Source organism: Homalodisca vitripennis, chromosome 2 (assembly GCF_021130785.1).
Source record: "Homalodisca vitripennis isolate AUS2020 chromosome 2, UT_GWSS_2.1, whole genome shotgun sequence".
NCBI lineage: Eukaryota > Metazoa > Arthropoda > Insecta > Hemiptera > Cicadellidae > Homalodisca > Homalodisca vitripennis.
The window spans coordinates 68,699,425-68,771,513 of NC_060208.1; the positions used below are offsets into that span (position 1 = coordinate 68,699,425).

At 32.6% G+C, this 72,089-nt stretch overlaps 1 protein-coding gene across 1 annotated transcript; it reads right to left on the bottom strand.

Moving 5' to 3' along the window:
• Positions 1–19,222: 19,222 nt before the first annotated feature.
• On the bottom strand, positions 19,223–50,179 carry LOC124354107. Its single transcript, XM_046804322.1, has 4 exons — positions 50,067–50,179; positions 23,227–23,708; positions 21,705–21,936; positions 19,223–21,273 (listed from the first exon to the last, which is right to left on the bottom strand). The coding sequence occupies exons 2-4, from the start codon at positions 23,656–23,658 to the stop codon at positions 21,047–21,049; spliced, it is 891 nt and encodes a 296-aa protein (XP_046660278.1). The 5' UTR covers positions 23,659–23,708; positions 50,067–50,179; the 3' UTR covers positions 19,223–21,046.
• Between the last annotated feature and the right edge of the window lie 21,910 nt (positions 50,180–72,089).

Consider the following 72,089-nt stretch of genomic DNA (forward strand, 5'->3'; position numbering starts at 1 on the left):
ACTAAAATAAGTGCCACGAGCAGTTTTGCTTACCACCTGAAAACTGTTAACTACGTATACTGACATAATATGTACCTAAATTTGCTTACGTTACTTTGTAATATACACAATATTATTGTAATATACACAATCAAACAGAAAGTATGCAGTGCTGTAGTGAAGATATCATAAACGCAGCAGATATTATACATAAGGTGTCCCCAAAATCCACCCCTATTAACTTTTGATTAGAAATATATCAACCAACATTCATGGGGAGACGTTATAAGACTAAAAATTGTACGAGAACTTAAATCCCCAGCCCAAACCTGAGTTCTCTGTTTAAATCCAGTAGAAAATGACGGCTTGTTAAAGTTTAAATTTAAAAATGCGCTTCGAATTAATAGCTTTAAAACAAACTATCTGCTATAATTATTAAATTTAACAAATTTTTAATGTTATTTAATATATTTAGTGGCATATACTTTTATTTGTGTGCTCGGATTGAAGATTTTCTTGTGGGACAATCGATACTGAATATTAATGATTAACAATTAGTATTAACAGATAATGGTATTTTTGCAATTAATTAGTACTGGAATACTAAAATTAAAGTTTTTATATTGAAAAAAAAAAAAAAAATAAAAAAAAAAAATAGGACGGACTAAGGCAATTTCTATCTATAACGCAGTCTCGATTTTTACGCAGTTTGCTATTTTAACTTTAGTCCCATGTTAAAAACCGAGCCTCAGATGCCCGGCTGGCAGCTAACTTGAGTGTCCTCTTCATAAATCTGAAGTTTGGAATTCGAATGGGGATCAACGTTTTTTATCGCAAAACCATATGCGACTTAACAGTACGCCGTGCAGTACACGAAACAACAATTTAAGAAAAACTGATCTATTATAAATGTGACCACTAGACGAATTTAGAAGTCCCTACCCTCCCCCCCACCATCAGTCAATAAGTCTGTGCTACCTGTCTTGAGCACTCTCGAGAACAATCGTCCCCATTGTTTAGAGAAACGCAAGCTCTCCATCTTAGTTCTGTATATTCAGAGTCCCTACCCTTCCCCCTTTCCTTAGAAAACAAAATCCGGAATAACACTTACTACCTTTAATCTGCTTTAATGGAGAATCCGAAAACCTGACGTTGAAAAATGATAGCATTAAACTGTTCATTGATTTAGTTTTTTATGAGTTAAAGCCTTCGAATGTACGTTACACGGCAATGTAACTAATGATGTTGGAAGATATGGAAGTAGAGAGCTGTACATTATTGCGATGGAAGCAGATTATATCGGTTAACGAAGGTCAATTTGAGCTAATACTAATCATCTTGGAGTGTCTCAAGGTTTTGTCCTAGGACCAGCTCTTTTTGGTTGTGAACAATGCCCTGGGTGACACGCTATATCAGAGAAATAATGTTTAACGGCCTGGAATATGGAACGAGCACAATGGATCTCAAAACTATTGTATCCATGGAAATTGGTCATCTGCATTATAAAATTAAAAGGCTATAATAATGAATTGTCACCATGGAATGTTACTTATACTTTCTTGACTCGTGAAACCCCAGACCAGTTTTCCTCTTTCGGCATTAGGAGTGCACGCCAGGCTGTCGCTGATCGCTTTTGATAAAAGAAAGATTGATTACGTCATTCATGAGGCAGAACCTTAGGAAATAAATAACACCTTCTTAGTAAATTTAGAATATACCAATTTAGTTCGGCCAAAAAAATGTCAAAATCCATAAAAATGGGTTTATGAAACAAATTTATTTCACTGTTATACGATTGAAATCAATACTGTTTGCCAGCTGTATATAAAAACATAATTTAGCCTTTTATTTTCTTATAAACATATCAATTACAGGATATTAGTTAATAGTCAATTATCTGAAAGTTGGACTATCATTGATATCTTTCCTAATGTTACTTACTAACATCAATTAACTAACATCTATTTCATTGTATGGAAATCATAACGTTATTTTAAATGGCATTTGCTACGTTCCATAAGGGTTTTAAGGTTTGTCTACTTCTTATAAGGGCTCATATCCCATTCAACGAATTATTTTAGAAGCAAAGTTATAAGCGGAAAAAACCAAGTATGGAAAGTGTTCGGGGTAGTATAGCACACTAAAAGTTCTCAACCCTATCTATGGGTGGCGGAAAAGGGGTGTGTGAGGGGTTCAAAGGTCCCTTTATTCTGGTTATACGACCATATCTTAGTAGGAGTTGTTCCTATATAAACTTTTACACGTATGCAAACTTAAAACTAACAAAATGTTTTATATATTTTGCTCATATTGTTTTTTTGCTATATGTTACCGTAAATGAGGCTAAGCTTTCTTAAATTGGTAATTTTTGGAATTTATTTTAACATGTGTTTTTGTCTTACAATTATTAATGTAATCGAAAGTTTGAGTGTTTTAAAGATTTTTACTGTAATAAGCGATTTCGTTAGGAACCAAACTTAGTAAAACTTATTTTTTGTAGATTTTTAACTGTTCATTATATTACTTAATTTTCATACTCAAAAGAGGCTAGTGGTTGATTGGGATTTGTGGCGTAGGGAAAGAGAAAAAGGACAATTTGGAAATAATAATTTTTATTCCTAAATGGTTTTTATTTCGATTAAAAATTGCAAATCAATGTTTAATAATGGTGGTAAGAATGCGTAATCCAATACCCTCTCTAACAATGTCTACAATTTTTACTTAAAGAAGATCTTTGAATAATTTTAAATGTGGTTTTATTTCAGTTTTGGAGTGCTGAGTTGTAAATTATCAAGCCGTACATATTCTGTTAAAATTCTGTAGAGGAAAACTGATCAAATTTTATGATGGACTTGTGTTAATACTTAATATTAAATCCCTGATGGTATGATTTAATGCACGAATGTAAACATCTCATAAATATACTAGGTTGGCAGAATAAGTAATTTTAAGTGGCGAAATAAAAGTGTTACATTTATTTATGTTCCGTATATCTGTTAATATACTCTGTTAATATAAATATACTCTGTTCGATGAAATACAATAAAAATGTACGTATTGTTTTTACCAAATAAACGACGAGTGAACAAAATCTGAAGTTTGGATCTATTGTTCTCTACTCTACACTCTACGTTATTATCGCGATTCAGAAATAATCCGCTGTAAAATGTATTAGATTGATTTCTCATGATTAGCAATATGAGACCTGAGATTTATTATAGAGAGAAATAGAAATTTTAATTTACATGTTCTCAGTGGAGACATACACGAGGAATGACCCGGCATAGGAGAAGAGGTTGTAAAGTAAAGAAGCATTTTTGTAATGCGCGACAAACAACTAAACAACTGCCTCTGTCATATCGTCGTGCCTGTATTAGTAAGTCAACACTGTAATTAATTGACTCAGGGTTACAAGTTTTCTAACTCATCATGTATACGTCAAACAAGTAAATGACATAAGTTGAGCAATAATGTAGTAACTTTAAAACACTTACGTTGGTTGACAAAACTAATTGGCTTTTTCACCTTCAAATTGTGGTTATTGACGAAAAGTATGTGGAAAACTACTTGAAAAACATCTTTGTCCACCTTTCAACTGACACAATTATTTCTACCTTATCAACGAACTGGTGGGTTTCCAGAACACTAAGGAAATGTTCGCATTAGGTGGGAAGAAATGTATTAAACTGGACATAATACCGACCCTAAATTATTTACATAGATTGATTTTCAAATAATTCACTCACGAAGTCGGGAGAAGTTTAAAAGTAATTTTACTATTAAAAGTAAAATATTATCTGAGTATATTTTTATTGATCATAGGGTAATAAAACTGTCCGCTCTAGTCAATCAATTTTTCAACGATTTTTACATGTAAAAATTAAATTCGTATACTATTTTTAGTTCAACTGGAATTGGTTTTAGTCTATTCAAACGTTTGTGAGGATACCGCCATACACGTGACGCACTTAAATTAAAAAATTCAAACTTTATTCCTACCACTACGAGTGGCAAATGGAAAGAAAAGTACTATACTAAACATGTTCTATAAAATGTTCAATTTACTGTAAACAGCGCAGACAGATGAGAAATTAGTCAAAATGCTCATAGTTTCATTCATTTCTGGGCTGACAATGAAGTAACAGATCTTATCAAGAATGATTGACAACGAGAAAAGAATACAATACATTAATGCCACATTATTTATGAGAATTATTTTGATGTGGCAATTAAACATTTTGTCGAATGATTAAAACAGGATAAAGATTGTTTCTGGAAAATGTTTAAATATTTCACCTATTTTCTAATAACGTACTTACAAAGTAAGGATTTGGATTTGAATATCCTGAGTGTTAGGCACTCTAAAATATACCTAAATAGTTCTCATCACTTCATTTTGCTAGTTATTTTTACATCACAAATAATAATAGTAAAGAAAAGCAATATGACATCTTGAAGAATAATTCATAAGCCCTCATTTTCCTACAGAAGTTAAGTAGGAATTCGGAAGAAGTTAACTCTAATCTAGTGCAAAAGCTGATTATGTTTCCTGCATATTGACGTTGTCTTCCTTTGTTATTAGTTTCATTTTCCGTCCTTTACTTACTTAACCACAGAGCTTTTGTCTGTATGACGTATTTTAAAGATTATTATATACAAAGTAGTGTTAGTTTTCAAGTCTGGCTCAATAAAGACATTAAATGGTACTAAACTTATAGCTTCGGCTGATTATTATTTTATCAAACAACTTTATTCCAATTTTCAGTCATAGTGGCCTACAAAGATTTACTTTTTGATGAAAGTACTTCTCAAGTAATGTAATTTAATTTTAAATATTACTAAATAACAAAACTCAAAGAGTTCTTTTAAATATTTAATTATGAAGTTGCTCTTTGACGACTGTTCGAAAATCCAGAAGTTCTTTGAAACGGCTCCAACTGTTTAACGAGTAATGTTTTTACATTACTCGTTAAAAGTCTAAATGTCTTTTCAAAAAACAATTCTCACGTTGTAGTGGAATAAGAACAGAAATCATTTTCCGTATAGCCCAGAAACTGTTTCGTGTGTCACTGTTATTTGGAAATAACAAAGTTGCGTTATTTGGAGGTCAATGTGTACATGTGATATTGCGTAGGCTCTATAAATAAATAAATAAATAAGTCAAATATATATATATATATATATATATAAATTATACATGATTTTGATTCTATATAGATTCCTAAGATATGTGGAAATGTTTAATGAATACCTACTATTCAATTTAGTGGGCAGCAAATATTTTGTCTTCTGATAGTCATCAGCTGTTTTAATTAAATAGGTTATAACAATTTTAAAAGATACCAACTATTTTACAATTTTTATAACAATTCCAATGGTACTTTAATCCTCTAAATCCATATACGCATAAGCAACACGACCACTTAAGATACGCTTGCACAAGCTGGGAGTACCAAACATGTGATAGTTGAGAGTTATTAGTTGTTTTTTGCTCCTGGTTACTACAAGAGTGTCTTTAGAATGGTCGAGCTCGCTTACACCTTGACAGATTTCATTGAAATAAGTACCGTTGGGATTGCAATAACATTTTCTAAATAGTTTGGTTCTAAACACGTTTTAAATTTTCTAAATTTTGTATACCTGATTTTAATACAACTGATGGTTATCATAAGACAAAATGTATACTGCTCAATCTTGTGTAATCGTACATTTAAAATGGTACAAAATAACTTTTTTTCCTCTTACCTATTCAAATCTAGATGGCCAAATTTAATTTCTTTAGCTTTACTAGTTTTAGAGATAATAGTTTGTTAATAAAAAATGGCGGCTAGGGGCTAAACGAGGTGGAAATTGGAAAATAATTATACTTCATTTTTAGAATTTCATCACACATAAAATCTGAAAGTTAATAGCCAGCCCAAACTTTTTGTTACACCCAATATTAGATGTATTCAGTAGACACATATACATATATATCTAGTCTTATATACATATATATCTAGTCTTATATACATATATATCTAGTCTTATATACATATATATCTAGTCTTATATATACATAGTCTTATCTTAAGCATGCTGAACAAAACTAAAAATTGTCTTTAAATTCACGGATATTTTATAACTTTTGATCTACTATCCTATGTTTTTCCCCCCAATATCTCGTACGATTTCATGATGTGTGCGTTATATAAAGATTTGAGAATTACACGATGTATGGCTATGATAGAAATATCGCAGTTTGTAATTTTATGCATTATGTAATACAATAAGAATATTTCTAATTGATCGATCGTCTCCTTGAGTAAATCAAAACTTGAAACAAATCGAAAAGTAAAATAGAATATAAGTTGTTTTAATCTATTAACAGTTATTTTTACGTTGAATCCAGTATGTTTATTATTTTGTTTTTGTTCTACAGAAAATATACCGAGATGTTTTTAATTTATAATTAAAAACTGTTTATACAGCAGAAGCGCCTCATAAACATTTCACTGTGTATTAACCATATCTTTGAGATATAGTTAGACACCCATACTTCAACGCAAAGACATAGAGATTAAAATTGTGAAGTGGTAAATTGTTCTTTTTTTGTTGCAACGATTGTTATGACTATATATGGCACACAATACACAATAGTTTGCAGTTACTGCGATCGTTGGAAATTGGTCTAAAATAGCAATATCAAGTAGATCAATAGCACCACAGTTGGGAACACGGTGTATAAGAAGTTAATAAAAATAAAATCATATTTTCCTCGTTTTCCCGTCTACTTATAATATCTCCTTTATAGATTCAATCTCTAATATTGAATTTTATTTGTTGGAAATGTAAGTTAATATAAAAATCAATTCAACATAAGTGAGGGAAAGGATCATGAAGATTGAGAGGGTACGACACTCGACGATTCTGGAATGGGAGAGCAGAACGAGGCTCCCGTCACAGTCACAGCCTTCACCTGCCTCCTCTCCAGCCTCTGTAATGAGATTTGACACAGGCGGGAAAATAACTGAGTAAAGTGGACAGTTATAACGTTGACACTATGATTTATTAAACATACTTGATAGAACTCGAATAAAAATATGACTCCTTAACTACTGCTAAAATCCGTAGACTCGAAGGATCTATTGTGGAGATTGTTTATGAAACACTAATGACCAGTACGTTGTTTCAACTGATTTACAGATTATTTGGTATCAACTTTTAAGCGCTATTTTCCCCATAATATTATTTCAGTTTATGTAGTGTTTGTATTGCGTATCCTATCCCATTTGGAAAACTAATGTAAAGTCTTGCACATGACTACAATACATTTTTTCTTGAGAATACAGATAACAATTCAGTACTCGTCGATGATAATCCCCCTCCGAATTAAGTACTCTTCAATATACGGACGAGAGTTCCTGATTACATGTCATAAACTACATAGTTTAAAACGATTTACAATAACGTTCAAAATTTACGTATTGATCATTGTATAACATTTGTACATAAATATTACTATGGTAATCAATACAAATTTTGTTAAGGTTGGCTTTTTAAAATGGACCCCCATTGTGATCTGCGAAACTAAATCAGAAGCAATCTTGAAATGGGGAAAATGGCCTTGATTTTTAGACATTTACAAATATGTAAAACAAAATATTAAGAACCGTCGCCATTTTCCAATATGGTGGTCAAATATGTTTTTTCATATGAAATATTCTGCATTTTATTACTACTATCGATTGGAAAAGTAATGTTAAGACTTTTATATTTTTGGCACTTTTTTATATCTCACTTAATAACGTAGATATGAGACCTTAAAGTATTGAGTTTCCTTATGGAGTTTACCATTCAAAAAATGCCTTTTTAAATAGGCCTCCATTTTAATACTCTTAACTGATATAACATATAACATTTTAAATACTGTAGTTTAAAAGTTAGCTTGTTTATTAAATTGTGGTTTTTACGTATAACGGTAAAATTAGGGTTAAGCAATTTCAAACATGTTAACATGTTAACCTGTATACTGATAATAACGCATTTTTAACAGAATAAAATATCCTTTTGCATCTGTACTTATGATAACGGAGTGGTTCAAAGCCATAGTTAGTAGAACAGCATAGATTTACGAGAGATTTTTATATTACTCTTTTGAGTAACCATGATGGCAACAAGAAACAGTAGAATGAACAAAATTGTAAAAAACTCAGTAGACTCATAAGAGATTTTAAATGTGACATAATAACACATGCGACAAACAGAGATATAAATTTTATCCCGACACATAGAACATAATTGTATGGTGACTTCAGCATACAAACATTTTCATTATTTTATGAGACTTTTTAAGAATGTAATAAACAAAGATGTGGATGTATCATGTGGCGAGATATCTCACAAAATATGTAATGTCTATATTATTAACTTCATTTCTACATAAACAAGAATGAGTTCTGTAATATGCAACAGCATATTCAACCATGGTATTTGGCTGAGGATCGTTCAAGCCTTATGACTCAGTAGGGTGCCAAAATTTGTCTTTTGTTTGCCAGGGGATGTAAACATTTATTTTTCTTATCATCATTTGTAGTTCTATGTATCAATAATGAAACGTTCTAAATTTTAGAAATGTTGCATTGAAACTCGCCGCGAATCCTGTTACGTGTCACGTGCTGTGGTGTACTCACACATTGGTAATAAAAATGTAAATAGTTTATCTTAAACAGATCTAATTATACAGTTAAGGTATCACTGGTAGAACCCCGTGGGAGGGAACCCCTCTTGTAACTGTTAAGCTTGTCTTCATTCTCAACGTTCACCTCACGGCTATGCGTATATTTTGGGCCGCTATTTCGTGACAGAGAGCGCTACAGATACTCAATGTTTATGTACGTAGCCAAATATAAACAACATGTATGTTTATGTACGTAGATCCTCTTTGAGCGTTCTATATTCCAGGTGTATACGCATATAAACATCACTGGCTATCGCTTCTACCCTTACTTTTTCCACATGGGCCCTTAGTTTAAAAAGAATTAGTGGAACCTTTTACATCTTAAGACTTTTCACTACAGTAGCAATTAATTGACGTTGTATTAACGATTGCCTCACTGGGTGATCAATATAAAATTAAGAATTAATTGTTTTAAACTATATTTGTCAATGTTATTTTCTGTAATTATTGAATAAGGTCACCACGTAAGAAATTCTAATTTTTAATTTTTAGAGCTATTTACATGTATGCGTTTTACATTAAAAATATTATAACCAGTAAAAACCCATAAACAACAACATGAAACAGGGGAAATTAGAGCCAAACATATCTTTACCACCAAGTTACGAAACATTGTCTTATTACCCTGGAAAATACATTAAACTCATAAAATAACTTTACATGTTTTAAACATATGGTTTTTTTTTCACCAGAAAAAATTCTTGAGGAGCTTTATGGAAATCATGAAATTAAGTGATGATGTATTTTAGTAGCTATGGATGGTTATCAAAGTAGTGGCACAAACAAGCAAATTTTTTTATTCATTATAACATGTTAAGTACGGTAATATAATTAATGGGATTTGTAGAATCGCACACGCTCTCACCTTCATGTTATATACATTTACATATGTGGTGCCCCGTGTATATATATATATATATATATATATATATATATATATATATATAATATTCAAGTGGCGACAGACATGTTGTACAACGTCCAGATCGAATCATAAACATATGACTATAATTCAAATTCAAATTTCTTTATTGCCGTAGACATTACAACATGTATGGCATCGTCAGAATTAGTTTAAAATTTTGTGCAGACGCACAGCATTAAAGCACAATTCAAACATACATTGTATACTGTACTCTCATGCCCCACTCATTCCTGCCAATATTACCACTTACTACAGCGCCGGTTGTAAGCCTACTGATTGAACGGTCACCCAGTCGTATGCAATAAACACGTCATCACTTTAAAATGCTTGTTATGCTAAAACACGTTGCAAATGAATTTTTAACGCCTTGAGCGTTGGGGCATTGTTTATTAAATTTAGCAACTTGTTAATACTAACAAGTTGACACTTTTTGACACACAAAATAAGGTTGTCTCTAAAATGTAAAGACTAGCTAGAGTTAACAAGTGTAACGTTTTGAAGGCTTCCTTGCAAGATTCTCTGAACTACTGTTGCGCAATTATCCGCATTGCTTGCTTTTTTCCCTACAAAAACCCAAGCCGGCAAGGCAAGGTGTGGGTAAATCAAGCCGTAATATTCTGTCTTCAGGAGCTGAATAGGGTAATATTTGGCCAATGTCCTCAAGACATAAATGCCCGAGAACAGTCTGAAGCAAACATGGTGAATATAAGCATTCCAAGTCAATCCCCGATTTAAGAATATTCGAAGGAATATGGAACGATCCACCTCATTTGGCTGACTCGTAATTGGAACCTCCTGATCGCAATGAGAAAGTCAGGAAATTAGATTTTGAAGATTTTACTGTGAGACTGAAGCTATTAAAAAGTTGGACACAATTGTTAATATCCACAAGAGATTGATGTTCCAGGATTGTTTTTGATTTGTTTCTGAAACAGAGTGCCGTGTACATGTCTTCCCTACAGTAATGATGACCCTGCAGTAATCATTAACATAGATTAGTAAAAGAATTAGGACTGATTATTTATCTCTGAGAAACTCCAAATCTTAGGTGAATCGGCTCAGAAAATGTATTTGAGATCTGGACAATTTGTGTTCTGTGACTTAGGAATTAGCTAAGCTCTGCATTGGCACAACTCTGATGCAATGAAATTCAAGTTTGTCAAACAGGTTGGCGTAGATAATTACACTTAACGTGGGATTTCGACCTTCATATCACAAATTAGCTCACAGTAAATTCGCATGAATATTTTTAGCGTGTTACTGCTTCCGAGCGATATATTTCACTGGTCTTGAAGTACATTTCTGAGAAACAATTAATGCATAGACTCAGTTTGATGATTCATGTTGATGTATGCGATCATCGCATTATTTTGTATAATTGAACTCTAGATGTTAAGCTGTTGAGATTAATTTAAAATATCACAGCAATTATGGTTAATCCCTAGAAATCGAAATGTGGCACTTTGATTCCTGGTAACGTGCAAATAAGCAAACAATTTTATAGTGGATAATTAATATTGCAAAGTCGAGTGACATGAATCAATGTGAAATTATTTGTATGCCTAACGATATTGCAATATACTGTAGGTTGTAGATTATAATTATAGATTCAATGCAATTTATGTGTTCGCAATAGTGCTTCGGGGAGTTGTGTCGATGTTTGCAATTCATCCGGAGGTTAAACTTACATCCAATACTCGAGCAACAGCACTTGTGTGAGTTGAATCGGATTCTCATGGAATTTAGTTAGCTAACCAGGAGACCAAGCTCGCCGTACAATAACTATGTATTAATGAGTTATCTATCCAGATATATAATATATAGTGGGCAGACCTCATACGCCATATAATACTTGTGGCTTGATGACATTAGATTAGTTATCCTGTAATTATTAAGTATCAAGGGTTGCCTTACACTAATTCATAACGACACCAGTTTAGCTATCCAGTCGTTTTATGTATCAATGAGCAAACCAAGCTGACCGCACAACATTGTTTCAAGACACAAATGTTTTAAGCGCCTTCCCTCGAGCTGTCGCACCGTTTCAGTCTACAATACTTTCATCTTCAACTGAGAGTGTTGTTTCACTAATGTTTCTTTGGTTTGTATTGTTTTCTCCATTCACTGTTATCCTAATCTCAAAAATATATGTATTGTTTATCTGTTTATTTACTAATACTATTATTGTTATAACTTATTTTATATTGCTGTTATTTTGTTATATTTAAACTCTTCGTTTGACTCGTAGTTTTAACCTATTTTATTTCTTTTTCACTGTCTCTGGATTCTTGAAAATTCTACATATCGTCTTCTTATTGTCATGTGATTGATCAAGTTTTGTTTTGTCATTAGCTCTTAATAAGCTACCACCTTGTACATGGTATGTTATTGCAAAATGGTTTCTACCATTAGTAGATATAAAGAAATGAGAAGTAAAAACAACTTAGACAAGTAAATATTGCAAGCAACATATAAACAGGATGTATAAGAAAACCAAGAGTCATGGACATGAATTATATATTTCTGAAATAGTGACATTTTGTATTCAGACCAATACAGGTAATTCAATGTTAGGCCTTTTTCACATCAGTCACGAAAATACTCAGAAAGATATCCAGGAAACAGTTAAATTTACACTCTATCACATACACTTTTAATTGGAAAAGTTTATTCTGGAGCATAAACGTATAATAGCCCCAACTACAGAGGGCGTAAATCTAGGACGATTATCAAAATACAAATATATTATGTCCGGGTACAAAGATCTCGTTAACAATACTGAAATAAAGTATTTCCAGAACGGGAAATCAATGGACGCAGGATAAACTAAGTAACATTAATGTTATTGATGTTACATCTAAAGTGAGTGTAAAGTATAACTCCACTAAGACACTGATGAAGAGATTTTATTTACAAGCTTATAATTTTCAGTATTGACAATATTATGTTAAATTTAAGTATACTCGTACATTTATCAACAGCATAGTATTATTTTAAACGGAACATTTACATGGAAGCATTGAAAGGGTGTTATTGTTATTTTAAGTATATTTATGACATACTACTGTCTCAATAACAATTACGTTTTAATCATACAAAACGTATTTGTATGAAATTAATTATTAATTAGTTATCACAATTAACCAATAAGTTTTGTTTGTAAACATAAAAATATAATTCATAAATAAGTTCAATCCAGAATCACAATAGTTTATATCAATAAGCACAAGAAATCATGCGCATATTTAAGAGAAATTAATACAACAATTATTGTGTATGACACAGACAACGTTTTCCCGCATACATCAGCTCAGGTCGGCGTTAGATCAAAGTTACACTTGCAGATAACCCAGAATAGTTTATTTCTGGCTAATTTATGCTCTTACTGTCGGTTCTACACTGGGTACAGCAAAATATATGTTGCAATTTTGCAAAATCCATCATGCGTGTTCAAGAATGGTCTGTCAAATACATGTATTGTACCGGGATGTCCGGGAAGCTCTAGTTCACTATGGAAGATAATGTTTAGATTGGGTGGATTTCCCTCAGTGAAGAAATGAGTTTAATAAGACGAGAGTTACGTATGTCCACTTAAACTGAAAGAAGCTAGAACAAGTCCATAGTGGAAAGATAAAGACTACTTTAAATTCTTCAAAGGTAGCTGGGCCAAATCAGCCGTCAATCCTTCGTGATATTTGTGTAATGGAATCTTGGCAGAAAGCGTTTCAACGTTATCTCCACATCCAAGAATATCTCGTATCTTTTCCTCCGCGTAACAATAAAAATGAAACTCTTCACATTGTAGGAATCTAAGAAACAACCTAAGTTTTTATTCCTTCAATGACGTCACTTCGTCAAGGATACGGATCATATAAAGAATAGATGGAAGTCTTTACTGTACATAAGTTAAGATGCATACCTTTTTAATTGCCTTTAAGTAAATCAACAATTTAAAACCAAAATGTTGAATTGAACTATTCCATAAAAATTGCCACTTTTTTAACAATGGATAAATAGTGAAATTATATAAACCACGTGATATTGTACATGGGGTTTACAAACTCGTAACCTACAAATACGTTGAGGATATAGAGCTCAAACGTAATTATAATAGCAAATAACACTTGTTTCACAATATTAATAAAAATAGTGTTTGAGGCACAATAATGTTTTGGTAAACAATAAACACAATTATATTACCTATCTGGTATCCAGGATTCAAGAACAACTGAATAGGTTTTTTTGCAGAGTTCTTAAACCATTTTTCGTTTGGCGAAGATATTAACAGTTATATACACAATTATATATGCTAACATTTCGAAGTTTTGTACTGTATACTCACATGGAGTGTTCATTTGCGTTAGTGAAGAATTGCTGATGACAAATGTAGTTTCTTAAGGTATATGTCAACACTTTCAGTGCTGTATCCAGTGTAGAAACAGGGTAGACTTTGATCCATTATGACCACTTAGATTATAAGGGTATTTGTAAGTAAATTTTAGTAGAATCAGTTTGAGTAAACAATTAAAAACCACTTAAGTTTTTATATTTAGGTGATACGTTATCTCTAATTAAGTGTAGTATTTAATTGTGTCAATCTTGGAAGGATAGAATGATACACCCTTTTGTTCAATAATAATGCTTAACATATATAATATCTTAAAATACAATATACTGTGTTGTATTAATTTATTTTCTTATAAAAAGAGCATAGATTTATAAAAATATGTAACTAAGATTTATTATCTACAACACTTAACTTTGATTGATATATACAACACCGAATGCACACCATTTGTAATTTTACTGCAATCATAATTGATGCAGATTTACAGAATGTGCAATTAATTCATTTTGTAGTCCATCATGCAACGGTCTTGCAATTAAATGCAATAAACTAAAAAATATTATAACTTCATAAACATGATTATAAGAATGAAAACTATCGGTATATCTAACAGTCATTGTTACAACAATCAAATGACACTCGTATTTAGTAAAGGTACAACAATTTGACTTACTTATAAGTCAATTATGATTTGTAATATTGATTTAGCAAAATATAAATCCTCAAATGCTATTTTATTTACAATAATGTTTTAATGTTTAAAAGACAAAATATCTACGTTTATTTAAACATCCAAACTAGTTTTTATAGAAATCATTCATAAAAAACTAGGAATAAAATCGAGATAAAAACCTTATTGTAAAAAAAGTCGTAGAAAAATATTCATTTTCGTATGAAATGATTGTTATTTTAAACTATGGTACTGTGTTCATGCATTAAACATTATAATTAAAACAGTAAACAAAGAAACATACATTTTCTAAAATACACTCTAGAAAACTTTTATAAAAAAACAAACTAAAAAATTTAATAGGTTTTACATGTCACAATACACATGTCAATATTAATCCTCATCTTTCGACTTTTCTTTATTATTTCTTCTCATTAGAATTTTTCATTTTTATACCTCTTATAACATTTTCATGACTGGATTTGTTCAAATTCATCTTTAGAGCAATATAAATAAAATTCAGTCTTCCAGTTAATCGCCAGAAATAATTAATTCAGACAAGGCATGTTAGAGTGGAGTATGACCCCTCAGTTGATTAGGTTCGTCTCGTTGAGACAAGATTGCGTTAGTGTTGGCCAATAAGGCCAACATGAAAATTGCCTATTGGTGGCTGGTGAATTTGAATCCTCCCTCTTTACCCTACTCCCAACTCTGTTGCCAGTTTTACGTGAATGGACAATTAATTATCAGTCTAAACATTATCATCTGATATCGTACATTTGAATTTTAGTCACCTGTTTCATAGACAATTAGCACATACACTCGGCTTCGCCCACAATTAATATGCGACATTCCGTGTATTTGTTTGAGTAGCTCCCACGATTTCAGTAACACTTGAACTATTTTAGATTAATGTAGAGGAACTCCAAAGTCGAATTTCATAGTTTTCTTAGTGAAAGCACTTGTGATGTAATATGATAGAGTCCAGTGATATTGTTAAAGTGGAATTAGTCATATATCGTGCATCAGGTATCCATTTTATAGCGTTCATGATTACGCGGACCAGAAATTAAGCAAAAGTGTGAATAGGCCTAACTAATATTTAAGATCTTGCACTTCAAGTTCAAATTAATTATATCTCCAACCCAAAATTGGAGTTTGCTAATTTGCCATTAGAAACGATATAAATAGACCTATATAAAATTTTGTAATGCGGTTGGACACAAAACAGTAAAGTATAACTGTACGGATATAGATATTGTTATTGAACATTAAAAACCAAAATAAAATTAACAATACTAACCTATTTAAATACTTACATTATGGCAGTTGCCATCCATATGTAAAAGTAATACATTATACAGTAAAGTTCTTGCTAATGTTCGCTATATCATACTATTTCCGCAGTCCATCTAGGAATTATATCAGTATTTATATATTTAATCAATATCGTATATTTCATCAGTGAGAAATGGATGCGATTTCACCTCGACGATTTTCTGTCATAGAAATTGCATTTAATGATCGTGTATTGCTTTGTGTCCTAGAGTAAATACTCGTAAATTAGTTTGTCTTGATGAAATTGAAAATATAGGTTAAAATTATTAAAAATGTGGTCAGGTAGTTTAATATGGTTCCTCTTGCTGTGTAAAGTGAAAAGTTCAGGAAAAGCCTTAATAAATGTTTAGCTATTTAACATATAAGTGAAAATCACACAACAAGGTATGAAGTATAACTATAAAACCAGAGTAAGTATAATATTACTCTGAGGCAATGTTTATCTCTTCAGGGAAAGAACGCGAACGGTAGTTAGTTGAAATCTCAATCCAGGCAATTCACATAGTTAAATAAAACATTTAAACGTTTCCAAATGTATTTTACATTGAGGGTTTCATAACACATTTTGCCTTTAAAGACAGATAGGTAACAAGGTGGATATACACAATACCTATGATCAGTAATAAAAATAACACAACGTTAATAAATGGGGTGAATTATTAGAAATAATTTTAATTTCAGTTTTAAACTAAGCCTCATTTGAAAGAAATTTTAAAAGCAGTTTACAACGAGAAGTCTTATTTAGTGTAGGCATACTTGTAAGACTTTTGAAGCTAAGAAATAACAACATTGTTATTTTAACAAACATGTAATCCTTCAACATCATCATACTATAACAGCAGCTTTTTCTAAAATAATGGCAGCTAGCGAATAATAATTTGAATAATGAAAAGAACTTTTGTGCCTCATAATATAAGTGAAAATATCCACCTCTATGATACTATTATTACACAACAATGGGAGGCAAAGCTTAACGAAAGTACTCGTGGTCACGAACGTTGTGGATGTACTTTATTTATTGCTATTAGACTAATGTACTAGAATAATAAAACTTTAGATGATGGTACACAATACACAATATACGTTTATTTACTAAGCGAAACGTGTCTATGATTTTGAAATCTACCAACCTCGTTAAATTAAATTACGATTTATTTTTATATTTATATAACCGCGTTTTTTATGATTCACGAGGAACTGGCAACTTCATATACCATTACTCCATTTCTTCGACCTTGTATTATAAATTTAAATTGCTTGTAAAAAATTTAAAACTATACTATACTACTACAGACAATGAGTAGATAAGTAACCTGTATGTGAAATAGTTAAACCTCTTTAGAATTATGAGATATAAACAACTCACTTTATAAATCGATAAAAAATTATAATTTATTATTGGCAACTCGTATAATTTACACTATTTATTTCATAATGAAGAACTCCAACTTTAATTTATTTATTCACAGAGGAAATTTACTAGTGACAGGGAGTTTGTAACGATATTATTTTCAGTGACATCCTTACTATTTTATCCTTTAAAATCATCATATGTCAACGATAAGTTATAAAAAATAGTTAAACATGTGTTTAGTTTATAAGAAACCGTTAATCATTTAGGATATTGTATACCAGAGCCCAACGAATTGCAAGAAGTTGAAGTTCCTGTAAACTTTAATTAAAACAGCATGAGTATAATTTTAATTACGCTATTTTTATTACCGAGACTCCATCTCATTCTTGAGTGTATATCTTTGTAGAGATTTACTCTCTCTTCCTCTTACACAATTCATGTGAGGCACTTTTCTCCTTAAGTTGGTTTTTTGCTCCATAATATAGATAATGTTATCTTTGCATCCTTATTCACCAACGTTTTGTGTCCTCTTCTTGCTACATAACTCATTTTGCTTCCCAGTCCTTTCTTCTTTATAACTAGATTTAGCGCCTCTCTTACAAATATCAACCTTGGCCCTTTCCTCACTGAAGTTATAATCATTCATTATAGACGGCACTACCAGTTTGTAGACAAGGAAAGTGGACTGTGAAAAATTAATAGCATGTACTTGCAGCATTTAAGTAAATTTATGTAAGAGGTGTGTTTGTATTGTTTTGTAGAGAAAAGGAAAACTCAAAGAAGCAAATGTAATTACAAAAAACAGCTAATAGCAACAACAAATGTAAAAATAAAAAGGAAAAATACCAAACAATTTTCTTGCAAGAAATGTACCTTGCGGCACAGCTATATTACATAAATAGAACACCATGAAAGTATGGATATATCTAGCAACAAATTGCATATATAGATAATCAAATGAGATTTCCATAACTGAATTTACAGGTAACGGAAATGAACACTTCTTAAATACAATAATCATACAATAAACTAAAATTTTATAAAAAGACAATTACTAACTATATACAATAAATTGATTTAAGAGCTGAACAAATCAGAACGAATGAGTAGAACTGAGACCACTCAGATTCATTAGAGGCCAACAATGACGCAACTAACTTATAGGATTGGGCGGTGGATTCATAAAGAGCTTTGTGACACTGCACGTATTGTTTCCATTATACAAAAAATTAAAAATTAAACAAGAACTGTGCTGTTGGTAAAATAATGAAATAATTATATTTTTCATAGGGCAATTAAATTTGTTTTTGGGATATGAAAGTATAAAAAAACATATAGGAAATCAATCTTAGTCGTGGTATTGTCTCCTTAGACCTGTCCTGTGCTTACCGATAGCTGAATAGTTAGCTATAAAATTCTGTATATTGTTATACAAAAAAGTTAAATATTGTTTAGATAGGGAGGGATGAGCAAACCCCATCCATGTATGTCTTATGCGAACAATGATGACCTCTGAATGACAATCTACACTGGACCTTCTCAATTGTTGGACGAATCAAAATCGCTATTACAGTTATAACATTCAACATCGCACTAGACATGTCATCTCAACTGTATATCTGTTCTCAGTCAGTCCATCAAGAGGCATTTACAAACTCCAAATCTGTCATGTTCAAGCCGTTGTTCTACGTGACATAGCCTTCTTATCACTTATATATCACAGACGGAATTAAAACTCTAGTAAAAAAATAAATAGTACTTACACTAATAGTTGAAAACAATCTAGCATGCTGTAAGATCCTACGTTTCAAATCTTTAACAATTTTTATTGTATGCCTTTCTTAAAAACTTAGAAGCAGCAGAGAATACTAATGATATGATGGACTATCTAAAAGTGAGAACATTTATTAGTAGTACAACCAACAATGATCCAAAACAATGCAAGCTAACAACTATAGTAACAACATACAACAATGTAACAGCAATTATAACAATAAATTCAGTCTGATTTAATCTAACATCAACAATGATGAAGCTACAATATTGTTGATCTTTGAGCCAAACACTGAAAAGCACATGAGATACACCATTTATAAATACATAGTTGAATGTACTTAAGAGTGAAGAGTTGAAAAATAATCCTCGTGATATGTTTTTCATTTGCAATGTCATATTTTTTGCAATTACATTTTATATTATTTAGAAAGATGTCCAAAAATTTGGATTTGTTTTAATAAAAGGATAATTCGTACCCTTATAAGTGGAACACTTTTCAGTAATCATAATCAAAAGTAACTAATCATTCACCACTATTAACACACCTTTGAATAACTTTACACATTAATCACTAACTACTTTAACTTTACTTTTTCTCGTACACTGTTTGTAGAAGCCACCAAAGTACAAGAATCTTTTACGTGATCATCAGTTAAAGTTATTTAGAAACAGGGAAAAGGTAACAATATATTTGACGAAACTGGCAATACTATATGGTAACTAGTATTGAAAGCAGTTATAGAATAAAGTTTAAATAAATAAGACTGAATTGGAGGAATCTCTGAGTGGAAATCTGCCTCATATAAGTGACCTCCTCGATTCACCGGGTGTTAGGAGTGATGCGCCGCCCACATTACCGTGGTGACTGGTCCGCATGCGGTCAACAATAACACAAACTTAACTGCTTTAGCTTTGAGATATTGTAGCATTATCCATAACTGTTTCATACTGATAGGACTGGTGGATTGTTTCTTACAAATCCCCGAATAAACGTCAAACTTTTTCACTATGTCAAATATCATTCTTTTCTAGGAAATTTCGGCAATTTACGCAGTTCACATGGACTGCCACAGATTTCTCTCCTCAGTAAGTCACAGCCCCATAGACTTTGAGGGCGGGACATCACTTTCAACACTCAGTGAATCCGATATAACTTATTTAAGGAGTGATCAGTTCTGTTGTAATTTTATGATCTTATGAAACACGTTGAATATATTTTTGTTAAATACTAGATCTTCATTAGACAACTATTATATGTACACAACGGTCCAATATTATTTTGTACTTGATCATTACCAAAATAATGTTTACGAATATTTTACTGAGTTTAAATTTGATTATTATTGTCACCACCATCGAAATATCAAACCTCAGTCAAAGTCACAGGCAAATTGGTATTTAGCAAGCGTCCATTTTGGAACGTAAAAATTTAAGTAAGCCCCTGGTATCCAATAACATCACTTTAATTTAACTGGTTATTTCTCGAATATTTTAACTAACTTGGGACATAGCACTTAGTTTGGTCAAGGATGATCCATGTAATAGTATGCAGGCTGTAACCAAAGCGAATAAGTAATTCCAGAACTATATTGTTTATGTGGGATAAGTAAAAATCGTGAAGTGACACCCATAAATAGAAATGTTTTAACATAAATTTTGTCTTATTGGTTTTTATGACATTTGAATGTAATATATTTCAATAATTTGTCACTTAAAATCTGATAAGACTAAAAAAACCTTTTTTGAAATTTGAGACATTTGAGTTATCCTGAATATATCTGTATAAACCCCTGTTACACAAACGAATGAAGATTACTTGTAGCTGTGAATTTGGTTTACAATAGTATATTTGGTCAGTTGAACATGAAATAAAAGATTTAGATAAATATTAGGTATTTGACCAACGAGCTGAAATCCGGAATCCTGAATCCTCCAGTCTAGTTAGTGCGGACTAAGGTGGGTTGGACACCACGCACGGACCCGCTCAAGGGGATGCGATGGATGGCCCATCCCTTCTTGGGACCCACACGGGGGTTGCCCACAAACGTTTCTGGCACCACGGTAGCAGCCATCACGTAGTAAGCGCGTGTTTGTTCCTGTTGGTAGCTGGAAATCAGGAGTACCAACATCACGATGATGGAACCACAAGTGAAACTTGCAAGGCCTGCCAACAGAAGCAAGTTTTTAAAGATTGCGATAACTTAAGAGCTATCAATTTAGATTTTAAAAATATTTGCTAAAGCTTTTTTAGAACGAATTTTTTTGACTAGGAAGAAGTTGTAGGTGAATTTAATAGGGGTAAGAGGGTAGGGGTATTATTGTGGTTATCAGATCGATCCTATCATTCCCCTTAAGTTTCCTTTTATGTTTCCTGAAATGTATGCGGCATTTATGAATCCTATACTGGAGACAATAATATATTATGTAGTTCGTCGAAGTGTTACAGAAGTACTTTTAATTGAAGACATTTCAAAAAATTACACATATTAAACCCCGTATCACGTTGTGGGTCGTGACCCTGAAATTATGGATGGAGGTGGAAACGTGCCTTAAGGTTCAGTGTATTTACCAGACCAAAAGTGAAGAGGCTTGTACCTGCTAGCTGACAGATGACCAGACGATTGTTGTAGGTGACAGCCCAGCGGTCCAGGATCGTGTAGTTCTCGTGTTGACTCACGATGGTTTCGCGAGCCGGCGTCAGGTGGCCAACTAGCATCGCTATGATGCCTAATAGCATCAAGTTGACGCCTACCCAGATACCGGCACGGAACCAACACCCTCTCCAGCGTCGCCGCCCAGGTTCCACAAGGAACTGGAAATCGTCCTCCTGAAACGTAATCTTTAGTAGAACGTAACAGATTCACACTTAAGATGATTTATATATTATTTGATTCACAAATTTAATATTAAATCTTGAATAACCAGTAGATAATGTACACAACGAAATAAACAGCAAGACAACAAGAAATACTAATCAGCCTCAAACTGTTGGCCGCGCAAAAAGGATCCCCATATAGTTGCATTTTGTTATCAGTACTTTTTCAAGTTTTAGGCTGCAGAACTAGTATATATAGGATTATTTTAAAGTAGGAACATATCTCAGCACATGGTGTTGGTTACAATACTTACTATACTCGTAATAAATTATTTGTATAAGATTTCACAAACAATCAGAATATCAACAAATAATTAATTCTACAGCATATCTAAAACAAATGAAAGGCAACATTTAAGCAATAAATATGTTTAAAATACTATTTCAAATTATTGCTACCATCAAGTGTTTACATTTGTGTTATGTTTGTTTGCTAAACTGAAATGTTTACTATAAGGAATTCGGGTACAAACTTGAATTTTAAATGAGTCAGATACTAAATAAATAATAATAAAAAAAAATAATAACATGCCGCCTGATCCTTGTTGACACTTTCATGCACACTGGTCTTGAAATCTCGCAAAGTGACGATAACTAAAAAAAATAGTTTAAACTATTAACTATTAGTTTATTTACATGTTCGTGTACTCATACGTCTACGAAATTGTTCTACAATTTCAAGTTTCAGTTTGTTTTCTTGATTAAAGAATGTCGATTTATTTTCAAAATAAAAACAGAAAAACTTGCAAAGTATACTTGCGACTTTTCATAAAACTAAAAAAATTAGAAATTTTATTGTTCAATGTGTATTTATCAGTAACACGCGTGTCTAACGGATATGAACATGCCAAACAACAAAAGTCTGATCTTGGTTATTACTGGTGGTTTCCACGTTGCCTGAAACCGTTAGTCCACTGCAGCCTTTCTAAAAAAATAAAACAATCGTATGGATTGAGGCAAGTTATGGCATATTTTTCTTCACAGTAATCTACTTCTTGTTAAATGAAGTACAGTAATGAGTAACATGTATCGGAACTCAGTTATGGCAAACAAGTTTTTTTTAAACTTTGGGAATAAATAAGTTAAAAAGGTGAATAATTAAACTTGGCATGTTAGCATGTTTTTTGCTACTTGGCATTTTAGTGGCATAAAATCCGAATTTAAAAATGTTTTCTTTTTAACGTATAATTTCGAAACAATTATTCATGATCACACCACAATTTCCATTGCTTTATATCTTACCTGTGTGAACTCCCCACTCTTGAGTACCTCCTTGTCCGGAGGGTAGTAGAAATCATGGAGGTAACTCTTGATGCCGTAGTAAATCGGGCATCTCCCTGGAGCCTTAGTCTCCTGCGCTCTCTTCTGGCTGCTGTCACTTCCACAAGGGCTGTTCACAGCTTCGCTGATCGTTATCCTGGGGTTGTTTGGGTGCGCCCTGTCAGCTTCCACGTCATCATCTGTGTCAGCCATGGTTATATGGACCTCCTCCTCCACCTTCTCCTTTGTCGAACTCGCACCGTATACTACTGAGCTACTTCCATCCTCACTGTCCTTTAGCTCTGAAGTACCACTGTCTTGTCTCTGAGGATTGCTTCTGGTATCATCTTTACTCTTTGCGTTCTGTTCGTGATTATCAGTTTCTTCATCTTTGCTAAACCCCAAGTTGTCCATTCTGATCTATTCCGTACTCATCGCTCAGCGGCAAAGTGGAAGTTCGTACTCTGAAAAAAATTTTTGGTGTCAAAGTATTTGTTTGAAGTACCGAATAGAACAAAACATGAAAGAAGCGTTTCGAATTGGGAGGTTGAGTAAACGGTATTTTGATTAATTACTAGATTTTACCACATAGTTAATATTAACAGTACAAACGAGCACTTACTTACTTGTTCGTGAATAAACAATAGAACACATTTGTACACTCATCAGTAAACTCATGTTTTCTTTAATTTTGATAGATTAGTTTATCACGGCAATTCCAAAGAATAAATAATAATATTTACGATGTAAAGGTGACTAAATATGTTAGTTAAACAGGGAAATAATAATATTTCCCTTTAAGTGCGGTTTGTTAACAGGCAGTAGTACGAGTGTAGGTAAAGTGGGAGTCCAAATGGTTGCAGTACGTCGAGGATGTACTTTTGTGTACTGATTCGTAACGCTTCATGCTTAATAACAGTTAATAAATAGCGACGAAATTTTATATTACAGATATATAGCAGTGTATAAAATTACACAGTAAATTACATGACATATCTCAATAAAAATTAAAGGCTTTCTTGTTCTTTGGTATGCAACCACATACTATTTTAAGTGTTAGGAAGAATATAAAAATAATCTCTTTATTGCTTTTTAACATTATTAAAAATGTTACATTTTATCACAAGCAAGTTGTTTATTGAATTAAATAATTAAGCCATAATCTAACATTCAAACCATGCAGACGTACATTCTGTTACACTTAACCGCATTGATTTCAAACATCTCAGCGGCTCATCATGAATTCATCAACAGAGTCGATCGCCAAAAGACTTTTGAGACAAGGTTTAGATTGATCTTTGTTATTGGAAGTTTTAATACATTTTTGGAAGTTAATGATTAGTTTGATACCTGCTAATTGAGGCAAGTTTTGAGATGTCAGTCTATGCTACTGAGTTTGACAGTTGCCTCTGCTTCACGTTTCATGTCGATGAAATTCACCAAGAAATTTCAGAGCTTCCATAACTTTATGACTAAAAATAAGGTCGTTCAAGTGCATGAGGTTTAACATTGTTCTTATAAAACTAAAATCAAGATTTCCTATTATACATAAACCTTCAGTACACGATCACATCAAGAGTATAAAAGTGGTAAAAGTAGGATTTTCAAACTCCTAAAGTTTTCCTTATACGATCCACTGAGTCTGAAGTCGGATGAATCTGACATACATATTTAGTGTCCGAGACTTGGTGTTTTCGATGTACGGCAATAGAACATAAAATAATTCACGCTATACTGCAGCCAAGGTGTTATCTACTTCATAAACGTCATAAACGGAGTCTTTAAAAACTACTAGTTTTCATCACTTGGAGCAACAGTGGTCTTTCGGTGCGGGATCATGTTTTACTGCGGGAAATACGATCAAGAGTCTAAAGACACTTTTAATCTGTGGTGAATAACGAGTTTTATCATACGGGAAACCAAATTAAGACTTAAATATTTTACTTAATTTTTATTACACAAAATCTCCACATACAAGTAATTAAATATTTATTTGACATATTCAACCAGATGTGTTTTTTTGCATTTACTTATAATGAAATACTTAAGGGCACTGAAAAATATTGAATTGTACGCCAACTGACTTGTATAGATCTGTTATAAGATATAACAGATATATAAAAAAAACAACACATATATACGAAAACAATCACTCATCACCAAGTCAAGTGCCAAAAACAGCTGTTACTTGTGCAGTGTGATAAAAGGTTTCATAGTTTATGATACAATTTAGTTAGTGAAAAAACTAACATAATATACTTTGTATAATTTGAAATATAATTCACTAAGATTTCCTATAAGACTTCACTTATCATCCCCTATTAATTATTTACTCCACCAATGTGCAAAGCTGTATATTTGCAGTAATACTCAGACATAAGGAAGGTTGACTAAGTTCAGAGTTGAAACTATATATGAAGGTTTGCTATAATGATTCATGTGTTAGTTCCGTCTCTTTGCACCACACGTACACTAGAGGTGGCAGGGGGTGGAGGTTAGTTACGTGTGAGTTTCACATTACAGCACGAGTATTTCATGCACACTCAACTCATGCACGCGACGAGTGTTTGTTACAAGTTTTTCTGATGCTTTGTAAACAGAACACTCTTATCCCACGGGTTTATATAATGATGTAAGTTTGCTTTAACAAATAAAGAACTGTTTTGCTCTTTGACTAAAGTTTAAACTGAGAAAAATGAGATAAATCATAACCTGGATGTAAGAAGTGATAATTTCCTAACCTAATCTGCAATTTATTCATCATTAATCATTTTTACTACAAGTACAAGTATGGACATGAAGTACCATTTTCATCAAAGTATTACAAGGTAGGTCTTGTAGCTGGATTCCCTAAAATTTCGAATCTGTTGCTCTTTTTGTTCTCTGGGTGTCCGGAGAACACGCACGAATGCAGATAAGAAAGAAATTTGTTCAGTCCCCAAACAATTAAACGAACAAAAAGAAGAAAAGTTTTACTCAATCAATTTTCACGTCTATGGTAATAGTAATATATATTTTTAAGGGTAAAAAAACTGTAGTCACTGCCCGAAACAGAGAGAGAAGAGGAGCTTTTTCTACTGAAAGTTCTCAAGTTCTGCTCAATCTGTTTTCAAAAATATCTTTCAAAATATACAGGCAGCTCCCGACACTTAACAGCTCCCGGTTCCTGAGGCTACCAGCGTAATGCAGCTCAGGCCTAGCATATTTATGTAGTTTGGCACCTTCTTCCTTGTATATACTCCTTAACACTGGCATCTGCAAAAAAACTCTGAGAGCTCTGTGATCCATCATCTCTGAGGTGAGAGGTTTTGACTTCTGAAGATTTCTACCGTTAGTACATGGGTCTTGAGAGTTAGATATAAAATGGTTTTATAAATTTTATATTCAAAATTGTGGTTTTCTAAAACCTTAAAGCACAATATTTTTAAAATGTGATTTGATAAGCATTATATTGTTAGCATGTTCTAAAGATATTAAGTTTAATAAAATGGGAAGGAATTCATTTTTATAAAAGTGAGTAATAAACATTATCAACTGTCATGTGGCAGAACTGCTGGTGAGTCACGACACTCAACCTTTAATTTTAACTGCTCCAATTACCTGATTAAAGCGGCACATTACTAAATTTAGTAATCTTATGTAATTAAAGTTGTTATTCTTTTACTTTATAAATATATTTTATTAGTATAATGTAATTAAAAGATATAAATCCTACAACTGGTAGGGAAATTAGTCATAGTTCAATAATGATAGTTTAAAAATAAGGTAAATACAAAATACATTATTGCCATCTTAAATCTAAAAAATATGTATTTAAATCAATATAACTGTATTTTTTAACTAGTGAAACTATTTTTTTAATATTGAGAATTTAACGTGTCCGGAATAAGTTACAATCTCTAGATTAAAAAAAGATAAACTGTAAAACATATTGCATAGCTTTTGAAGTATTTTTAAAATACTTATTTTTAAACGGCATATGGACATATATTTTTATACAGGAAGTTCAAATAACCGTATCTCAAAACATGGTTATGAAATTATCACTGTCATGTGTCATTTCCTTTTGAATTTCTTGCGTTGTAATTCATACGAGATTAAACATTATGTAGGTAATTTATTTTATCAGCATTAATGCAACTTTAAATACTCATGATTACACACGAACTTCTCTAGGTAGCAAATACTGGATCGCAGCGCCATATATTCTTTGCTGGTCACATTGTACCAATGTGAAATAGATATATTACTCCAAATCTCTGATTAGTTATGTGCCTAGTTAGAAAATTACTTATTTTTATTAAAGTATTTGAACTTACATTTTTATGACACACAAATATTATTTGGGTACAGATTAGTCGGATGTGACTTTAATTATGTTTTAAGATTAATGTGAATGTTGAGTTAAGCTCCAGTTTACCTTCGTCTGGAATCTGACGCTGTCACGGACGTGACTCCTGGAATCTGGAGTCATGTTTGTCTAAACAGATCCAAAAAAGCTAAGAAGCTCATATAAACTCTTTAGGCCGTTTCGACATCAGAGGCTCCTAAAATTCAAATTATAGTGTAATCTAGGTGAAGAGGTATTCTCATTGTATCATCAAGTGCGCAATTGAGTGCACTACAATGTTTAAGGCACGATCCTTAAGGACGATGAAACGACAAGTTTTTCTACACATAACGTAGGTAGGAAGGGTTGATCCAATATGAACGATAAGTTCACCTCTTAGTGCATCGTCAGGTATTTGAAGGATGGGGAACAACAGCTAAACTAAACTATCTCATTAAATCCACCCTTCCCTCCTTATCTATATTTTAATTGAATGTATTGTGTACCGAATAACTTACGAAGGAATATAATAGTTACAAAATATAACATTGGCCATAGTAATGCGCTATAAAACTAAATGTATAACACTTCTGTTCACGAATTGGAATTTATCCTTTTCTCCAGGTGTGTCTTAAGGTTAAGAATGCAATAATTTTTTTTTTAAAGTCAATGATAAACTTGACAAAGTCTAACTTATCACCAGACCAAGTGTTATGTCAACAAATAAAGCATAAAAATGTCCATAACTGTAAGAAAAAGCAAAAGTTATTTTTGTAACGTCTTAACGACGGGAAATGTTCAAAATTTTGTGCTCTTTGAAAGAGTACTTTATCCATCGTCAATAATATACTTAAACAAACAGTGTTAACATTATCAATTATTGTTGTTATGACCAATTTCAAATTTTCATCTAACTAATAAAATAATATTAGTTAAATGATAATTTAAAATGGTTAAAAATAGATAAAGACCACTAACCTAATAGTGTTAGTTTCACTGCGCGTCAATGTATTTTTCAATAATTCTAAACATTGTCACAAAAACATAGAAAGCGTGAAAACGATACTTTCCTTATGAGTATAGAAAACGTCGCCAACAATACATGCATTGTATCCGAATGTTGTCGGTGAATAAACTCCCTAACAATGTCAGATTCTTGTTTAGTGGAACTGAAACAATTTTTAATGACGGACATGATGTTAGCTAGCTGCTGATGGTGTTTACTACACTGATATACGAGTAAGTTGTATAGCAGGAAAGAATCAAATTAAAATATAGTTTTGATATTGATCTGTAAAATAATTGCAATACGTATAGATAGAGTAAAGTTTTATATTTTAAAATAGTTTAGGGCATTCCAATGGAGAACTCGTGAGCTGATCCAGTGTACTTCGATTTATTATCCGACGGGGATTCCGCTTCTCCCATTGGTGGAAATAAACGTCTGGTCCCGTTTGCCTGTCTGTCTGCTATGGCATCCGTCTCCATTTTTAAGCCGAGAATCTCTCTCTCGGAACTTCTAAAGCCGTTGCTCAGCGTAGGTGCCAGTCCCTTGATGTCAAACAATAAAATAACACATGGTTACATGGTTGACGACCACTATCTCAATGATATCCTGAAGACAGAACCAAAACAAAAAAGGCGTGATATTATCATCCAGTTCCGCCTTTACAATGTGTTCTTATAACTTATAACGCTGATATGTCACATGTTCCGCACTATTAAGGTGCACCCGAATCATCAACTCACTCAGTTCAAATTTTAGCGTTCTGATCCCACTTAACCCCTCTCTGCCAACCAGCTCACCACTGTCACACATGAACACCTCTTCCTATCTTGTTATACAGCCTTTGAGGCAACTACCCCAAGATGAGGGTGCAAGCTGCCCTCGTGCAGCGGAAGTGCTCAAACATCAAAGTTCACACATCTCTCTCTCTCTCTCTCTCTCTCTCTCTCTCTCTCTCTCTCTCTCTCTCTCTCTCTCTCTCTCTCTCTCTACATAATGACCACTAAATAATGTACTATGCAGTTGCTCCGGACGTCTGGAAGTGATTGGGATGAACCCCTCCCTACGGAACTTGCCCAAAAGTGGTATTTTTTGTAGAGAACTTAAAAGTATCACATCTATATAGTCCTCTACAGTTGAATGACCCAATAAACTGTGGGTCCCGATGCCCTCTGTTCACTCGTTTTCAGTAGTAGTGCTGCTCTCAACTTTGATTTGTGTGCGATATATAGACGGATCCCCTCAAACTTGTGTCCCACCCCGATGCCAATGACTGTTATAGTGTCGCGAGGGAGGTGTCATAAACGGTCCTCGCTTCAACTCCCTGGGGTCCTTAACGAACTGGATATACAGGTACTGCCCAAGGTTACCTTGGGTACTGCCCTCGTAAGCCAGGTATGAAACTAGAACAGCGTCGGTGAATTTGTATCGCTCCTTACACAATCCTTTCTTATTGTTATTATTAACCCCTCCCTTCTATGTACGGACTTTTCTCTGTAATTCTTTAAACATTACTCTACAATATACAGTCATTCAATCCTCAATTTAAATTATGTAATTATTACTTTACTATTGATCTTTATTTTTTTTAAATTTTACTCGTCTGATAAATATTACAAAATTTATATTCGTGGAATAGCTAAAGTGTATACTCTTAATACAAAACGTTTCCTTGGCAACCAAACTATTATTATATTACGTATTACGTTTGTTGTTATTTAATGTGTAATGTTTAAATAACACACAAAGGTTTTAACTAGGGTAATATTACAAATAATTTTGTTTTCACAAAGTGTATAATCTGAAGGAAATATAAAGGAAACACTTTTACGGATAATTTTTGCACTAACGTAAAGTTTAGAAATAGCATAATAATAATATTTTAGCCGTACAGAATTTGTACTCTACACTATTTCCGACAAACATTCATAGTAAGCAATTTGTAATAAAGAGTCAAATTAAACACACACAAGCATATATAGTAACAAAATGTAATAGCTACACTAAACGAGTTGTAACTCCCTGCATGTTAAACTTCAATTTCAGTTTTTATCTCTTAGAGCTAAAAACATTTAGATTAAAAGTTAAATTTTTGAAAATGTATAAACAACTTTCAAAAGCAGATAGTAAATAAGGATGGTAAAAAATATTGATTGAAAAGAAAAAAAAATCTTTTGCACCAAAAAATTATGACAACATTTTCAGCAATATAAAATATAAAAATAATATAATATATTATATAAAAATTCCAAAAGCTGCTTTAAGTAGTTATAATCAAGAACACAATAGTACTGGACACCCAACCCGTACAAAATCCAATTTGTGAAAGAACCTAAATTTTCCATTAGTAGTTCAACTAACAAAGAATGTCACATTAAATGTAATAATGGTTACAATTTAAATAATGTTATTTACCAGTTGAGCTGCAAACATTGCCCAAAAGACTGTATTAGTAAAACCGTAAATATTGTAATTAAACCTAATAACAGTGTTTAGAAAATTGCTATCACAATTATGAAAGATGTTTATCTGTATATGGAATCACAAATTTTGAAAATACATTTAAATTAAAAGAAATAATTGTATTTAATCTAATTCGGACCAAGGAAAAAAGTACTAATTTTCTAAGAAATATTTTTGTTTAATCCCCCATTGACCAAGTCCGACAGTGACAAAACCAGCAGAGACATCGTCAGACTCAATTACCAGAATCGATCAGGTTTATTGAAACAAATCCCCTTTTTTAATCCTTTATTGAAAAACGTGCAACAGCGACATTACCAGAATAGCGAGATGTTCCTCAGCATCCAGAATCAACCACGGTTACTGGTAGAAGTCTTCTTTTTTTAATCCCTTATAGAACCACGTCCAACACCGACATGAACAGGGACATCATCAGACTCCTTTACCAGAATAACGAGCACCCCAGAATCGATCAGATATATCTAATTCCGTTTCATAATGTGTGCACATTGGGCTACCCTTTAGGTAGATAAATGTTATCATCCAAGGATATGTGTTGGCCATGTTCAGGTACTGTGATATTATACGAGTACCAGCCCAATACAGCAGGTGTTGAAACAAGTGCCCTTTAATAGTTTCTATTTCTATTTCTATAACAAATGAGTTTCAATTTACTTGACCTGGAATCTATAGTGATACAGGTTTACTCTCTGTCGTTTTAGTGACTATTTCTTTATGACTATGTACATATCTTATAAGAAGAAGATAAACTTACCTACTACGGCAATGGGTTTAAAATAGACGTTAATTGAGTTGAGTGCATGACAGAGAATTACCGAAATCCGGTGCATTACTGAATTACATTACGTCACAAACAGTATACAACCGCAGTGCATGATAATATGCGGTTGTAAAATACTTAATCACAGTTTAAAACTAATTATACAGTTTAACCTTATTAACTTTCAATAGGTTTATTATCTATTGCGCGCGCGCGCCACACACACACACACACACACACACACACACACACACACACACACACACTCATATATATATATATATATATATATATATATATATATATATATATATATATATATGACATTGGTAATTTAATTTATTAAACATTATTATTTAAGTAGTTTAAGTAGTATATTATAAATAGATATTTTCAAAGTATAACAAAGATTCATACATGTAATATAATAAACACCGTTATTGTAATGCGATTATAGATATGATAATAAGGAAAATTCGTTTGTTAGCGAAATAATAAAGACGTTTAAGTGATGAAGTCGCGTCAACATTGAATGTTTAACCGGGTCCAGTCGTTGAAGTTGGAATCTCTACCAAACAATGATAACCAGACTGTCCTTGGTGCAATAACTGTTCCACATTTAGTCTGGCCATTGTGTCACCATGTATATTGCATGAGTTTGGTTCTGACGGTCAATTATTTTTGTTTCCTATACTGACATTGCTTGACCAGACTGTCCTTGGTGCAATAACTGTTCCACATTTAGTCTGGCCATTGTGTCACCATGCACATTTCATGAGTTTGGTTCTGACGGTAAATTATTTTTGTTTCCTATACTGATATTGCTTGACCAGACTGTCCTTGGTGCAATAAATGTTCCATATTTAGTCTGGCCATTGTGACACCATGTCTATTGCATGAGTTTGGTTCTGATGGTCAATTATTTCTGTTTCCTATACTGATATTGTTTGACCAGACTGTCCTTGGTGTGCAATAACTGTTCGATATTTAGTCTAGTCATTGTGTCAACATGTGTAAATTATTTTTGTTTCCTATACTGATATTGCTTGACCAGACTGTCCTTGTTGCAATAAATGTTCCATATTTAGTCTCCATATTTAGTCTGGCCATTGTGTCACCATGTATTTTGCATGAGTTTGGTTCTGACGGTCAATTATTTTTGTTTCCTATACTGATATTGTTTGACCAGACTTTCCTTGTTCTGTTGTTGTGTGTGTTATCTTTGTGTGTTGTAGTTTTTTTAAGTCTCCTATATTGATATTCTTTGGGCCAGGGTGTGATTTATTTATTGTATAACTCTAATAACTTCTAATAACTCAAGGTGGCATTTGAAAAGATATATGCAAATTCTCTATATTATATACCGTACAAAAAATTACTTTTTTAAAACATTTACACAATATTTTGATAAAAACCGTTTTCAGGTGATAAAGTGTTTAAAAAATAGAAAATAATACAATATAAACAAATGTAAATCAACAATTAATAAATAGTAAATACAGATAGTCAAAAGACAACTAAGATGGGTTTTATAACAGTATTTAAGTTTATAGTCAATGTTAAATAGTAACATGTTCTTTAAGATCTGCATTACAGTACTGAACAAGCGGTGCATACTTTATGTTTGCTAAAATGTACAGTTAAAAGTATATTTTAATTAAAAATTAAATTCTATTATCTGGATATACACTTACTCTGTGCTCAATAGTGGTTCCAGAAATGGTTGAATTTAAGAAGTGTTGTTACTATCAAGCTTACTGTTTGCTTAGTAGATTATAAATGTAAACAAATTGAAAAAAAGGTTTAATTTATTCAAAATATGGCTGTGTTGCCATAAAAGCAATGTAAACACAGAACAGTTGATTAAATTTAACAGGCTCTTTCAATCTACACTATTATATACAAATATGTTTTCTATTTACTTGATTTTTTCGTGAACTTTTTATATATATTGGATATTTTAATTTATATTGTACTATTCGGGTTGTAGAAGAATTAAAAAGTCAGAGATTATTATAATCGGTACAGCAATTCTTGGGTTATAAATGGTGTAGCTAACAAAATTTTGTTTTATATTTACATATTTTTATTTTACGTCGAAAGTTAGATCTTGCGTCGTACCACAATTGGCCGCATAATTTAAAGGCTTCAACATAATCCATGAGTGAGTTGTGAAATTTTTATTGTAAAAAAAAAAAACATATAGTCATAAATCGGTTATATGTAAAACGACGTGCTTTAGACACATAGTAATGTATTTATTTACGTTTTTTTACAGCCCAAAGACACATTTTACAAAAGTAACTAACGTAAATTACGAACAGTCTATATGAATATCCGCGTCGCTAGAGGGCTGAAGGACATGAAATGTTAATCCCTGCTGTTGGAGTATCAACCCCTGTTTTGAATTTATGCCCATGTTTGTTCTTTATTGTTATGTTAAAACCGCTAGCAACTGTAACCATTGTACACCTAGTTTGTATCCTTTGCAAAGGTCAGAATATTACTTATAGTTTATTACTTTTAGTTTTTTTGTTCCCATTTCCCTTAGATATTGAAAGTATCAAACACAGAGAGAAACAAAGGTGATCGATGTGAGCCAACATATTAGCAGTGTGAAATTGTATAGTCCGGGAAACCCAGTTTGCATTGTATAAGCACGCTGACACAACCTAGTTTTTTAGAAATCGATAGGTTGTTTGGTTTACTATCCATTGTATTAAAACTGTAAATGGGGTTTCCTGTTACAATAATTAAATTAGAAATGTCTTTTAAGAAACAAATACGTCGAAAGGTGCGCTAGGTTTTGTAGGGATCGAAATGAGGAGATATGTAATGGATTAAACATGTCAAACAGTATTGTTCTCAGAGCATTTCCTTTTTTAGCTTGACTCGCCTAATATCAACTTTCACACTCGTAAACAATAGTTATATCTCCGTCAACCAACGAGGGCCAGACAGAGATTTCAGCCAAATAGTCAAGTCCTCATACGGCTAGTTGCCGCTAACTAAGTTTTAGTTTTGGTTGTTTAAAGAACTTTTATTTTCTTGTAATTATATTGGAGTTAATTCCTCTATCGATTTTGAAGAAAACCAGGTTAATAATGTAAAACTTATACAATTTAAATTAGCTTTCGGCTCATAAACTATACATAGATCATTAATAGAAGAGCAATAATTCTTGGTGTTCCGAATTCACATTAATAGTTTCTTATATAAAAATGGTCATTACAATTTAAAACTAATATTTTTCTTAATGGTTATAATTTATAATGACAATTGTTACAAGATTAATGTACAATTATAAACATTAGTGTACCTTCAGTAATGACCAAGTTTACAGTGACAGATGAGTACACTTGAGCCAAATGAGCCATACGATTGAGAGCCAGCTTCAGCAAACTTCTATGAATTAAGTGAAGTGGCGTAGTTCAGTTGACATCCTTTGTTATTTATAGCTTTGGACCGGAAGGTATGTTATTAATATCTGTCTTCAGATTCTTTACATAGAATAATGTAATGAGCTTCCGGCACACTCGGAAAAAACTACATACTAGTTTTGAAGGTTGATAGTTATATGGTTGATGGCAACTCTAGTGACTGACATGTAATTGTATTATTTTATAGATGTTGAAGCTCTACCATTTAGAAACGTTAATATGTAAACAGCTATACTAAACGAAACAATGCATGTAGAGATAAAAAATTGAAGTCTCAATCTAAATAAATAATTTTGTAATCACGTTTGTAAAAATGTTGTAGATGATGAATGGAAAATATTAAAATTAATTAAATGAAAATTATACATTGTGAAATTACCAAGAAAGAGCTGTTCATAAAAGTGATGCGGTAGCTGCTATACTGACGGAAATAAATTAATACGGCATATTAACCCTCCACTTCGGGTATGTTAAAGAGATCGTGCTCGGTTTAAATCAAAACAGATGACAATCTTGGTAATTATTGATTCACTCGTATTGCTGCTGTGTTGTCGTAAACTTTACAAAAAATATTGTATGGCCACTATATTGAAACATTACAAGAACAGACCCGAAGGGAAATTACAGTTTTATATTACCTAACAATAGTTTACGTATAAAACTCTATTAGACATTTCTAACGGACGTTACGTAAAGGTGTTAGGAAATATACTGCTTTAGATGTTTTAAATAATTTAAAAGTAATACAAGGTATTGAGTATATATTGGGTGGGCACTAGTTGAAATAAAATGTTTTTAAAACTGCGAAAATGTTAAAATATAAAACTTTTATATATTTTATAAATATGTATAAATGTGAAGTCACATTTGGTGTAGAATGAAGCTATGTAGCAACTAACTTATATAAATGCAATTCAATTAATATTTACATATCAATTTTGTCTGAATTCGCTAGAATTTGCGATAGTTATCCAGTTCGCTCGCATTTTTATAAGGCTTTAGTAGGTTATACTTGTTTAAAACTTTCGTACGATGTTGTATATTTTTAAACTAACGATGTACAAAAAAACTATAAGAAGCAGTTTTGCTCTGCGTGATATTGGCTATAATTACTGTATTCCCTTTCGCAATATTGAACATGTATCAGTAAAAATTGATTGGAACGGTTAAAAGGTCTCCTCTTTGATGTGTGGTACAGAGGCTGTGATAAACAATTACAAACGCGATGAACCGCCACGGGAAACCTTTTATTGAGAGAGGTTGGTTAATGAACTTATTCAAGCACGTGTAATTATCATGTCCGCGCCAAGTTTGGTTTGATTAAATAAAAACTACTTCAATACCGTGTTCACAAGTCCACATTATATAGCATAAACCATAAAAATATAAAATTTAAAAGTGGGATATAAGTTTTAATATACAGATATTTGAGTGAAAACATTATTCCTGAAATTCTCTCATATGGCTGATGGCGTAAGCATATTTATGTAAAGTCGGCTTAAAAATAAACTTTCTTCATGGCCTAAAGTATAATATAGATTTCGATTACTTGCTGAATATATTTATTCGTAGGTTATCTTCCTAAAATAATTAGCATGTATTATGAGTGAATGTATTAATTCCTTCACAAATCAGCCAAAAGTTGAACAGTTTGCGTTGCAATTACTATGTAGTGAACATTTAGAGTGTTTACTATGATCTTTTATCAACACTTTACATGGCGTGATTCTGGAAACATATTTTCTCCCCCCCCATAACCACCTACATTACTCCTAAATTGTGGGCGTTTTAGAATATTTATGTAAAAGACATGTAGTCTTCTCAAGTATAAATCTAGCGTAGCCGAAGATGGGCGAAATCCAAATAAAATTGACAGCAATAGCCTATACACAATCCTCTAACCCCAGACATATAGGTTTACGTCTACCAAATTAGAAGACTTTGATGGCGAGTCTTGGACTTTCTTCGTTCACTTCCGAGATTTCGAATAAGATCTACGAGTGCAATTCGTTTAATGAACGTTTTTTTTATTTTACTTGGACACAACATGTCCTTTTAAAAAACTAAAACCCTCCGAATTTCCAAAAATGCACTTTTGTAACTCGTGGAGTTCTGATATCTAGAGAGAAAATTATGCTTTATTACTTCATTTACGTCAGGACAGAATTTAAAAAATCCAAAATTATAGAAGTGTATACTCGTTGACAAACCATTAAGGTCGCCAAGGCTTGTGAAATTGAGAGAAGTTTTAAATCCTATGAAGTTTTTCAAAGACGACCTGGTCAAATCATGAATATGTCTAACTTTCCCAAAAAATCAAATAAAATCCAAATCTACGACAGTAAACAAAAAATAAAGGATACTTCAGTGGTTGCTGATTTATTCAGTAAATATTTCAGCTCTGTACACGTATCAGATAATAACATGAAATAATCTCCCGCTCGTATACAAGTTTCTCGGTGGCCGGTGACGTCAGTGGCTTTGGCTCCTGTGAGGAGGAGGTAGCTCGGGTCATGCAGGACCTCCGGTCCAGGAAGTCTTGTGAAATCCATGGCACATCGTCTTGGCTACTCAAACAATGCTCCAAACAATTGGCACCATTGAACAAATTGATAAATTTTTTCTTTGAAATTGGCACCTTTCCAGATATGTTAAACACAACTAAAATCACTCAAATTTCCAAAAAAGACAATCTTTGCATAGTTAGCAATTATTGCCCTATTTTAAATCTTGTCTGCCATCAGGAATCCTTTTGAAAAGATCTTTTTAGCACGATTGGAAACTTTTATTTCACGTTTTGAAATCTTAGATGCAGATAAATATGGATTTAGAAAAAAACAAATCAACAGTCGATGCAGTCTCAAACCTAGTGTAACTGTGTAACTTGTTGTCGATAGGTTGGGGAAGAGAGAATATGTGCTCAGAATTGTTTGGCCTCTCTGAAGACTTGACTGCGTGCACCGTGCGACATCGTTGTACCAGTTAGAGGAATTCGGCACTCGAGGTCTGTCGCACAAATGGATCTTGTCATATCTTAGGGTTCAGTGTGTACAAATCGAGAATGTCATGTCTGGTAAAATGCACGTAACCTAAGGTGTCCCCGAGGAATCAATTCTTGGCCCAATTCTTTTTAATCTCTATGTCAATGGACTAAAGTCCATCTATCCAGAGAGATAAAGTGATTCATTACGCTGAAGACACGACTATTTGTGTAAAGAACAAATCGTCAGCTTAATTAGAAATCAAATAATTTTTCGATTTAAATTAATGCATCCGTAATTTCGATACAATGAGTTTGCAAACAAATAATTCAAAATCCAACTTGCTAATAATGCCTTTTGCAACGTAATAAACTAAACAAAAAAAATGTTATGGTGGATGATGAAGTCATAGAGGAGACAAATTATTCTAGACAGTTTCTTGGAATACACCACGACAGAGGGTTGACATAGAACGATCACAATGACCGTATTCTCAAGAGTTAACTCAGGCCTTGCGTAACCTAGCGCAAATCTGCTCCATAGAGCTATTAAGAACAGACTATTTTGGTTTGATTCTTACTCATGTGGAGTATGCTTAAGAATTTGGAGGTAGCTGTTCTACATTCAAGCTGGAAAGAGTATTAAGGTATAAAGTTAGAGAGTCGTGTAGAGAAGCATTCAGGCAGCTTAAACTATTGATTTTATCTTGCCTTTATATGTTTGAGGTTGTCCTGTACTACAGGTCAAAGTACGCTTTGACTCAAGCCATGGGTGTTGAAACTCTTATGAAACTAGACATGGACAACTGAAAAAGGAATGTCTTGCGTTGTAATTGATACGAGATTAAACATTGTGTAGTTAATTTACTTTATCGGCATTAATGCATTTAACTTTAAATACTCGTGATTACACACGAACTTCTCTAGATAGCAAATACTGGATCGCTGCGCCATATTGTTGGTCACATTATACCAATGTGAGATATATAGGCCTACTCCATATCTCTGATTAGTTATATGCCTAGTTAGAAAGTTACTTATGTTTATTAAAGTATTTGAACTCAAATTTATATTAAACACAAATATTATTTGACACAGATTAGTCAGATGTGACTTTAATTATCTTTTGAGTTTAGTGTGATTGTTGAGTTAAGCTCCAGTTTATCTTCCTCTTAACGCAGCGTCTGGAATCTGACGCTGTCTCAGACTCAGAACACCTGGAATCTGGAGTCATGTTCGTCTAAAGAGATCCAAAGAAAGTCGGCGACGAAGACGTTCAAGACGAACCTTTACATCGTTTTGACATCAGAGACATCTATAAATAGGTGAAGTGGTACCCCCTTTTCCCTCACCACCAACAAATCGTGGGGAGTAATAAAAGTTTGAATTAAGGTTTAATTTATTACAGCATAGTATGGGCATTTTTGATTTACAGTAAGAATCAGCTAAATATTCAAATAGTAACCCATGGAATGCTTAAAATAACGGCATTTACCAGTGCTTCATTCTTCACTTAGGCCGGTTTAGCTCATTAAGAAACTTTACAGAAACTTTGAGCCTCTATGCAGAATTGCACTTTAATCTTGGTATCTTTAAAATAATTTAAATCGTGTAAACAAGAAAGTGACTGCGTAAAGTATAGTTTCCTTCTAAAAAGTACCGCGTAGTGGCCCTGGTTGCAAAAATTCTCTTAAAATTTACAACAAATTGATTTACACAAATAGAAACCAGCATTAGCTTTATATTGAAGATTTTTGACATTGAGTTTTAAGCTCTAATCAGTAAACACATAAATATACTCAGTCAGTATGCATTCTAATCGAAACTTCAACATGTTATTTTTACACAGTACACTGCTTATTTCACTGCAGGTCCAAGGCAAATTTATAGTTAAGATTTTTTTACATTTCTTCATATTGTTAAGGTTTTATGATTGCATGTAGATGCAATCCTATATAATCAATACGCATCCAAAGGTTTTAATAGGTTTTGTGCTATTTGTATTGGTCTTTCGTTAAACAAAACTTAAACGTATTGTATTTTATCGTTTAATTAATAAAAAAAAGTTAAATATTGCAAGAAAGACAAACAAGCGTTTAGCTGCATATTAATGGAATGTTTAAAATGAGTTACCTATCATTCATTACTATCTGATCAATACTAAGCGGGACACCCCACACACTTATGGAAGAGTTAGCATTCACCAGACTTTTAATGAGGCCGTTTTTCAATCGTACTTTTGAAGTGAAGTATTTTCTTTTGTTATAATAAACCACGTAATTTCAGAATAATTAGTATGATATGATATGTAATTAATGTTACATATTAATTACATTAATTAAGAGGGGTATACGACGCCACCTCATACAGTTTTCTATAGTCCAATTGCAATTAATGTTCGCCTCTGTAGGCCAGGTATTTCCAAAGGCTAAGTACTCCCAGACGCCATGATTTGTCAGACAATGGATAACCATAAGCTTCCAATGACCAGGTACTTGCTAAGCCTAATTTGACGGAGTCAACAGCTGTCATACGCCGAATAAATAGAAGCACAAAGCTTCTAAAAGTCGGGTAGTCTACATGTAAACACGAAACACTTCCAGAGGACGCGAGTTGTCATAAGCCGAATAGCCAGAATCCGCGATTTGTCATACGCTGGATAATCAAAAGTAATAAGATTTCAAAATACGTCCGTCATACGTCAGTTTTTCTAACAACTATACAAAAAATGTATTATTTTATTGCAATGGTTTTAGTGTAATCAATACTCAATAAAATTTGTTAAACTGATATATAGAAATGTCCAAATGATATACTGTCATATGCGCTAATACATCCAATAATGTATGTATTTTGTGTTAAGTACTGAAATAGAAATATCAATACCGGGTCAACCTATTAGTACCGCCTAGCCGGCTAGTATCCACGTTGTCTGAGTTACAATATATACCATATTTAAATTTCAATTAGATGATATGTTATTGGAGCGGTTATAAGAGTACACTAACACCACATGTGATGAAGTTACTTTACTGGATTGGCTGGTTTTATATAAAGTTCTCCTTAAAATTGTGTCACTTCCTGTCTGTCTGTCCAGTCGACTACCTGTCCATCTGTACGATTAATATTGACAGACAGGTCATAAAGACTTGAAACACGGTATGTACGTTGATTCCTCTTAGTCAAAGGAAAATATCTATTTGGAATGAATAGGTCAAAGAGCAGGAAAGGTTTTACTAAATAGGTCAAAGGTCTATGCACTTAGTTGATATGCAATGCAAGCAGTACAACAGACCCGTGGTGAGGTCGTAACAGCCCCCTAGTTACCATTTCCTGTTTTCTGTTGCACTCTGTCCTTCGATGCTCCGTTGTAGGTTCGAGAGGGTTTTCTTAAAATCGTGTCCTTGTCTGTCTGTCTGTCTATCTGTGCGATAACTCTTAAAAGTGCCAGAGACTTGAAATTGTAGGAGGAAATCTATTGTTTATAGGGTTCAAAAAGTCAAAAGACAGTGCTTTAACAGAAAGATCAGATCAACACGTTTGGATAGCCGAGTTTGAAATTTAACCACAAACTAACCATCACACCTACAATAACGGGAGTAAAATTATGATTTGGCTTGTTTATTTCTTCGTTTAGACATAAAAAGCCAATATTTTTCAAATAATAACTCACTTTTGATGTCAGTGACAACGAATGCAGGTGCCGATTGTTTTGCTTTTCAACCAAACTGCAATTTTAAAAATTCATCACTTGAGAAGTTGTGCTCTGATTAAGACCAAATATATAAAACGGTTATGGAGCTTTTTAAGTTTGGTTAGTAATTCTGCAAATATGAGTGGAGATTTAGGTTTGAAATCTTTCGTTCAACATGCTACGCGACACGTAGTGCACCGCACTCCTTCCTTGTTTATGAATAAAGCTAACTAATACTATTTGGTTTTGAAATATGTTGTTTAATTAAGTCTTAAACCATAAAACTTATGTGACTCCCTGAAGCTATGAGTCAGACATTCTGTGAAAATGCATAGCTTTATCTACAAAAGGTTTTACTTGCACCCCGATATATAGTATTCAAGGAAGTTATCTCGAAGCACAGTGCCTTGGGAGCTTTAAAAATGCATCGTAGAGAAAAGCCGATTCCGCTATCTTAAGCCGTTGACCCCCAGGTTGCGTTAAGAGATGGCTTCTTAGCCCTAAATTTGCCTGTAAAATGAGACATCCAACTTTTAAATTTATGTCTATTGGATGAATTCTGGACAAAAGGTTGTATCCTTATAAAATGTATTTGCACCTAGAGCTCAAAGAAGGTTTAAAAGCATTGTGTTGAATTTATAATTTTCAAGAGGGACTCTGGGAAGAACGTACATTTATCCCGAAGCGTTCTTAGGTGTGACAAGGCTTTATTTTGAAATAATGGTGACTAAATCAGAACAATAGTGATCTATTGGTCTGCAGAAACTCTACTCCAACCAGTCACGGGAGTTTAAACACTTGTTAGGGTGTCACTCCTATCATTATTTCATGGTAAGATATATAAAGTGGCTGTTTGTAATAATTAACTGTACCAGAGCGCTCAAAACTTATTGGCAGGTATTCAAAAAAGGTGAAGGGGGCTGGTTCCAGACGACCGGCGGACTTTGTATCACCGTACGTAAGAAAAAAGTTCGATCAAGTGCTCCCTAAAAAGGGATATGATAAGTGCAAGGATATAACGGCGAACCCAACACAGTTACGGTACTGGGGTTACTTAGCTCCTGTCCTTTCGTTCTTATAATTCCTTCATTCGTGTGTGATCGTGTTTTAACGATTTCCATTGTTTCTTATTTGCTAGTATTTTGTGGCCATAGTGTTCTGAATTTTAAATAGTTTATTTATGTTTTAACACCATTGACGAAGCCATCCACCTCATCATATGGTCTGATTGTGATGGAATAAATTATTTGAAAAAAATGTTACCATAAGGCAAAAAAATTCTGGATTGCTGTCGTAAGGGAATTACCGTACTACAAGTCATAAATAACAATCCTTAGGATAAAAAACTGTTATTAAACTCCTTTGCTGTTTTGCTCAGTTCTTTTAATAAGTGTTGTTTTGTTTTGTGCAACATAATCCTGAGAGCAGTTTATGAATTCTTGAAAAAACCTAATAAACAATCTTTTCTAATTTCAAATAACGGTTTTTGAAGTCTTGAGCCGCAATCATCGCTCCATGAAATACTGTTTTAATGAAACCAAAACAGGGAATGGCTGAATATTTATATTTTAACACCATTGACGAAGCCATCCACCTCATCATATGGTCTGATTGTGATGGAATAAATTATTTGAAAAAAATGTTCAAATAACGGTTTTTGAAGTCTTGAGGCAACAGCCGCAATCATCGCTCCATTAAATACTGTTTTAATGAAACCAAAACAGGGAATGGATGGATATTGGGGTGATTTTAACAGGCAGGAATTTCCACAGTCAGCAATCCGATACTGTAAATGGTTTATCATACGCAACAGTTTAATGGTGGGGCATACGCAGGACTGAAGACCCGGATATTGACCCACTTGCACTCCTTTGTGCTACAAACTCAAAATTGTTAGAGAAATATTTTGGAAATTGCGTGTGGATAAAAGAATGAGCAAAAGAGAGAATTTTGCAGATTTCTGACCAGCTAGCTTTAAAAGACTTGGTCGGATATACGTCATCTCTTGGTACGGCAAAAGCGTAGCGTAAACAGTAGTAACTGTGAGTCCTTTGCATTATTTAACCAATTATTTATTGGATTATTTCACCATGTAATTTAAGACAGAGTTGCAGTAGCTCCAGCAGAATTAGTTTAATTAATTACCAACCGAGGTGGTAAAACGTTTTGATGACTTTTCAGCGAGTGTATACATGCAGACACTTTGTTGCAGATCTCAACTACGGCATTGTTTCATGTGAGTTTTGTGTTGATAGTTCCCCAAGACTCTTTACTTTGGTACAGTAAGGCACAACTTGACCATTTACTTTGATATTTTAGCCGAAAATGAGTATTAATAATTGGTTTAGTCTCACTACTATTTAAATTTATACTGTTATTTTTGTACGTTCGATTAGATTAGAAATGCCTAAATTAATGAATGCAATAGTTTATTGTACTTGGCCTTAAGTGGAAGTATATTTGAAGGACGTCGGCATACATGTGATATTTACAATGATCAATACTTAATGTTATGTCGTTCGCATGAAGTACGAACAAAGAGGTCCTTGTATTAAGCCTTGGAATACACCACAAGTAACTCATTCACAGTCTGACGTTTCGTCAACAACTTAAACACACTGCCGCCGACCAGAAAGATATGACCTCAGCCAAGAAACAATCCGTTCATAAAAACCTAAGGTTTATCATTTACACAACTAAATGCCTTTGAAAAAACAAAGAAAATAAGAATCGTGCCCTGTTAAGCTTTTCGTATGTCGATACGAAGAAGTGACGATTCGGTACTGTAATCTGAACGAAAATCTGATTGGCTTTCACTTACGATGTTCTGTTTGGTCAAGTACTCGGTAATTTGACAGTGCACGACTCTTTCAAGGCCTTTAAATAGAGCGGGCAAGATGGTAATCGGCCTAAAATCCTGACAAATGAAAGGGGCCTGAGGTGTTTTGTAAGGGACGAACAAGAGCAGACTTCTACTGAGGGAATACTCAAGTCCTAAAGAACTTTTGGAAAATAGCTCTAATGGTATGTAACAAACAAGATGTATTTTATAAACCGAATTGGGATTTGATAAAAACCTAGAGCATTGCTTGTTATACGGCTAATACATCAATACCTTAGAAACAATAATTTGGATGATTTGCTTGAAAGAAGATTCCTAGAACTCACCTCCTCTGACGGTTTGGGCAGCAAAATACCTCAAAATATACTTCTCTACTAAATGATGGCTACTTGTTTGACCGCAGAATGCGAAAGACCAATTCAGCTAATTTAATGGAACATGGGCTTGACGACTCCTTCTGCTTACCCAGACCAAGACCTTTGACTGCGCCATAAATCTTGGGAATATTGTTTTTGTTCTTGAAAAACACCTGTGGGTGTATTGTAGACGAGAACTTTTTAGAAGCTGTTTGACCCTATTTCTCAGATATCAGTATTATGCCATTATCTCATCGTCATCTAATTTGTTTTTTTAGCTTTCCAAAAAGTGAGTCTCGTTTGACCATTAGTCTACCAATGTCTGCTGTGATCCAAGGAACAGGATGTATTTTTGAAACCCGCTTAGTGATAAGTGGTGCGTGTTTGCCGTATTGATAAGATTATTTGGTTGAAAGCTTCTACTATGTCATCAACATTCTGCAAAACTTCAGTGTCTTACCATGGGCAATTTAGAACACCAGTTATAAAAGCAACCTCACTCAACTTGTTTAAATTTCTATAATTGATGAATATAGTCGAGGCCCTAGGAATTTTGACAGGAGACACACAATAGATGAGATCATTTTTTTTTAACACAGATGACATTGGAAGCTGCCCATGGTGGACGATATCTTGTGGGTTAGAGACAGCTATGAGGTCATTTAGAGTGTCTGTCTCTATAGTGTGGCGTGCAAATTCCAGTGGCAGTATAGTCAAGTTGCAAGAATCAAACATAACATAAGTAGTAAGTAGCTTGTAGTCGTAACGTTGATTGTCCATGAATAAGACTATGTTGGAATCACCGATGAGCATACATCGACTACGCGAAAGGGCGTTTTCAAAGTCCGTCAGATGACCGACCTTGGTTGGGCGGTGGCACACCAAACTGAGCCAAGCAAGCTAATTTCTACAAAAATAAATTCGGGTTTAGTCAAGTATTCAGTCAAGTGAAAATAATTTAGGCTTAAGCTCCTCCTTCACGTATGTTGCCATCCCACCCCTCACTTTATTTATCCTGTCATTCCTTAAAAGAATGTATCCCGATAAAGACATATTTTGCCTTAATACCTGGCTCAAGCCAAGATTCTGAAACAACTATTATACGAAAATGTTTATTTTTAAATATTTTTCTGATTTAGTAAATATATGCAGACTTGAGGTGTTTGTGGTGAGGAGATAAGGCGTGAGATAAGATATCAGATGTGGACAGTGGTGGTGGTGTAGGAAGTGGGAGTGGTCGGCCGGTGTTGTGGTCGCCACCGCATTGTTGTTGGTAGGAAACTAAAAAAATTAATTACTATTGTAAGTAGTTGGAAATCAGAAAACACACTGAAGGTAAAACTGTTAAAACAAGGCCTACCTATGCTATTAGAATTATAGTACATACAATGTTGAGTACCCAATATAATTAAAATTAATTCTACATTGAGCAATGGGAATTGAAAGGTGTGATTGAGTGGTGTATGTAAAGTACTAAATTAGATTGAACCGAGGGATAACAGAAACCCTTAATTTTGGATAAGAAAGTGGATAACGTATTGATTTTGTTTATGTAAGGCCTAACATTTTTAAACATTTAAAGATGTTAGGTACGTACATAACATAATAGGTAATACATAACAAAACCTTCAACATATTTAAGTGGCTCGTACTATAGAGAGGAATTCTACAACAAAATGCCTAGCCCTGCTAATAGTCGCTGTTGGAATTTGTATGTCATACAGAAAAATGAAATCGTCAAACAGTCCCAGAATGTCTACAATTTAACTCTACGCCACAACGAAGAATCCTTCCGCTTAGGAATAATATTTTAAGTAGGTGTTCCTCAACAAAGAGCTGGAAGGGCACAGTTTCACGGAGGGATTTTTAATGCAAAGTAGACGCAAATTTTCCGGGTGAAGGTTTACGCGTTAACATTTTGTACGCGAGGAACATTGTAAATTTCATAGGATTAGATTATTATGAACTGTTGCGCTTAAGTATTAGTAAGAGAAAGAGAGAGTTTAAACCTAAAATAAATATGAGATATTTATTTAATAATTCTTAAAACGTGTAAAACGTTAAAATTGCCAGTCACGAGTCTGGTGAATCAGTTTAGGCTGTTCATTATTAATATGACGTAATAACTACATTATAAATTTTACGACGTGACAACAAAACTTACAAGGTCCGCAGTGTTTTATTATATTTATTATGATTGTTCTGTAATATAATTGATCGGAGGGAGTATTAATTGCTATTGGCTCATGCATATAATGACATGTACTATAAGCCAATATTTTTTATCATCATATCTACGGTTAATTGAAGTGACCTGTAAGTGGAGTGAGTAGATAATAGTGGATTAATTTTTCAAAGCAAAGCCGGATTCTGTGGATTCATTTACTTACGATGTATTTAACCGCAATGGGTCAAATATACTGCAGCTGATATCAGTGATTATTTTTCACCCACTCAGAAAACAGACAGGACAAGTCAGAAGCGATTACATAAACGGCAATATACGACGTAACGATCAAAGTGAATAGCTTTCTGATGACAGCATCAATTTGTTGTTTGGCTTGAGCTGATGAGAAATTGTACCTGTTTGTTTGGTCGAATTTGTAATAAAACTACTTTATCGTGTTGTGTTCGTACAGTAGTGTAGGTCTAGGTGTTCCATAGCTCTAGCCCGTGATCACGTATAGTCAGGCTCAGTCAGGACCAAAACAGGCTCCATATGCAGTCGGCAAGAACAGGCTCAATTAGCTTTTGGCCATGTCTGAACATATGTAACCTAGCTGCATTGCTTTATTCAGCAAAAACACCGTATAATACTTGATATAAAGTAACAATGAAATAAAACTGATTAACACACTTCGTAATACATATATTTTTATACCAAGGATTTCATAAATTAGGAGCTTATGAACCATTTATATATTTATAAATTTTACCTTTGCACAATTTTTGTAAATGTAATGTCGAATCTAGACATTATTTTTTATTAAGAAAATTGTGGAAAAAGTAGTATAAATGTTCAATCCCATAGTCTTTTAAGACCAATCAGGGTTATAAACAATACAATAGTTCCTTGTTACGTTTGATATGGTTTAAATTAAGTATTCTCAGTTTGCACCATCCTTTTATCTACCTGATTAAAAACAAAACAACCCCAACAAAATAGGCGAAAACGGAGGATGTTTTGTTTGCGTCGTGTTCTTTTTACAAGGGAATTTTGTTTTTGGATGTGCTCTTAGTTTTACTGATATTAATACTAAATGAATTAAACGAAGTTTACTTTTATTTATTTACTGCTTCTATAATATGAATAGTGATTAAAAAAAGCTAGGTACAACTGAAATACAAAAAACTTGTATTCAATAAACTTTACAATTGTATAAAAACGTATTCTCTTTTATATTAAAAAAATTATTGCTTTAAAAATCTCTGTTTAAGTTAAAACTTTCGTATTGATTGTGAAAAATTACTTTTTTGCGGCGATTTCCATAGATATAACTCGATCTCTCGGGTAGTACACGACAATCGAGGCTTCAAACCTAGAGCGACTAATGCCGGTTTAACAAACCAATATCATTTTAGGATCTTCAAATATAAAATATTTCCATTACTATAAATCCGCTCATATAATTTATGATGTTGCAAGTTATTTAAGATAAAATTATCGTTCGACGCTCATCAATATGATGTGCATACAAGTATCGGCTAGAGAGACTACTTCATAAAAGGTTTTAACATTACTGAATCCTCATGAACTAACTAAATTAGTAATGAACATACATATAACGTTGAATACATATATAAACGTACCTTAGTAACACTTAAGATTGACCAGACCTGTTGTGGCTTCATAGATCATTAACAAACAACTAATTGTAAAACCACTTGTTTGTAATATTATGTTAGGCGTTTTTAACAATTGATGAGTTTAAAAAACCTTCAAAATAATACAAAATAAGGCATCAATAATATAAATATGACATACGACAGAATGTGTTTAATTCATTAAAATTCAGAAAAAGCAAATGCAAGTGTGACACATATGGTTTTTTTGAAATTAAAAAGAAGTCTAGTTAGGAAACATGAGTTATTGCATTTAAGGAAACCACAGAATACCTGCCTATTTGGTGATATAATTTTCTTGTTATAATTATCAAATACTATACACAATTTCCAAATTTCATAAAAAATCCCAATATGAGCAGAGTCCCTTCAGTTTTAGTTTATGAGTAAAGGCTTGAAGAATAGGTTGCTCAATTTATGATGGCAAAATATACAATTACTATTAACCGAATGTTTATTAGTAAACATGGAGACTCACACTAAGTTATCCTAGTAAACTAATCGGTTTCTTGAAATAATTAAATTAAGCGTTATGCAAAAACTTAGAATTTTAACAAGATTTATACCTTTGCTTAGTTATGGATTACCTTCAATACAAAAAGAATAGTACATGTAAATGAGTATTGGTCTGTAACACATTTACTGTGCATAAAATTAGCATTTATACAATATTTTGTGCATAATTTAGAATCATTTGAAGTTTCCCTGTTATTTAGTATTCAAGACGTTCTAGTGTTTTACCACTGTTGAGTGCTGTATACTGTTGTCCTTTTTATTTAGAAGAACTTTTGTTTGCTACTTTGAAGCTGAAAGTGACTATCATTTGTAACCTAACTTCATTTTCGAAAGGAAAGCTACATTATGGCAGAACATAATGAAATGTGTAGTAAATCTTGGAAAATATAAATGCTTTAAAATTAAGAACTTAATTTTATTTACTAATGTCATTCAATCGGTAATTACCTATCTATCCATTTAAAACCTTTAGTGCCACATAAGTTAACTATTTACAGTAATCTCTGAGCTCACTGTTTTTCAATTTAAGGTTTTTATTGTAAACGAGTTTAAAAAAAAATCCAAAACTCACTGTGTCAATGATGTCACGATCCTCCTGCCTCTTCAGATGGAACTCGACATCGGGACGAGAAGCGGCAGGCGCGATACCTCACTCCAGGGGCGACTTCTCAACTACTGACTGACTGATCTCAACACCGAAGTATCGCAATAGCCGGGGTTGCCGGGCAACGTGGGAGTCCATTGGTGCCAACCTACACGACCCTTCACTTAATTCCCTCAAATACCTCTCCGCTAGACAAATGATTAAAACAGTGTGCTTGTGAATACATTATAAATATTTAGTGATTGCTTTCAAGCTTTAATACGAGTACTCCGTTGTGGAAATCTAGAAACCGTCTCTCAGAACTAAAGCTGCTTTGAGAGAAAATGCGCAGTCTGGGGTTTAAACTGAAGCTTTCGTATAAAGAACTGATAGAGGAACATGTTACGGAATAAATTAGGGTAAACCATTGCTTTATCAAACTAAGATTGGCCATTTACGTACGAAACATTTTCACGGAATTTAAGTTCAAACAACCCGAGTGTAATTGTCTAGGTGGTAAACTTTCTATGTAAAGGTTTTTAATATTAAAGAAAATAATTACATTTTATTTCAAAGTATTGTTTTTTCCAGCCTCTTTATTTTGATAAAGAAATGCTCTAAACACTTGTATTATTTGAAAATTTGAGTGGAGACGTAAACGATAAATGTTTTTTATTTGATGGAGAAACAATTATACAGATAATCTTGTCAAGTTTTGTTATTTATTCATAATCTTCACAGTTTTATCATTCCCTTTAAACTGTCATACTATGTGTGAACATTATCCTTAACTGAAATTCTTTACTTCACAGTTTAATGAGTTCTATATTTTGTACATAATATGCGAGAACTAAATCGAATTAAATTGGATCAGAATAGTTATTTCGTAATTAAAAATATTATTAATATAGTGGGAGAGGCAGGCCACTCCTACAGTATGTAAAGGGAGAACGGTCTATTGACATAAAACGAAGAAATACTCTCCTCATAATTCTCTATTGAGGAGTCAATTGAAAATATGTTCATCAAACTATATGTATAGAATGTTCCAAAATTAAGAGTCGAGTGTTCGAATCGAAACGTTTTAAAATGTGAGCATAGGACAAATCGTACATAATGTTAAAAGTCTTGTTAAAAGAAACTCGTTGGCGAAAACATAATTCACTTATCTCAATCCGTATTAAAGTGGTGGCTATTTTTTAATGTTGAAATTTACAGAACACTCTGTATTTTTTATCAGTTTGAGTTTTGTTTATTCTGATTTTTTGCTCACTAGAAACTCAGCTTCATTCTGATAAACCACATGACGACTTTTAAGATTATTTTAATGTTAACCCACCAACTCAAATTTTGTTTAAATTAAATTTCCCGTTTTATGTCAAACGGGGAAAGCTTTGTTTTATGTCAATAAATAAACGGTACTCGCGTTAGTCATACTGCACGGGTGGTCTACCTCACCCGGTATATGTAGTCTATTTAGTCACACAGTATCAATTACAATATAAACAATAAAATGAGATATGAATAACTTTTGCGATGGACACGTAAACTAATCTTAATTTTATTGTTTCTTGCAACTTATTTTCTTCTTATTTATAATAAATAAATTCTATACTTGTCTTATGCAATTTGTTGATTCATTGTGTTTTTAACAAATGAAAAAAGTATGATAAAATTTGAATCTCTAGTAGATTTGTGATATCAGATTTTTCTTCCTTTTACCAATTTTAATTTTTCAGTTTTATTATTTTGACATTAGTTACGGTATTTTTTAGATTTGGTGTATTACAATGTATGTAAAACTTCTCGGGAACTTATTGTGTAGTTATAATCTTTATGCTCCAGTAAATTTGGATGTGTATATGTGGTTTTGGAGCTACTGAGCTAAAAATAAGCTTACAAGATATATCTTAAGTTACACAAATTAAAATAATTAATGAAACTAAAATGTATTTGAAGTGTTTACTTATACTTTACAATTTTCGGTTTAGTAATAACGGAATCAAAATTGTGATCTTATAACGTAGAAGTGCCTGCTATTCATACGTTTTTTACTTAAATAGATAGCATTATTATCGTCGTAACTGAGTTATGTTAAAAGCGATCAGCTCGTTAAATCATTCTGTTGAAAGATATCGTTACTTAGTCTTTGTAATGCTGTTAAAAATAGTTTATATCAAATATGGTATGTATTTGATTCAGAATGACAAAATGCAATTTCTTAGTCTGTTGTGTAACATCTACACAAACGCTTTCCTTTAAAAGTCTATTTTTAAAAATCACTCCAAGAGAGTCTCTATCAACAATGTAGCAGCTGAATCCATTATTTTGGTTAAGGTATAAAATTTCAAAGCATAGTTTAATAATTTTAATCTTTTAACGATACTGATATATACGTAGATTGGCTGTGGAGTGAGTTTTTGAATTGTTACCATACACTAAGCAGCCCCTAGCTGCCATATAGTACTCTTCCTCCCAGGTTATCTAGTCAAACAATATGGAGACGTAATCTTTATATTGGAAAGTCAGGCCATACAATACATTAATCAATGTCAATACTGCTTAGTTAGATCAAAAAGTAAAAGTGGTCGTATAATTCTACGCTGCACAACCCCATATTCATAACTTCTCCAGTTTATACTGTGATGGCTTAGAATTGAAACAACCTGGTATACATAGCATATATAATTTGTTTTAAATTCAACTCCAACTCCTTTATATTCTGGCTATTGAGGAATTCGCCTCTCAGTACGTGTCACAAAACTCTTGTTACGAACACACTTGCTGCATCTACGAATACTAAAATTAATTTCTTATATTGAAAAATGCATTATGAATATATTTAATAAAAATAAAAGAAATATTTAATTAGAATTTTATCATTAAAAAATTTAAATTGGTCTGTCGTCCTTGAAAAAATAATTTTATTTGGGACCTCTTTGCATATAAGGTTAGATACTCCAGTTTTAAACGTACCTGAATAAATGTCATTTCTAAAATGGTATAGTGTGTGTAAAACGTTTCTGTATCAATCTACACAGTCAGATTTTAGATTACGGAGGTTTACCTGGTAAGCATGTCTTCAATGTAGAACCACATTATAAAACCACAGAAAAGGAAATCCGCTCAACTAGGAAACCACGATGGCAAGGTTTCAGTCAACTTATCAATAACGGTAGATTCATTACCAGCCCTTAACTACCTATCAGCTAACTGAAAGTTATTTTTAAATGCCATGATAATTCCACATCCAGTCAGATTAATCAAACTTTCATAGTTAGAGCCCTTTAAGATGCCTTCTATGGAGACAGGAAAAATAAAGATATATTTTTAAATAATTTCACGAGGAACTGAAAGAATTCAAAGTATTAATTTGGGCCATCAAAATATCAGACCTAGGGAAAAAGGTTGCATGTCAGAATATGGACTTTTAAAAGTATGTATATTGTCAGGAGTATATTTTATGGTTCATATACATAGTGTACAAATGTTCATTTTAACCCTCAACTCTTTTCCTTGGTTAACAAGAGTCTGGTCACAAAATTGACCAAAATGATTATTGTATGAAAATTCTTGTGATAATAAAACTTTCTTATCTTAAATGATGTTGAATTAGAAGGTGTGATAGTGACATTTAATTAATAATCAACTTAGGTATCTAAAAACAAATCGCATTACCTTAAGAGCTTCCAATAGCGAGGTTCCTTCCAAACTACAAGGTTTGCTGCCAGAAGGCGCCCTAACAGCTGTAACCAGCAAACTTAAGTATCTCCACTCATCAAAGGCAATAAACCGAGACAACGGAGTATGGAATCAATCGACAGAACGCAACGAAACTTTTACCAACCAATGTGGAACTATGTTACATAATAAAATGTCATATTATTGAACTCAGTTTATTTACAAATGTATTTATTCCGCGATGTTTTCTTTACTATTACTGTTACTATAAGACCAATATTAAAATATTTTAATTTTATTTTTACTTTTCGTATTGACCTTTTAGTGCAAAAATCTAAAAATTCTTCCTTTGAACAAGAGGGACATATGTACAACCTTTCAAGTCTCTAAGACATTTCTATCAAGAATTATCGCACAGACGCGTAGATAACGACATGATTTTAAGAAGGCGAATGTTTAATAAACAAACACTTGCAAAGTATTTAAAACTGTTTAAGAAGAATTAGAGGTGAACTACCAGTTACAACGATATACATAAAAGAATTTATTTAAAGTTACCAAAAACAATTTTAAAATTGATATAATGTACGATTTTAAATAATATATAACATTTTTTTTTTCACGAAATTTGTAGTTCCGGGTTCAGGAGCTTGGTTTTGGAATGTATTAAAACATATTTAAAGATTCTGGTGCTAAAAAGTAAGGAACCAGAAGTGTGCATGGCTACTGCAAAAGCTTCTACTAGAGAAATCCTCATGAAAATAGTCTGATGACAGTTCAGGTAGTGTTTTCATATCGCTGCTGACCACCACCTGTGCAGGCATCCTCCACCCAATAATTATCTCCACTCATCAAAAGCATTAAACCGAGACAACAGAGTATGGAAGCAATCGACAGAACGTAACGAAAGTCTTACCACCCAACCAAGCAAAGTACTCCATCACATGTGGAACTATGTCACTTCATAAAATGTTATATTATTGTACTTAATTTATTTACAAACTTGTTTATCCCGCGATGTTTTCTTTACCATTACAGTTACTATGAGACAAATATTAAAACATTACAATTTTAATTTTACCTTTCGTATTGATCTATTAGTCATAAAATCTTAGAATTCTTCCTTGGAACAAGAAATATTATAAGTTATCGAGTATTAAGATATCAAAATTTATCGCACGAATGCACAGATAACGACATGATTTTAAGAAGGCGAGTATTTAACAAATAAAAACTTACGAAGTATTTAAAACTGAAGAAGAATCGGAGATGAACTACCAGTTACAACGATATACATAAAATAATTTATTAAAAGTTACCAAAAACATTTTTTAAATTGGTATACCCTTTTAAATAACATATAGAATTGTTTTTTTCACGAAATATGTAGTTCCGGGTTCAGGAGCTTGGTGACAGTTCATGAAGTGTTGCCATATCACTGCTGACCACAACCTGTTTCCTGATGTTGAGACTGATCAGTAATTGTTCATACATGTAAAAATGGCAACAGTGCTGAACGTGGGGTGTAAAACGCTGCAGACACCATTGGACTACATTGATAGTGACATCAAGTTTAGTTAACAAGTTTTAGTTACAATGATCACTGGCAGGAATAACCTGTGAACAATGATATATAGTTCGTGATTTAAAATAACTTTATAATTAAGGAAGTTCAAATAGTAGATTTCAATACTATACAGAATTATTTTCATAGTTCCAGTTTGTTTGACTTGTTCCAAGAGAAGTTTTAGTTATGTTCTTAGTACATATGAATAGTTTAAATTTAAGTTCTGCTTCTTAGAAAGAGTGATAAGTTCAGTTTCTTTAATTAATTTTAAAAAAATATCAAAACATCAGTTCATTTTAATTTAAGTAACTTTATACTAATTTTATTTTTCTTGAATAACAATGGTTGAACAGAGTATGTGTTGTGTAATAGGCTATGCTGAAGTATCGTGCAAAATGTAAAATCTATAGTTCATTTCGTTCTCTAGATGATAGACAGTTCTTATGATGGATAGACAGACAGAGATACAAATCGATATAAGAGAAGTTTTGCCATCTCCATGAGTCATAGTCTTCGCTGGCACTCAGCTTAATCGTATGTAGGACATGCACCATCTTCCAACTTGATCTTGCCTATATATAAATGAAGCTTCATGCAAAGTATGAAGCCTATGGCTTAATAAGGTTTTGAGATATCATTCGGATAGAGACAGAAGTGAAATTTGCCCAGCTTATAACTTCGAGCAAGAACATTTTGCTTATACACTCTTAATGGTATTCCATATAGTCAAACTTAAAATTGATACATTATTTTGAGTTTGATTGTGAAAACTGAGAAATGAAACAAACTTTCTGTTCAATGAAAGATTGCATATACAACCAAACAAACAATGAAAATGAAAAAAATGAAAACAAATGGAAATGAACAGAAATGATGGATGAATTCTCATTTCCATGATCTTTTTATGGAATGAGAATGGATGCTACAAATTCTGAATAACCACAAAGCACTATTAAACAAATTTCTTTCACTGTACCTGGTGTTTATCACCTGGATATGTAATTGTCCAGGCAGAGTCCCATATATAAATTGCAACCCAAACTACGGCAGTGAGTGGATCCACCACGGTCCTCCTCACGAATTCACCCTTAGTTTAAGGTTTTATATGTAAAACTGAGTTTATTCTGTATATCGTATAGTTGACCACACACACATGGAGACAGTGATGGCTAGATCACTCCTACTCTTACGAAGAAACGAAAACGATTAAAAGTATCCACTTCAAGATTTCGTCTGAAAACTCGTAATTTTAAGCTCGTTCAATATAAAACGATAAATCAGAACATAATGCTGTATAATCACAATATCTGTAATCTCTCCGATGTTTCCAGAGTAAGGCACTAGTATTTCTCGCTGGTAAATATTATTCCTCGAGTACAGTATTCGCATTTCTGATCAGCTTAAAACATTACGGTACTTTTATAACTTTTAAATAACGTTGTATTTAATGGAGTTGATGCAACGCTGACTTAATTTATCCTTAAATTTGATCCATTTAATTTAGCGTTTCGTAAACCAATAATTAATTAATCGCTAGACGAATAAGCATGAATACTTCCTGTTTGTCCTTTACAGTGCTCAAGGTTTCAGTTGCGTTTACTTTACTTTACTTTAATTTTACTTCATGTAATATATCTTAACAAGTGAACTTTACAAACTGAATAGTAAACTGACATTTGGATGTGTTTTGTAATTTAAATTAATTAACACGTGAGTCTGTCCAAGCTAAGCAATGATAAAGTAACCACATGTAATACTAGATTTAACTGTGTTTCACTCAACACTCCATGTGTGTTGTTTTTGTTGTCCTTGGGAGGTGTTCCTTTGCAAGTTTCGGACACAGTAAAAATCCTTGGCGTTACTTTTGACAAGCAGTTAACCTTCTTGAACCACGTTCAAAATATCAATCGTGGTGTAATAAATAGGTTAAGAGTATTGTTTAGGTTTAAGGGGTACTCCAGGAGGAAGTGAAACTGTGAAGATTGTCAAAGCTGTGGTTTTCCCAGTTATTGTTTATGCTCTTCCTGTATTTGGGGGAAGATTGACCCTTGAGGTCCTGATTGATAGGTTACAGAACTCTGCTGTAAGATTTGTGTACGGCTGAGAAAATTTGATCACGTTAGCCAGTATCGCCGTACAGCGGGGATCCTTCCGATAAAGTGCATTTTCAAACTTCAGGTGGCTTGCTTTGTTCACAAGGTGTTGCTGACGGGAAAGCACTCTTACCTCAGGGGGATGCTACAGACCCGGGCTGAGATTAGGGACTGTCACACTCGGCAGGACGCCATGCTGGAGGTGCCCAGGGTCAGGCTGGAGATGGGGAGGAATGGATTTAGATACTTTGGCCTCCAGATATACAACAGCGTCCCTCACAGTCTAAAGGCTTATGGATATTCCTCGTTTAAAAACAATCTTAGACTGGCTTTGGAGGAGGAGTGTTTCACCCCTAAATAGCTGTTTAATGTAATGTATTATAGGTTTGATTAGTTTAATTTTGTATTTCTCGGATGATGATATATAGATTTGTATGGGCCTTGATTGTAAATGTATGACTTGAGTTATTTTGAAAAACAACAATGTAATGTTGAAAATCGCTTCAGATAAAAACGTTATTTATTTATTTTAGTTCCACAAAGATCTGAAATACACACAAACACCTCGTTGTGTGTCGGCAATATACTGCTAGCATAAGACACTAATCCGCAGTACACTTCGGATCATATAAAGTATATAAGGCTATCACAACACTACGAGGCACCATCTGTTACCGCTACAAGAGTGGAAGAATGCAAACCGGCACCTTGCTAGCTTTATACAGTAGTGTGATTTATGACAATATAACACGACCTTCCACTCGTATTTCAACAACCGAGTATACAAATATAAACTAGATTCAACAGATGACCTTTAAATTTAGTAGTTTCCAGATAATTTTTGTGAAAAATAGTTTTTCGTAAGGTGATCATGAAACTCTTTTAACCTTTCACTTTCGTAATTGTTTGGCAAATGTGTGAGTGAGAATTCCAATGACATGTTCTCTATCAACATAAATCCAGAACTCAATTAATTTATAATAATCAAACTTCGTATAGAATTACATCCATCTATTTCCCATAAATGGAAAGTTATAATTAGATGTTTTTGTACTACATAAAAAAAAACATTCTCGATTGAATAATAATCTTTGAATATTTTGTTTGACTAACAACGTCATACACATTATACGATGCTTCTTTTTCAGAGCTACGTGTTTGTAACTTTAGTAGTTCATTATTTCCTTACATTTATCGCTTTCTAGACGAACAAATATGAATAGGTCTCACATTTGTTCGAGTACATTCGTGTACGAAACGTGAACATTATTATTTAACGTTAAGATTTTTTCAGCATTTAAAATAATTTCATTCTTATGTAAATAATTTTGTGCTTTTGTAATTATAATAATATTGATTTAACAATTTCACAAGGGGTTTATCAGGAACTACGTACTTTATATGCAATTTATGTAAAACACTAGAAATCCTAGAGTGATTTTAGAAAGAGAACTAGCCTAGTTCTTTCCACTGAGTTTGATTTAATATTATTATGCATAATTACGATCACCCATTTTTATTTCTATTCATCCTAACATACTTTTTGAGTCCATTTTTGATAACAATTACATATGAAATGTTATAGCCTATTTAGTATTCAATATTTAAACATTATAAACGGCCATCTTATTTCAGTTACCGATACAAATAAATATTTATGATATGGGGTAGAATTAAAAAGTAGTTCCAAAACGTATCATTTAATATATTTTTTTAACATATTATATATATATATATATATATATATATATATATATACATATATATATATATATAAATATTAGTGTACCGCAAAGGCATATATCTGACAATTACTAGTTAAAGATAGTTTTATCAGATAGATTTTAAACCTATCAAATAGTAACATTGTTTAGTTTTACAATGTTTTAAGATTAATCCAGCATATTACACAATTTTGAAGGAGAGTCGAGAAGTTGCAAATGGCAGATTAGTTTCGACCATAACCAAGTTTTAACAGGTTTTTGACTAAACCACGACCGCAAAATGTTTAACTCCACTTTGTTTAACGTAAACTTGGCAAACAAGAAACTTTGAGAACGTTTGATCGCAGGGCACGTGTTTCTAATTATATTTGTTCCACCCCCTCCCCCTCCGCCAACAGCGAGCACAGAGTTAGTGAACTTATCTCTCATGACGCATCGGAAATCGGAAAATTACGTTTCCTGTAAATTTGTTGTCGCCTAAATTCACCTGCAAGATCGACTATCTGTTAAAGACGTTTTATTAAAAAAAAATAATAAACATTTCGAAGAAGATTTCGAATGAAATATTTTTTCACTTCAGTCATTATCCTTTAAGAAAACGTTCTGAAGACATAATAAGTGGTAAAAACGTTCTTGTTCATTAAAATAGCATATAATATAGACATTTAAATAAGTTAATTTGATGTTATATCCAACGAAAACGGCTGAAGATGGTAAACATGGTCTATGTTATAATTTCAAAGAATACGTGTTTAATTATGTATGACTGAAGAAAGCGACCTTTTTTAATGAAATGCAATTTAAGAAGATAAGATGTGTTACAATAAATGTTACTTATGGCAATTATGTATTATAACAAGTACTTACTCGCAGAATATTTGTAAGTTTTGGCGAAGAAATAATATTTATGGAGGAGGAATATAGAGATTCGTCTTATATTCAGACCGTCTAGTTCCTTAGATTTAAAAATTACCTGATATTGGATTTCAACGTTCCTCGTATTTAGTGGATTTAAATTAAATTCAGGCTTTGGTTCTAAATCATGAATTCCTTTAGGTTGAAGCAATTTTCGAAATGATTTTGGTTATATTGGAGCGAATGTGCAGATAATGGTCTATCTGAATTTTCGTAACCAACATGTTCTGCTGGCATGGTTCGAATAGCATAATTAGCCATTCTTAATCTTAAAAGAGCGATTGTTTTGCGATACACCCTTTGGGACAAAATTTAAAGGTATATGTACATATACACGTTGGACTGAGAAGCCTACTAAAGTTACAAAGCGTATACTTTCGGCGCTTGTATTTTACTTGGGTTAAAAGGGGTAGAGTACAAAATATAAAATCCCGACTGTGTTAACCCGCCTACACTGGTGCTAAAACTTTTCACTGTACGAAAAAAGGTTTTTGGGATAGTGTGTGGATAAAATTATGGGTATAAAACACACAAAGATATTTTATATTCAAACAGTCCCAATTTAATAATAATATTTACGATTAGTTTAATTCCTTAAGGGAAATGTATGCTTACTTTGCGGGCCACCAGGCGCGCTGCCCTTGTTTGTACTCTGGATATTCGATTTCACAAAGTATATATATTTTACTGTATTAGTAAACCTGATACAGTACAGAATATCTTATAGCTTCCCAATCCCTGTCTGAAATATCATCGTGTTTCCCTGGTTCAGTCAAGAAATTACGTCCTTATTTATATATCCTGTCAGAGTTGTATTTCTTTTCAGTAAAAAAACGGAAGATGTCCCCTCGTCGAGTTTCTGTCATAGCAAATTGCATTTATTGTATGTTGTGTTACTTTTATATTCTATCAGCATGTTACTTTATTTCCTCAAATTGTAGTCATGGAACGAATTGTTTGTTGAATAATGTTAGTGCTCGGGCCCATCGCGAGTTGTTCCATTATCTATTGTAAATATGGCATTCAAAATTTTAATTAAAAGACCACAATTAAAAAATTAGAGTTCATTATTGCTGTCATCTATTATAAAAATGAGACAGTACTATTTGCCATTACTATAATGCATTAAACTACGACAGTTTATATTTACGCAAATACAGAATACTTGGACATTGCGTCGCAAGTTGCATTCTGTGACTCTATCAGGTTTCAGAAATATTGCCTATTTTACAGTAAATAAATGTCTTTAAATTAATTTTAAGAGTATTTCGGAATAAGAATATGGTTATGTTTTATTCTTAAATTTCAGTAATGTACATGCCAAATTTCGTCCAAATCTGTCCACTAGGTTTTGTGTGTGAGTCAAACATCCAAACATGTTCACAAATTTACGCATTTACAGTACCAGTTGAATATATTACATGACAAATTATAAGATAACCACAAATTCAACTTTAAATGCCCACAGTTTGTCGTGGAACGAGAAAACGTTTTCTATCCCTATTTTATTTATGAAATATAACCTAAAGAGCTGTGACTAAAACATTAACAACAACTGACCCACCAAACACCGACTATACAATCCTTTATAAAATGTGCCCTACGGCTCAATTTGTAGAAAGGTATATTTTATTTCATTCATGAATCAACATTTCTCTTATAAGTAAAGTACTCTTATAATTATGAATATTTTAATTTACCAAAAGTTATTGCTATTTAGCAACTAATTAGTAGCTTATGTTGAATCTGTATGGATAATGAGTGGGAAACTGATACAGAAAACATGAATTCTATGTAAATCTTTGACATTTGGTAGGACTGAGATCAGTAGAAATACAATATTTCATATGGAACTGTTTCCATTTGGAATTTTTACATTTTTATTCAATTTTCTATCAGACTCAACCAAATGTGGTATCAAAAACACAGCCAGTTTAAGACACAAAAGTCTCAATTGGAAAATGTTTGTAGCACGATCCTACTGCCAGATCAAGGAACTACCATTTACTGGATACGGTGCAATACTAGCGAATTCTGTTTGCTGATTCTACTACTAGTTTCAGTTAGACGTCTACGTTTGTATTGTCTGTGGTGAAACGTTACGTCTTTTTATCGCCAGACACAATGTACCTTTTTCTTTATGAAAGATTGTATGAAATTCAATATGAGTTCCTAAATAGCTGCTATTTAGACGTTACTAGGGCGGTGCTAATTGTACACATCTATGCTGCATAAGGCCACCTAAACGTGACGTCAGAAATTGTTTAACATACTTGTGCGCTACGGCTTTTGTTGAGATTATTGGAGATTTTAATTCATAAGCGGATTGTTAGTATTAACTTGATCCACATTATAAGTACTACATATCACCTACCTCTGGGTAACAAACTTTCTGAAGCTGAGTACTTAAGAAGAGGATGAGGGTTTCTATAGCTATCGGTACCTCCCGACCTGACTAATTTTGCGTCAACAACGAACAAAGGCCTTCGTTCTATGTATTCACTTTCTAGGCATCCTGAGACGGGAGATCAACTCAACTTTGGTCGCTTTATCTCCTGGAAGACGACCTCCTACTCAGGGTTCTAAAACCACTTCAACTGCCTGGTCAAAGTCAAGTGGACGTAAAACAAAGTAGTGATTATTCACAATACGCAAAGTAATATCCAACAAAATTAATAACACTAAATTGTTTAAGTTAATAAAGACTAGAAGACATTTCAAGTTTCCTAGATACAACTTCTGTAAATTGAAAACATATTTCTATCAAAACAGCAAAATTTTAATCCAAACTCTTTATATATATACTGTCACAAGTAATAAATAACAAATATACGCTATGAATAAATAAAATAATTACGTAAATTACATAATTATTAAATAAGATCTTAAATATAACCTCAATTTGTAATATGATGAAATAAACAGGTAATAGTAGATAAAAAACTGACGTATGACGATTTTTGTGCTTTTAAATTCACAATAACGTTTAGAATAACGTTCTGTCCTGCGCAATTAGTCTGAGAAAATGGTGTGTAATTCTGAATTAGTGGAATCTTGCCACTTTCTATACTTCATTGAAACTTTCTATGAAGATTAAGATTACCGCCATAATAAGAAAATCCAATGTTTGATACAGATTATCAAATGTATTTAGCGTATATATTATATTATAAAAAATATGTCATGAGTATTAAATTACTCTTTAATTGTAACATCGTAATAACCACTGTAAGATACCGAGCGTCTAGGATTGTTGTACGGGCGACTGTTTCCACTGTTGGCTGTGCAGATTCGTATTTTTCGACACTAATACGGCTCGACTTTATTCAGACGTTACAATACGGTTTCTATAATTTTCGACGCTATTCAAATTTAACACTAGGAAACAGGATTTATATAATAAATCAACAATTTTCGACGCTAAAACACCAAATACACGTTTTGACACTAATACACTGGCAAAATTCCCATTGTATTGTATCAAATGTTAGTAATTTTCTTTTCTTATTAGTGGTGAAATATATTACGTCAAGACTCCTGTAAAATATTGTTAATGTTGAAAGACAAATTAAACATATCAAACAAATAATTAAAACATAGAATTTACGCTACACTATTAATGTAGTAAAATTTTGTGTTTACCACACGAGTGTATTTTTATTATCCGCTATGCAACTTACCGCATACCAAATTAAGTTAATCTTTTTTAATAATAATTGATTATTAATTTTTTATTAACTTTCCTTATTGACAGGTATTTGCTACAGCATAATAATCAATATTAAGGAGGTATTATCCACCGCCTTAAAGCAGTAAATTGTATGAATTATTTACAAACTTTTACAGCAACAACATTACATTTATATGACAACAATGATTACTGTATTAAGGTTGTCTGATGGGATGAAGCTGAAGTGCATCTTGTAAAGTGCTCCGGTAACTTTCAAGAAGGATTAAATTAGGTTCTTGTTTGGTTTGTTGCAAAGTACTACAATTTTAATATTTATCATCTGATTTAAGGTGAGTCAACAAAATGTGTCGGTTGAAATCTTGGTGAAAGCATTTTCCTGCATCCTTTGCATTAATAAAAATACAAGTGGTCTTAGAAGCCCTCCACATTCACTATTAACTTTCTTATGAACAGAGATGGAGTGATTTACTTAGGGGATGTTTGTATGACCAACTGGGAAGTTTTTTGATTTATGAATATTTTTTACTCCCCCAAAGTCGAAATTTTTAAACAGGAACCCCTAACAAGTGACACCCCATCTTAAAGGTATTATAAAAAGAAGAAGAGAAGAATGGTGCGAACTAGAGTTTTCTAATTTTACTCTATCAAATTTGGTTACCAATTAAAATTTGGTATTATAATAATATAAATTTGTTTTATTAAACCCCGACAGTTGCATTTTAATTTATTTTAAGGCAGATAAAACATTCACTTACTAGTTATTTTGAGAACTTAGTAAACAAAATCATAAAATAAGGTATTACAAGAATCAACAAATATCAACAACCATGATTAAAATCGCATTTATTAGATTTTTTGTTCGACCGTAGCCCATTAGGAAATCCTGGGAATATAAATAGCTGCTTTTGCCATGTCATCTCTTATTGGTTATCAGGTAGTATGAGAAGCACATTCAGTCCACTTTGGCACACCCAATCACAGTGTACCTTTGAAATTAGGTGTCACTTAGTAAGGGTTCCTATTTAACAATTATTCTCCCAAATACCATATTTTTGGGGGCCCTCACTTGGTCATATAAATACTCCCATAATAAATCACTCCATCTTTTATTACGTGATTAAGGTCTGTTAAACAGTAGAGGATAGTAAATGTTAATGTGTTTTGATCAAGTATCTACACCTACAACGGTATTCAGATAAGTAACTTCAATAGATGACATATTCGTCCGAGCAGATACGTTTTGAAGGACGTTGGATATATTATGACAGGGGAGAGGACGCGCTTACTTAACTCTGAGATTATGATTACTGGGTACAACAAATATCCCTTCCGGTAAATTCAGATGAAAGGTAACTTTAATTTGAGGCCGCTGTCTTGAGATACTAATTAAAAAAAACTTTAATAATTCTGAACACGATTATGTACTGTTTCGCATGTAAGTTACATACAAAAATAGAAGCTATACCATCTTTAAATCGTACAATATAAATTATATGGGTGGTTATAAATATGTAAATTCAGTGTTATAAATAGTTTAATTTTATTCAATGTGGGGTTCCCCTTGATAAAATGGTATGTGACTATGGTAAATGGATGTGACATATTGGGATTTTACCATATCGATAATTAAATTAATAATCTATATTGGGATAAAACCCTAGAGAAATATAAAAATATTCAGCCGAAATACTATAACTTTCAATCCAATGGATGTAGCTTCAGGACATCTAAATACGATGATTCCAGGTTTAGTTGCAATCAGTAATTATCTAAACTAATTCGCTGCGATGTTAACGTAGAAGTGAACTTCTCAAAACTATGCACGACCACAGCGCGCAACGTCGTCTGGAAACTTACTAATGTCAAACGAACTTGTAAATACAAAAGTTGTTATATACTATTATTCAAATCTAAAAGAAAGTTCTTACATACTGTACGATTCTATACCAATCAATACATAATATAAATTTAAGTCGTTTTTCTGTTGGTCTGTTTGTGCATCGACATTTTCTACACTACTCAACAGATTTTTATACGGTTTTCATTGACGGCTTCGTTATGCACTAGGACAGCTTCCTAAGTATGATACATCAATATTTTATGTATACAAAGTGGAACAAAGTTGGTGTAGTGCAAAGATTTATATTTTTGAGCGCTTTCGTGCTTCATACTGACTCAAACCTTACGACTTATAACAAAATAATGTACTCACAGAATTGAACAATTCAAAAAGGCCGACCAAAAGTCCACGGTGGCATATATCTACCTATATATATTGGCATATATATATATATATATATATATATATATATATATATAGGTAGATATATGCCAATATATCTATATATATATATAGGTAGATATATGCCAATATATATAGGTAGATATATGCCACCGTGGACTTTTGGTCGGCCTTTTTGAATTGTTCAATTCTGTGAGTACATTATTTTGTTATAAGTCGTAAGGTTTGAGTCAGTATCAAGAACGAAAGCGCTCAAAAATATAAATCTTTGCACTACACCAACTTTGTTCCACATATATATATATATATATATTATCCCACGATAACCATTTTTATCTTTTGACGTTTACATTTTTATTAGCATTTCCGAAGTTATTTAGATCAATGAAGTATCCATATCAATGCATTCAGATACATAAATATTAGGTCAAATTACTCTATAAACAAATAAGTTCGATCAATATTTTGGTAGGTAGGTATAGGTATATTTAGATTGGGTCTGCTATTGATTTTATTTCCATCAATTTTCGCAGACTTAAGTTCTCAAATTTCGTTCGTAGATTTTATTTGTTAGCCATTTAATTAAATTATAGCGCCTCAAACGTAAAAAAACGTGTTTTTCGACAGCAAGGCTTTTGTTTTTAAGCAAGTTATTTTAAAAATTAAGGGGCTTACAGTTCTGGGACCTAGTTTATTCAATTTCTCAGGTCAAAATTCATATTAAACGATCAAATGTTTGTCTTAACTACCGTTCTAATGGTTTCAGTCAGGGTTCATTTAATTCTTGCAGAGGAACTCTGGACGAAATCTTTGGCTAGCCTTAGCTCAGTAACGAACCATTTCCAGACATATGTTTATATGAACTTTTTGTCATGTTTTAGGTCTAAGATAACCTGTTACAATGGTTTCCTTTCTTCTCGGACCACTCTGTTTATACATATAATAATAATAATAATAATAATAATAATGATAATAACAACAACAATAATAAAGTTGTCGGTTAAAGATTCTAAAATAAACGTATTTACTTTTTGTTTGTCAAATAAAAATGTTAATTTATAACCTTACATTTTCTGACTATTGTTGCAGTTATTTCCTGTTATAAGTCTGTTTTACACTACCAAATAATGTTTATAATAAGCGGCACTTGAAACAATGCTCAAGCAAGCGTTAATTAATGTAAAAGTAATGTTAAAGTAAATTCTATAACTCTGCAACTGTATCCGTTAACGAAATTGAATAAATACGAGTATATCTACACAAACAAGTGGAGACCGAGGAAATATTGACACACACGATTGGTACATTTTTATACAGGATAATACTGTAAGGGCCCGATACAGTTAACCCTACAGCACAGAGGGAGTGGCCTGAAGTTCTTTGCTATAAATAGTGGCGGACGGCGTGTAAATTCGTTTTAGTTCCTTACTCATAGTTTAGAGTATTAATACGCGCACTTCAAGCTCCGTCATAGAACGCTCTGTCCAACATATTGTTTCATGGGGTAGTCTCAACAGTCGGACAGGGAAAACTGTGAACCCGGCACACTACCGTGTTGGTGAATAATAGTAAAACCATTGTACCTGATATCCTCTCAACAGAGGTATGAGTTAGTTTCGATATTGAGGAAATGAACACATGAGCAGGAAAATACATTAAGGAAACTCTTGAAGGAAAACCTTTTGAGCCTGTTAAGATTGGAAGATCTGTATACAGCAATGGGCATAAACTTAGTGATCACTCTATATGGTAGCCTATATTATGGAGAAATTCTGTGTTCATTCTCAAACAGGAACTAGTTGCTAATCATGTGAGTTCGTTAGCTAGGTTGTTTTTCGGTACTGATTGTCTTAGGCTATGGCGTATTACCTTTTATCTTGCGTACCTAGTGTTAGAGAAAACCATCTGCAGCAAGTGTAAGTCCAGTAATATTTTACTTTCAACAATGCTGAAATGGATCTGGTTTATTACAATGTAAAGAAAATCTATGAAAAACATTTTCTTAAAATGTATAACATAGATTAAACTAGAATTTCAACTGCACCACCTTGTGTTGGCGCCTAAGTGCCAGAAGCAAGTGAAATTAGTATAAGTAACAAGTTCAATTTTTTAATCGGCAATAAACTACTGCAAGTAAAGTGTATTTCCACAATGTTACTGCACATGAATAAACACTTTTTTAACAGTAGATATCTGTAAATATTAAGATAGATAACAAAACCAGTAAGAAAAAACATTATTTTAAATGACCAGAGAGTTCTAAAATATCTGTTTGTTTTTATTTACGAAGCATAATAACTTAGATATAATTATCCAATTACCAAACTTTTTTAAAGGCATTAAATTGAGACCTTAAGAGATATCGAAAACAATACATGATTAATTTGGTTTACAATTGACTACTATTTTTAATGAAACGTCTCATTTTGGGTCTAAATTGGGAATTATCTTAGCAAAATTTTTTGCACAAATTTGCAAATTTGAATAGTCACAATCTTAAAATGTTTCATCGGATAAACCTGACTAACGAACTCATCCAGGCTATGTGCAAATATGTCTCTATACCAAGTTTTGTCTGGATCTTGGGAAATTAGTCAAAGAAATTCCAAATTCTACAAAATCCAAAGCTATCCAAAATCCAATTCTTCCGGAAATTCCGTCATGAGGAAATCTATGAAATCTACCTAATAGGGTTTAGCATAGACTATTTTACAAAATGGAACACTATGTTTAAAGAACTCTCTTTTGTAGATGACAATACCTAAAATGTAAGGTTTAAGCATGGAAAAATCTAACAGTCGAAACATATCAACAACATGCTATTTTTCTTGTTTACATTACATTTTTTATAAAAACTGGCTGTTATCCGCGGTTCCGAACGCAATTTTAAAAACCGAAGTCTTGGTTGTTTATTAAAAGCATTTATTTTGTAATATAACGGCGTCTTGTCAAAAGTATAGTTTTCTTTAACGGACTTTAGTCTAAGAAAGAGTATCGTTGAGTCATGTTGTTCATTTCTCTGTTCTTGCCACTGTTAAAGTGCCATGTTACAATGTATGTATGTATCACCTAACATATGCAAAATCATTCGCAGCTTTGCCCATTGAGGTTAGTTTTATGACAGTGTTTAAACGGTACTTACAATGCATTATATGTATTGAATTCGTCACTAGTCCAGTCCTTGAGTAAAATTTAAAAAATCACTTTTTATTAGCATTACACTTCTGATCAAGCACTGTACACTTAATTTTTATTTTATACAAAGTAAATGTAAACAGATGTTTCATAAATTTTAGCTGAAAGTGTCAACAGCTTTTAGTGACTATTAAATTTGGATTATGAAACATAAATACTACTACAATGTTCCTACCAAAATATTCCAGTTAATTTTCTAATATTTCTCTTCCTATATACATTCCTCGGATTTCAATAAATATTTTACAACAAATGTTAGCCGAATTGGTTTAGTGCTAGTTTAGTGCTTAGCAACACATTTAGAAATTAATATTTATTTATAAGATTATAATTATATACTTCAATTGTATTTAACAGTAATAACAAGATTAAACGTTAAATTAAGAACATGTAATCACATCTTCTTAATTAATTTTAGCAACAATCCATTTAATTACAGAGCTTATAAAATTGAAACAGTTGCTGTGAGAGGGAGAAAAATGATAACGCTTTTAATATTTGATTTAGGATTAGCCTAAATTGTTGTAACTGCAATAAGACATTTTCCTGTCACATCGTAAACTTCATTCGAAATGTTTTACTATACTATGCTTTATAATTTTATACAACCTCTTGTAGAATGTAAAATTTTATATAATTCTATTATTTTAATGGTGGAGTATTAATTAATATGATAATAGTCAAATGATGACGAATTAAATTTTGATAACATGGACATGATGACTGAAATAACTTTTTGATAATAGCCAATTCATTAGGAGGATTTCATTTCGAATAGAGATAATATCAGATATGCCACGTTATACATTTTCCATTGTTACATGTCAAAGTCAAATGAATCCAGGTGCCTCATTAAAATAGATAACATATCGTTGTGCCTTGACAGGTACCAGATACTGCAGGAGAATGTCGTTGCCGTGGTCGTAGTCCGTTTATGGATTTGATAGTTTTAATAAATGTACGCAAATTCTCTTTTTTAAACCTCATAATAAGCTTCAATTCTAAACATCATCATGAACATATTTTTTAAACCACCCACAATATCTGATAACAGAAAATGTTTCTTGTTGAGTTCAAGAATGCATTCTTCAAGTTTAAAGTGTGAAGCATGAAGTGGAAACCACAAGATTGAGTGAAGTTTGGAGTGGGGCCCCTCCACCCACTCACACTGTCCTTCAGCTTACATTCGCGCGACGTCACAAATACTTTTATATCAATCTTAGTTAAGAAGACGAAGAAACATTCCTTTAAGTGAAACCTACATGAATAATGGTACGTTTGTTATGGTTATAATGCACTAAACAGTTTGTTTATAAAATACAATTATAACGTTAATTTATATTCACTAGAAGAAAATGAAATTATATTAACAACAATGCAAAGTACTCCATCAAAAAGTATAAACTTTAAAAGGCTCACATATAATTGAGATAAAATTTTATTTAATACTTATTAAGCCCGAATCGATATTACATTTTTAGTTTTTAAACCCAAAATAAGAATTGTATCATTGAGGAAAATGTTCAAATAACATTCAAAATTGTGAAAGTTCTGTAGGAATACAGAATGGTTATTAATAAGTAGAAATTAAAGTTTGATAAAGTTTTTGACAGGAGATTTTGTAGAAAAAGTACAGAGAGGAAACCGTTTTCATGGAGATAATTTGTGAGCCTTTCTAAAACATATTTTAGAGTTGCCAGTGCTAAAAAGTGTTTGTCTGGAAAAACTGCAGTTTTCTGTCATTGTTTCACTGTGTATGTATCGGTTTGCCTAGTTTTGTTTTTAAAAATTTAAGGAAACCTTTAATCAGATTTATCACATGTTTATTTGTCTATTATGCTGTTTTTTAAAGATTAAAAATGATCATTTTCTTACTTTTAACTGGGTAGATCAGTTTATTTAATTTTCAACAATAATTATAATAATCATAATAAACCATAATAAATGACACCTTGTAATGATGAATTTATACCTGTATCATCTCATTACAAAATGAATTACTAAAAAAAAATGAAAAAAAAAAAACACGCGTTTATTTCTAATAACAATCAATTACTACAAATAACTTGTATTCATGTACTTTTTATCAATATCTCTTAATATTTCAATATGGTGGCCGTTTAACTTATGGGAAACATATATCTAAGTTATTGTGAATAGTAGAGCAAAGTAAAAAGTTTTTAAAAGTCTGAGGTCATTCACATTAACGACTCTTACGCATTTTTATATCTAGATAAATACAATCGGTCGTATAAAGTTTTGAGTACTGTACCACACTGCGTCAATAATTATGACTTTATAAATACCGTGATGTTTACTAAATCCAGATTAAACTATTGTAGAATAACTCTTAGCCATAATACATGTAGTTAACTCCTTCACTGATAGCGTACACTGAGTAAGACCGACTACGCCGGCCTCTGCGCCTTATGTCTGCCGCGGCCAATGTGTTAAATTTTTACAGAGACAATATTTACACATACTTGGTTGAGTGCGTTACAGAGATATCTTGGTTACAGTCTTAACTAATAACGTATTTCAATGGCGCTGGTGGTTATTAGTACATGTAAAAATGCTTATCTTGAGTATTCCACAATATAAACCAAAATTGACACTAGTATTTATACAATTTCAAGTAATTTTTATTCTTACTCATTTTTGATAAATCTGAGATAACCGATCAAAGGGTTTAAATTTATACAATAACATTTAATTGTTGAAACTAAATTGTTTAGAAATACAATTTCGGATTTATCGTACCTAAACGATGGAAACTGCCACGTTGAGCTCTGCCATCGACAATATAATCACAAATCTGACAAAAATTTCAGTCTCCGTTTTGGATCCTGCGGGTGCATACCGGAAAATCGTATGGCTGATGTGACAATCAAAAGAGTTACGAT

Bases quoted from the DNA above. Each gene is read 5' to 3' on its own strand.
- LOC124354107 (XM_046804322.1), bottom strand. From the start codon at position 23,658: ATGGACAACTTGGGGTTTAGCAAAGATGAAGAAACTGATAATCACGAA. The intron at 21,937-23,226 runs GTAAGATATAAA...ATTACGTTTCAG, and splicing joins AGAGTGGGGAGTTCACACAG to GAGGACGATTTCCAGTTCCT. The intron at 21,274-21,704 runs GTACAAGCCTCT...TTCTGTTGGCAG, and splicing joins GGTCATCTGTCAGCTAGCAG to GCCTTGCAAGTTTCACTTGT.